At 39.6% G+C, this 60,948-nt stretch overlaps 1 pseudogene; it reads left to right on the top strand.

Annotated features, from left to right (window-relative positions):
* Window positions 1-864: 864 nt before the first annotated feature.
* LOC114222851 (nuclear nucleic acid-binding protein C1D pseudogene) lies at window positions 865-35,236 on the top strand (annotated as a pseudogene).
* Window positions 35,237-60,948: the final 25,712 nt, after the last annotated feature.

Raw genomic sequence — 60,948 nt, 5'->3', positions numbered from 1 at the left:
AAACCCAAAGTGATGAAGTTATTTAACAAAGCTCATGCAGCTGGTAAGTAGCAGCACTGGAATTTTACTCTAGAACCCATGCAGTTTATACTATTCCAGCCTGGCTACAAATCTGAATTTCCTGACTGCTGATCCTAGAGCTCAGCCTCCCAGAATTGTGAAGCCAGCTGATGAATCCTTACAGAAGATGGGGGGAGAAAAATGGCAAAGTGGGAGAAGTTCTAGCTTCCAGGGAAGAAAGCAGGCCTCTAGTCCCTGGCTGGCTACATACTTTTCTTAGGTCACTCTTCATCTCTGGATCTCAGTTTCCGTATCTGAAAAAATGGGAACTTTGATCAAATGACCTGTAAGATTCCTTTCTAGCTCCAAAATGTAGGACCTCACTGTATCTGCTCTCTACCTTGAAGGCCCAGCCTGCTCTCCAGCATGTTATGTGCTTTCTAAGAGTCTGTGGGATAGAATGTTTATCCACAGCCACGCAAAGCAAGACAGGACAAGATGCAGTCCGTCAGGCCAGAGTTCTGGCTGCAACCAGCCTTAAGTAATCAGCAAGAAATACCTAACTACCAACTTCTGGCTGCCTCTCCAAGTGAGGAATGACATTGGTTAGCATGTACTCCCTTTTTCATGTAAAGAGATTGTCATTGTGTAGCCTCTATTCTATTTTTGGTTATATGTTTTGCAGCAATTCTCCTATGAGATTGTAATGTAAGTAAGATAGTTTTGGATTCATAAGGCAGTTATAAAATATATATTAAAGTGTTGTGTTCTAAAACACACTGAGAAGCTTTAAAGAAAGCACGTATCATGGGCCTTAGATGAACTCGCACATGTGTGTTAAGTCAGAGATCATCATAAGTGGAAATGACGATGGATCACCTCATTCACACCTCTCACATGTCAGATGAGGTCTTCACTGCACTCCCAGATGATTCCCAGAAACTCTGCCTGTACTTAGTGCAGGGACTGGCCACAGCAGCACACATACAGCAAGAAGAGATCACACAGAAGACCAAGGGGTGGGATCAGCCAGTCAACAGTGGGCCCAAAGAGAATTTTTGCCCTGGACATTGGGAGAGCAGAATCAGCTCCCAAGACAGAGACATTTCCATCGCCGTGGTTCTTCAAAGAGGAAGTACCTCCTTTCTCTTTTTCCAATGTGCTGCCCAAAATTCTTGGCTTCTCCTAGATATGTTTAGTTCAAATTTCCATGTATTACAAAAATAATTTTCCAATGCCTATAGCTTCTACTGATATTGAATAATATAATGAAGGGTTTTCAAAGAAGAGAAACCTTGTGGATGGAAGCTGTTTGACTCTGTGTATCACTCAAATCGGGGCAATGGTACTTGTGTCCCTGGTTCATGCTTACACTTGGCTTAGCAGCTGCTAGAAGCCTCTGTGCATTACAATAAAGAAGTCCATGCCATGCTTGGCTGCTGATTTTTACACATTCACATAATAAACACTGATGAAACAGAGAAAGACTGAAAATTATCTAGTCTCTTCTGACTTTTTAAATACAATATGACTCATATCTTGCAATGTGGCCAGCTATAAGATGGATAACTGTAACAGGATGGAGCATTCTTGGAATGGCTGAGAACTGCAGTTCTGCCCACATACCAGAGAGGCAGGCAGCAGGTAGGAAGTCCACCTACACAGACAGAAAATAATACTGAAATATATGGCAAGAAAAAAATCAGAGGCAATTGAAAGGGAAGCATGAGGAGGACAGAATACAGCATTAATTATGGGAGAAAAGACTGTAATTTCCATATCTGACAGAGCTGGATATCCACAGGGTGACTCAATCTGGAAGTTCAGGGAGGGAGACTGATGCACTGTATGTATGTATGTATGTATGTATGTATGTATTTATTTAATTTTATTTATTTATTTCAGAGAGAGAGAGAATGAGAGATAGAAAGCACGAGAGGGAAGAGGGTCAGAGGGAGAAGCAGACTCCCCGCCGAGCAGGGAGCCTGATGTGGGACTCGATCCCAGGACTCCAGGATCATGACCTGAGCCGAAGGCAGTCTCTTAACCAACTGAGCCACCCAGGTGCCCTGCACTGTATTTATTTTGTGAGATTCAGACGAAATGCACCAGGTCAGGGAGAAGTGGAAAGAACAAAGAAGATTCTTGGCCACAAAGTGATTTCCATACTCAGGAAGATGTCAGAATTGGGAAATACAGTGGGGCCAGCTCACCGAAAGTATGTCAAAGCCTATGAGGGAGTACGGGCCTCAAGGGGCGAGAGGAACACCAGTGGAAAGGGTAACTTGCTGCTGAGTTGGGGACCAGTAGTCCAATTCATCAACACTCCTTGCCTGCAAGAAGGATGACATTAAACGTTTATAGGGTTTCAGCTCTGCTGAGAGAGGCCCAGAAAGCCGAAAGACATTATAAAAGAGGTGCAAAGTTAGAGCAAGTTGCCAAGAAATTAAGTGGCACAAGAAATACCAGACTCCACCCCTAACATTCTTTAAAAAAAAAAAAAAAAGACTTCACAAAGCTTTCACCGGGTTTATAAATATAATTTTTTACTTTTGAAAGTATCTATTTTATCTTTATAACTAAGAATGTAATAGATTTGATGAAAGTTCCTCTGTGTATCTACTTTTTATTTTTTTTAATTTATTTTATTTATTTTTTAAAGATTTTATTTATTTATTTGAGAGAGAGAATGAGAGAGAGAGAGAGAGAGCACACATGAGAGAGGGGAGGGTCAGAGGGAGAAGCAGACTCCCTGCCAAGCAGGGAACCCAATGCAGGACTCGATCCTGGGACTCCAGGATCATGACCTGAGCCAAAGGCAGTCGCTTAACCAACTGAGCCACCCAGGTGCCCTGTATCTACTTTTTAAAAAGGCAACAGTACTGTGACAGATTTAAGCTTCCCTGATCTGAAATGACACTTCTTTTAGAATAGAAAAAAAAAATTAATGATACATGTACCTACTTTAATACTATACAAGAAAGCACAGTAATTTCGTACAATTCATTTGTGAACATGCAGACAGACATTTTATGAGCTGAGACTAACAGGATGCTACCTGCTCTTTACGAGCTTTTTTCTACTGATTTATGCCACAAGTATTTTGAATGGTTACTATGTGCCAGGCACTGTTCTTGTGGCTTGGGACCCAGCAGTGAGCAAACAGACAAAGATCCTTGCTGTTCTGAAGCTTGGATTTGAGTGAGGAAAGATACACAATAACCACAGATATATATATTTTAGTATGTTAGAAGATAATTTGCTATGGGGAAAAAAGTATAGAACGGAGTGGGATAAGGGAGATCTAGAGTGTGATGCTGGGGGGAGCATGATCTAAAAAGTGATCCTTGGGGTAATCTCAAGTAAACTTAATCATAAAGATCTGAGTGAAGATGTAAGAGCTGAGGGAGTTAGCCAAACTGACATCTAAGGGGGCATGTCTGGTGTATTCTAGGAATAGAAAGGAGGCCAGTGTGACTGGAGTGGAGGAGGAGAGAAGCAGGGAAGGGATAAGGGAGGGAAAAGAGGGAAGAAGAAGAATAGAAGAGACTTTGTTTCAAAAGTAATTTACAGGGGTGCCTGGTGGCTCAGTTGGTTAAGTGTGTGCCTTTGGCTCAGGTCATGATCGCACAGTCAAGGGCTGGAGCCCCACATTGGGTTCCCCACCTCGGCAGAGTCTGCTTCTCCCTCTGCCCCTCCCCCTGCTCGTGCTGTCTCTCTCTCTCTCTCTCTCTCTCAAGTAAATAAATAAAATCTTTAAAAAAAGTAATTTACATGCTGAAAATGTAATTTATATTGAACTAAATCTCCATAAGGCTCACTATCCCCAATGTAGCATTTGTACATAAATAGACATGTTCTATAAGATTCCAGTACTCCAAATAAATGTAACATTGGATCAAATAAAATTTTAACTTTATATTAGGTTGGAAAGCTATGTGGGAAAGGGGGAAGGGGAGGTGCATTTAAATGTCATAAATAGCTTACTTCAATAACAGAGCTGAAAATCTATCATCTATCTATCTATCATCTATTATGTATCTATCTATGTTTAATCCCTCAAGGCAACAGAGACCTGTTCACCTACCGGGCACATTGGAGGAGCTTGTGGAGCAACAAAATCACCAGATCTGGAGCCGTTTGAATGAACTGGGATGTAGGAACCTACATGTATCCAATACTCCAAAAACCAAAATATCAGTGTCAAGAAGAGGAAAATGTCAGTTGCTAGAAGCAAAGACTGGTCTCCTAATGAGTGGGTGAGTAGATACACATGCAATGCTAGTTTAATCATTAAGTGGTTTTCTTCTGCTTCTCTTTGCTTAGAGTAAGCTTAATAACTTTAATTTAATAAATTCCAACAATAAAAATGATAAGTTTATTTGGAAACATTTCTTTAAATGCACACATATCAACTTGCCAACTATGAAGAAAACAACAAAATTAGTCAGGCTTAACTATGCAGAGTATTCAATGCTGGAAAAACTCTTGAGAGCCTCCCCTAACAGGGAGCAATTTTTATTTCACATCTCTACTAGCATTCTCTAAGCATTAGCTTATTTATTCTACACAACAATCCCATGGTCTCGATTTTATTTATTTTTAAGTAGGCTCAAGCATGGAGCCCAACGTGTGGCTTGAACTCACAACCCAGAGATCAAGAGTCAGATGCTCAACTGACTGAGCCACCCAAGCTCCCCTCTATGTTCCTAATTTTAAACAGATGAGGAAACTGAAGCACAGAGAATTTGAGTAACTTGCCCAAGGACACACAGACAATAAAAGGTAGAGCTGGGATTTGAACCCTAGTGGCCTGGGTCCAGAATTGGACTCTATACCAAGGGCATTGTGGGCTTACCATATGTGGAACTTAAGAAATAAAACAAATGAGCAAAGGGAAAAAAAGAGAGAGAGAGACAAACCAAGATGCGGGTTCTTAACTATAGGGAACAAACTGATGGTCACCAGAGGGGAGCATGGGGTGGGGGGGAGGGGGTGAAACAGGTGATGGGGATTAAGGAGTACACTTATGATGAGCACCTGGGTGTTGTAGGGAAGTGAACAGCTATATTGTACACCTGTAACGAATATAACACTGCATTAACTATATTGGAATTAAAATAAAATGAAATAAAATAAGAAAATATGTATATGCCCAAGCTATTTATGAATGATATCATCCTGGAGGGAAAGCAACTATATACTATTGCAACATTAAGATAGGGAACACCAGGTAGACTGGGGCCGGGGGGTGGGGGGCGGTAAGAGTTCTCTTGAAAAGAGGCCAAACAAGATAAAGGTCAATTGTGGATACCTGACAATTGGCGGCAGTCTTCATACTCTTTCCATCTTTTGCAGGCTCTTCGTGGATCTAGTTTCATTACTGCTTCTGGAGCCCATAAGATGATAGATGTTTTCAGCCACAGGGTAGTATAACTTCTAGATGATTCTCATGATTTTGTGACGGCTACCGTGGGAGCTTCTACTGCAGCCCGGCAGCTTTCTATAGATGCCTGAATGGACCCTGGGCTCGCAGTCTCATCTTACAAATAAAACAGAGAATGACCCACAAATCACACTTGGGTGCTCAGTTTTCTCAATTCCTTCCGCTCTGGCAAGTTCTCCTTCTTTCTTTTTTCTCAGCTCTCTTTGGGAACTTGAGATCAGTTGGAGAAAGACGAGGGCTGCGGCTTTGCCACAGCTGCACCCACCACAGGCCACCCTGCCATCCTCGGTCCCCTCAAATGTGCCGTCTGGCCCCAGCAGCTGTTTATCCCACTGTCCTTGGCTGCGCCTGAACCCAGATGCGCTGCTTTGGTTTTACCATTTCATGAGCAAAAGAGTGAAGCTGAAGGGCACCTAGGTGGCTCCGTTGGTTAAGCATCTGTCTTCGGCTCAGGTCATGGTCCCAGTGTCCTGGGATCAAGCCCCGCATCTGGCTCCCTGCTCAGCGGGGAGTCTGCTTCTCCCTCTGCCCCTCCCCCTGCTCGTGCTTGTTCTCTCCCTCAAATAAATTAAAAAAAAAAATTCTTGAAAGAGCAAAGGAGAAGAAATGTTGTCAGTAATATCAAGTACTGCTGAGAGCACACAGAGGGTTGAGATACGAATAAAAGGTTATCAGTTACATCACTGAACATAGTTTCCACGGAAAGGTAAGTGGAAGGCAGACTTCAATGTGGAAGAGTAAAGAGAAGTTGAAGAAATAGACAAGGAAAGGAAATGTTGGCATTTCAATAAGATTGGCTGAGGAGAAACAGGGAAATGGACTGGTGGCCAGAGAAGGAAGTGGAGCCAAGGGATACTGTTTTTACTTGATGACTGGTTCTCTGAATGTGTTAGCAACTAAGGGAGAAAACATCAAAAAGGAGGCAAGTATAGTGGACTGGAGAATAGGTGGATGGAAAAGGTTGCTAAAGGGAGATGAACAGCAAGAATACAATTTCGGGAGAAACTCAAAATGTCATGTGGTCAATCCCCTCTTCTTTTAAGGATAACAAACAAACATAATAATAGGGTTCAAAGCTACTTTGTTAACTAGTCAGCTGGCTTTAATTTCTTACCTAATAAATTTTCCTAAATTTCCTTTTGCATTATTTGTGTAATGAGTAGGTCAGTTAATGATATGGTTTTGATTTGTGTTAGTAGAAAACCCCAAAACTCCTAACCACTTTTCTCATATCTGTTATGTTCTTCTTATGAAAAAGTTTTGCTTAAAAATCAGGTAAATTAGCTTAAAGGAAGAACAGGGATTAATTTATGTTTGTGTATATATAATCAGTCCCAAAGAAGTTGACAGGATATTAAATGTGAAACAAACTGAGCTTATCTTTAATAAACACTGTGGAATTAGTGGAACCATTGTTATTTCCAAGAATAGAGATGCTAAAATATCACGTTAATTCTCAGTTATTCACACAGTTGGAAATAGGCTTGAGTCAAGAATCCAAAAGGGCAAATTAATCATGCATTTAATACACATTGTTTCTGGAAGGTTTAGTGGGATTTCTATTTATATGTGGAGATTCTGATGCTTGAGAGTATTTAAAGATTCCCCAAAATGAACCTGCATATGTAAATATCTACCATTTAATTAGATTTACTCTGGTGCTGCTGCCAAAAGCCACACATACCCAGAGCTACATCTTCCTTCTTATTAAAGGAAAACAATTATCTTGCTAGTTTATACTGGTACCTAAGGTAGTCAATTGCATTAGCTAAAAAGGAAGGTGGTTTACTATGTAAAAAGTGTTTAAGTATGTTAATGAAGAATCTCCCTAATTAAATACAGGAAGTGACAACACTGGTCAGAATATTTAGGCATGACTGAAAGTTAACTTTACGTTAACACTGGATTCTTATAAGCTCTCTGCAGTTTTTCTATGCTCCCACTAGAGCCTGGGCATTTATCTATTATTGTATTATCAATATATGCAGAATGTTTCCCGGGAGCATATTTTATGTAAGCTACAAAAGGGGAGTTACAAGCTTTGGAACACAGAAGAAAATCATCTGACCTGGACATGAAGAGTAATTACATGAAGTCTTCAAGAGTAAGTGATCTATAAACTGGGATGTGAAGGATTGGTTTGCATTTTAGAGGAGCTTTGGTAGACGTTATGGTGACTGTAGAAATGGGCAGTAGAGATCATGGTACCGGTGTGGTAATTGGTAATAGAGAACATCTGGTTATATTAGACGGAGTTTTCAAGCTAATGTGCCCTAGTTACACTGCCATGATGCGAAAGAGTTATCGACATATTTGAATCTTGATTTCCCGATTCTTGGTTGGGGAGGGGTCTAGGTGCGATCCCAGGTCAATTGCCCCTAGACACAATGTTAAAAAGAAAACCACAGGCCCAAAATGGCATTCGTAGGCCAAGTCACCAAACCAGGGCTTAATACCTAACCTAACTGCCTGTCAAGCTCCCCCAGAGATATGTCTTAACTAGTCAAGTCAGGAATTTTCTGATCACCAATAAAGTAATCAGTCTTAGGGGCCCTCTCTGTTCCCCAAAGGAAGAAGAGGTAATCCACCTAATAAGATCCCCTGTCCTTCCCCCTATGGGAAGGTGACCTTGCTTTTTTGGCTAATAACTTTCTTGCCCCAACCTCTTTCCTACAAAAACCTTCCATTTTTACAACTCCTCAGAGCTCCCCTCTACTTGCTAGATGAAATACCGCCTGATTCATGAATTGCTTAATAAAGCCAATTAGATCTTAAAATTTACTCAGGTGAGTTTTTGTTCTTTAATACAAGCAAACTTGTTGATTTATCCTGGCGTGTCATGCACGTATTATGATTTTGCCTGTGTTGTGAAGTAAAGTTGCTTGGAAAGCGCTGCCTTAAAGAGTGGGTGTGGCTACCACACTGAGTGAAAATTGGTTGGGGGAGGAAAATGAGGCTATAAAGGTGAGCATGGAAAGATCACGAAGGGCCTTGTAAACCATTATAAAGATTTCGGGGAGCCATCGAATGGATTTAGGCATAGAACTGACGTGAAGAAATTCACATCTTTGGAAAAACCACTCTAGCTGGGGTAACAGAATAGATTGGAAGGAAGTCAGCCAAGCAGCAAGGGAGACTAGTTAATACATTGTCACAATCTGGAATTATGATTACTGGCCTGGGAAAAAAGCTAAGGGGTTGGAGAAACTGTAGAACCTGGAAATTAAGTAAATAACCAAAGGAGGGCAAAAGGTAAGGGTCAAGGATGACTTTCAGGCATTTGGTTTAATCAATTAGGTGGATGATAATAGGAATAGCTGATGTTTATGAAACAGTTTTAATAATCTTATCTATATGCCTGCCACTGTCTCAAGAATTGTATCAATTCATTTCATTCTAACAACATTCTAACAACATGGCAAGTATCAATCTGTTACTCAGAAGAGCCACTGGAATGGAAATACACATTTGGGAGTCAACAGCTTATGGGTAGAAAGTTGAACCATGGAACTTAATGAGACTGACTGGCAAGAGTGTGTGTAACAGAAGAGGGCTGAGAATGAAAAATTAAGCCCATAGAGACATTGACATTTAAGGAATAGACAAAGGAAGACAAGGTAGCAAGAAAAATCTGAGCAAAAGGGGTTAGCAAGGAAAAATAGAGAAAGAACCAAAAGAAAGCAGAGGAGTGTGGTGTCACAGAGGCCAAGGAAAGAAAGATTCTGGGAGAAAGGAACGGAAGAATGATGTTAAGTGCTACAGTTACAAGGACTAATAATGATCCATTGGATTTAACTCTAAGAAATCACTGTAATCATTAGTGGGAACAAGTCTATTATAATAGACTTGTAAAGGCAGAAATCATATAGAAAAGTATGAAGAGTGAGGGGCTGTTGGGAAGCAGTGAACTGAGAGTAGGTAACCCATTTGAAGAGGGGTCCTTAATGGGAAAGGAAGATGATGGTAGATGGAGGCCAACGTGGGGTTGAGGGACACTTTTGTTGTTCTTAAGAGAGATTTAAGGAAGCTTAATGCTGCTGGGAAGGAGAAAAGGAGAAAGAACGTGGGTTCAAGAATATAGGAGGGAGATGGGCTCATTAATAGGTAAAGTCCTTGAGAGAGTGGCTGAGATAGAAAGGCAGAGAGCCCAGGCAGAGATTAGGAGGAGGGACACCGATTCTTTTAAAAGAGAAGAAATAAGAGAATAGTGAGTTTGGAAGCAGGTGAATCTTTAGATTGAGAGACAGATGTGGAGAGAGCTTTTATCTGATGACTATGTTTTCCCTAACGACTAAGTATTTTGGTGTTTTAAGAATAAGGGAGAAGTTGGGGAGGCCCTGGGTCGAAGTTTACTTTGTTGGTGTAGTGCTGGAAACACTGGATTCTTCTATGTTTGTTTGTTTTTTATGAGGCAGTGGTGGCAACAGATTGGGATCTAGATGATTGGTCAGAGGAGAGGTTAGAATGTGAACCATGGAATCATGGCTGGAGGGGAACGCTGTGAGTTATTGAAAAAACTGATAGGTGAAGATAAAGGAAAAGGACCCTGGAATTACAAGTTGTCAGGACTTCGTAGGACAGATGGTGAGGGTGTAACTACATGGCCAGAGAGTAGGATGACTAAGCTGAAGATTTTAAGGATGGCAGTTCTGCATGGTGACAAGCTCCAGAGCATGGTCACTGGGAATGGGAATGAGATGTTTTTACAAAGATGTTTAGCAGAGCCCCTGGGTGGCTCAGTCGGTTAAGTGACTGCCTTCAGCTCAGGTCATGATCCCAGGGTCATGGGATCGAGTCCCATGCCATGCTCCCTGCTTCACAGGGAGTCTGCTTCTTCTTCTGCCCTACTTGTTCTCTCAATCTTTCTCTTTATCTCTCTCAAATAAATAAAATCTTTAAAAAAAGTGAACAAGCTTACAAATAGGTAAAGTTATTTTAAGTAAGGAGTCAAAATGTAATCTGAAGTTCTCAGATCCACCTCATTCTGTTTCTTTTGTTTATCCACTTCATTCTGTTTTTTTTATTTTTATTTTTATTTATTTTTTTTTTTTGAGGTGAAAGCCAAGTTTGTTGAAGCTATAGAAAGAGCAGATACAGATACAGATGGAGTGGTGTGTGTGGGAGACTCAGAAAGGGAATAAGGAGCATGAATCTCCAATCTCATTCTGTTCTAGTTCAAGCATGAGAATCAACAGAGAAATCAGTGATTGTCTCTAAGAAGGAAATTTCAAAACCAAGACACCTGTACCTATGTATACCTCTCAAAAACCTCTGGTGATACAGTTGCCATGTCCTTAGGACTTTGAACTCTTGCCTAGCACAGCCTTCCTTTAGCAGCGAGGTAACTTTGCACCCAGAGTCAAGGGTGCCTTGCAGAGAAAACCCAATGAACTTTCTGCAGCTGTTTTCCCCCCATCTCAGCTGGAAGCACCAATGCCTTGGCATCTTTTCGTATTATTAAAACAAAACTTTACCTCCCGACAATGTTGCAACCTGTAGTTCCAAGATAGCAATGCTTCCAGAGCTCCTTTTTATGTAAGTGTGGAGTGTTTATTACTATTAATGGGATGATTCTAATCAAATAGAAAAGTTAGAATCAAAGGAAAGTCTATGGAGGAAAAAAACTGATTTCATGAAATTTTATTATATCAGAATTGTGAACACAGCCTAATGAACTGTTCTGCCACTACTTTCGAAACATGGAAAAGATCTTTTACTTGTCTTTTCCGTTTCCAAAACTACCAGGCTGCACTCACTTTGCCCCGGTGCTCCTTCTAGCATTTGTGTCACTCCTGCCTTGGAATGCTGAATGTCTCCTTTGTCAGCTTTGAAATATATTGTCTCTCAGGCACTTGGGGCTTAGTTGGTTGAGCTTCTGGTTCTTGATTTCGGCTCAGGTCATGGTCTCAGGGTTGTAGGATCACGCTCCATGTTAGGCTCAGTGCTCAGGGGGGAGTCTGCTTAAGATTCTCTCTCTCCCTCTCCCCCTCAGCCCCCCCTTTAAATAAATAAACCTTAAAAAAGAAAAGAAAAGAAAGATATTGTCCATAGAACTTCTACAAGGATCATCATTCCTCCCCATATTTGAAGTTTAGGTTTTGTGGGCTGCTCATCTCATGAGCAAGTCACCTATCATTCTCTGTTCTTACGTGATGACGATCTTTTCCAAATACTATTCAAGATCCACTTAAATCTTATCTCCTTCATGAAGTCTTCTCTGGCCATCCTAAGCTGCAGAGTATTCTGTCTCCCATGACGTGAAATACATAGTTCAACACGTATTTGTTGGATGCCTACTAAGGGCAGGCACTGTACTAGGTGCTGGTGATACACTGTTCAATAAGATGACCTATGTAAGCATAAGGGCAAAATGCATAGTATGAAGTAAGTACTTAGTAAATAAATATTTCTGCAGAAGTTTCAAGGTGGAATAAAAGAAATTGAACATTTATTTATTAAACGTGCCTTTCTGTAGATCAGGACTTTAATCTTCAGAATATTCCTTAAGGCCTTACATATGACAAAACTGGCCAGAAGGGGTTATAGGTAAGTAACACCTATAAAAGCCATGTGATACAACAGAAATCAGGGAGCATCTGTTTGATCCCAAAGCCATGCTTTTACCTCTTTACTGAGGCTCCCTCGCAGAGTAGAAAAGACAAGGCTGATTACATTTGCAAACATTTATTGAGTGCTTATTAGAAGCCAGGTACTATATTAAGTACTTTACTTAGGTAATTATTTAATTCTTAGACAGCTGATACTGACATGAACACAATCATTATCCCTATTTTAAAGATAAAGAAAATGACTGATGAAGAGATTACATAACTTGTCCAGTGCCTCCAGCATGTAAATGCCACAGCCACTATTTTATCCCATTTTCTCCTGACTGCAGACCTCAAGATCTTATCCATTTTATTTTATTAACACCTAAAGGTGAGGAGACTAGATTGCACTTCTAGCTCCATCCTTATGACTTGATTGAACATATGTCATTTTCTTCATAGTCTCAATTTCTCGGTTTTTCAAATGAGAAAAATGATGTCTATTCTGAATTTTTGTGGGGCAGTGTGGGGTTCAAATGAGAATGATTTATCAGGTGCTTTATTAATAGTAAATAACAAAGAGAAAGGTATATTTTAGACCGGGATACTGGCTAGGACCTTCTGAAAAGCTGTCTATTGTCAAATCTATTACTCAGGGAGTCACTTTTAAGTTTAGAGTTCATTTTTAATGAACAAATTTAGTAATGATAAAACTACCTTTTTAAAAGATTTTATTCATTTATTTGTCAGAGAGAGAGAGAGAGCACGAGCAGGGGGAGCGGCAGGCAGAGGGAGAAGCAGGCTCCCCACCAAGCAAGGAACCTGATGCAGGACTTGGGATCATGACCTAAGCCAAAGGCAGCTTCTTAACCCACGGAGCCACCCAGGCATCCCAAAACAACTTGATTTTTAATGTGGATTGTTTTTAGTAGATAGTATGGAAAGGTGTCCAACCAAGCAAGTTAATGTTTCATGTTATTATCCTGAGAGTTAGCCTTACATGGGGCTTTCTACTGATTTTGAGACATTTGGGAAAATTAGAACGGCAATGCACACCACACTGTGATGTTTCAAGGTACAGTGAGGGTCTCAGATTCATTAAAAGTAATCTATTGAAAGGTCCGGAAGACACTGGAGGCCCAGAAGGCAGCTCTGGTCAGGGGTTCTTCTGGGAAAGACAGAGGCGGGCCTGCAGGGTTCTTCCCCGCTGGGGGTGGGGGGGGATGAGAGGGCATGGCCTCCCAGGGTATGTAACCTGCTCCCTTGTGAGGAATCCAGTGCCCTGGGGTCCCTTGTCCAGAGAGACTTTTTATCCTGGGGCCTGGGAGGCCAGACGGTGCTGCCAGCCAGCCCTTGGTGCTCATGCTGCCCCCTGCATGCTTGCGCCTGAGACCAGCAGGCTCTTTGCTGAGCCTGGGAGACAGTGCTCCAGAGGGGCACACACTTGTGCCCAGGCGTCCTGGTTCTCAACTCTGAGATTCCGGTTTCCAAGACCATTCTTAAGTCTCCTTTGCAGTGCCTGGGGTGTAGGCAATGATTAACTGGGGGTTTTCTGGCTCTGGGAAAGTCAGTGGTTAAGGGCATGGGCTGTGGAGGCTGACGGATGAAGTCAAGGAACAGCAGGACTAAAGCAAAGTGCTTATAGAAGGTCACCCCCATTAGGCTGGAGGTCTATCCTGTGTAGAAGTTACCAGACAGTGCTGACTCAGAGTGGTCAAAACTGGAATGGGTATGCTTTTAGCATAAACTAGTCTTCTGGGGGAATTAGTCCAGTGCTGATGACTTCTGACCCCCTGCCTCCTCAGTTAAGCTGAAGCTGTGGAGCGCACCAGGCGGTTCTGGTCATCATGCTTCAGGCATTTGGGGAATCAATGGAGGGACAGAGAAGCACTGTGGACCCGTTCCCCGGGATGTCACTACCACATGGGAGGCACTACTGGGGAGAAGAGGGAGGGGAGGGGAGGGGAGGATAAAGCTGACTCTTTGTGAGACTTTGGGCACATTCTTTCTCTCTTCGGGGTTTCATTTCTCCAGTGGTCACCGTACGGCTTGGCTGGGGGGACAACCCTGGGGTGGGTCACAAAGATGGCTCCAGCCTTGTCTCTGCCTTCAGTGGAGTGGAAGAGGAGACAGTAAACAGAGTTACAATCCTAGATGACTGGGGTGGTGGCAAAAGTCTGTGGCCAATGACTGAGGGACCCCAGAGGAGGGGCAAATCATGTCACCTGGGGAGGACACTTGGATGAGATTGTTGTGATAGAACCAACATGCCCAATCTGAATCTTTTCACCACCCCAACCTGGGCCTGGCCAGGAGGCAGCTCAAGAAATGTCTTCGGAGGCCTCAGTCTTGCTGAAAGGAGGTACTCCCCGCTCCGGAGTTTCTGTTGACTACTGAGTGTCTTTGGTGTTGGGGCGGGGTGTGTGAGGGGTGTCAGATAGGCTAGGGGTCAGGCTGACCCGATGGCCCTGAGCCTTTAGACACACCCATCTTTGCTTAAAACCTTTCAAGCTCATCCCTTTGCCTTCAGGATAAAGTACGGATTCTTTAGCAGATCAAGGCCTTGAGTGCACAGACTCTTCAGACTAGACTAAAATTTCTCAATTTTGGAGTTGGATAATTCTCCATTGTTGGGGGCCATCTTATATACTATATGATGTGTGGCAGTTTCCCTGGCCTCTATGCGCTGAGATGTCAATAGCGCACATACCTCTCCCCAGTGGTGACAACCGAAAATGTCTCCAGACATTGCCACATGTCTATCCCCTGCGGGCACAAATCATCCCTGCAGGAGAACCACTGGACTAGAGGAGAATCAGCTACTCAACCTCTTTTGTTTCCAGAAACGTGCCTTTCTATCTCTTTCCTCATACAGACTTTTCTCCCTTCTTAACCTGGTTGATCCTTACTAGCGCTGCAGATCTCAGAATTCTCTCCCCCAGAAACTCCTCTCAGACCCTCTTAGACTGGGCCACGTACCCTCTTTGGGCTCCTGTAGCCCACTCCCCTGTTCCAGCTCTGCACACTTGGGATTGTCACTATGTGGGGACCAGTTTGTCTTCCCCACTAGGCTGGAAGCCCCAGGAGGGCAGAGTCTTCATCACACTGGTTTCCCAGCACCACCCAGCTCAGGGCCAAGTGCAAAACAAGAGCTCAGTGTTTGTGGACTGAATGGATCTTGAAACAGAGATTAGGCTGTGGAATTCCCTGATGCAGATGGTGGATGCCAGCAGTAAGGTTCTGCTGTGATGTCTTGCTTCTTCCAGCCCCTACCCAGCTGTCAGGGTCGCAGTGGTTTCTCAGCCCTCATGGGCCTCTTTACAGATGTTTCTAAGGATTGGATGTGAGATTGGATGTGTGGGTCCAAAAGCAAGAACAGTGTGTTAGTCACTACCACTCTCCCCTGTTCACGGGACCTGGCACAGAGCAGGAGGCTTGGTCCAATCTCCTGCCCAGCCAGCTTGCTCCTTCATTAGCCAGATTAGCCAGGGGCTCAGACATGAGGCCACACTCTGCCCTTCATTCCTTCAGCTAATGTGTGTTGAGGCCTCCCCCTACATGTAGGCCCAGTGTTATGGCTGGGATACAGTTGTGAAAAAACAGAGGCCCTGCCCTCTTGGAGCTCTGTTCTAATTGAAGGCAAGGGTACAGTGGGGCGAGAGGAGATCAGGGATGAATAATGAACAAGATGAATAAAAAACACTATATAGGGGGTCAGATGGCAATGACTGCCATGGAAAGAAAGAAAGTGGAGGAAAAAGTGAAGGCCAATGGGTAGGAGAGTTGCAATTTAGAAAGGTGGTCTAGGAAGTCATCTCTGAGAAGGTGATATCTGAACAAGGACCTGAAGGATGTGTGAGAGCCACACTGATAAACAGGGGAAGAGTGTTTTGAAGTTAAGGGAACAGCCAGTGTGAGGGCCCTGAGGTGGGAGGGGCCTGCTATGGTAAAGGAGCAGCTTGGTGGCCCATGTGGTTGGAGTAGGTGAAGTGAGGGAAAAGAAGTAAGAGCGGAGAGGCAGGGAGAGGCCAGCTCATACCAGGTCTTGGGCACCACAGTGAAGGCTCTTGCCTTTACTCCAAGGGAAGTGGGAGTCTCCAGGGACTTATCTCTTACTGAGGTAAAACTTAGATACCATGGTCGGTGTAGCATTCAGTGGCTTTCAGCTCATTGATGCAGGTGCACAGTGAGCTATCAGAACCGTCTGAGAACACTTCCATCCCCTCAGAAAGTTCTCGTTCCCTTTTGCAGTACCTCTCCACTCACACCCCCAGCCCCAGGCGACCACTAAAGTGTCTCCTGTCTTCACAGTTTTGCCTTTTCTAAAGATTTCTTTAAAAAAAAAAATCAATATAAGGTGTTTTATTTAATCTATTGTAAGCTGAGAAAACAGCTCTGAATGCATGCTAGAACTTTACAGATTTACTCTCCCCCACCTGTGTTTTGTGTTTGGTGTCACAGTTTATATACTTTTACCTTATGTACCCATTAGCAAATTATTTTAGTTATAGTTATTTTTAATACTTCTAACTTCCATGCTGGAGTTATGTGAATTACCCACCACCAGCACAACATTCGAGTATTGTGAATTTCACTATATGTTTACATTTACTGGTAACAGGAAAACATGTGAAAGTGTAAATCTAATTAGGCATCCTTTTCATTTCAGCTTGAAGTCCCTTTACCATTTCTTAAAAGGCCAGTCTTGATGAATGCCTTCAGCCTTTGCTTGTCCAGGAAACTCTCCTGCCATTTTGAAGGACAACCATGCTAGGTAGAGTATTCTTGGTTGGCAGTTTTCTTCCTTCAGCACTTTTTGGAGCCTTGTGGTTTGTGGCTTTGTGATCTCAACTCCTGACAGAGACATGGTCATCACTTCACCCGGGTGCGTGGCTAACGTCCCCTTCAAAACTCCCACTCTAGAAGAACTCAGCCATTCTAGCTTTTCTGAGTTTGCTCCTAGCATTTAGCTGGAGAACAACCACAAAACAGCCCTTTCTCTCCACGTGCCAGGGCTGTTTCCTTCTCCAAAGAACGTGACCAGATTCAGCCTAGAGACTGCAAGACCCTGGGTGCTTCATATCCTTTCTCTTCATATATATCCTAAGGCTCCTTCTTTTGCTCCAAAAAGATAATCAGGTCTGGCTTTGACACAACGAGACCCAAGAAGAGGTTTCTGAAGCTCTCACATCACATCCCCATACAATCCCCACTGAAGATGGTTCAGGCATCCCCCACTCCTGAGAGAATTTCAGGGCCACATCCCGGAATGTCAGCAGTCCCTGAGAACTGGCCATTTCTTTTTCTTTCACCTCAGCCTCTAGACTTACTTTTCAGAAGAGATGTGTGGAGAAATCCTCTAAGGATTTCTTATAAGTAGAACTTGTCGACAACAACAAATCCACATCCTAGTTAATATGGCTTTTTAGTACTTACTCTTCAGGGGTGAATCTCAAAAATAAATAAGGGCATAATTCAAAATGATAGCAATACTGCCTTTTAAGTTTGGTTTGTAAACTGAGGCATGAAGAGGCCAAATGAGTCACCACGTCATAAAATAAGTCACTCCCAGTAAGAAAAGAAAAACAGGGGATGTGATTCTGAGATTTCAAACCCCTATTCTGCATTGCTTCCTCCTGTTTAAACTTTTCACCCTACTAAAACTCTCTCCAATGAAAACAGCCTTAGGTAGGAAATCCCAATGTTTGTAGACTCACTTTTGAAAAGAACGCCTTGTATGTTTGTGTTTGATAACACTGTTGTAGTTACTAAAATATCAACTCATGTTTCTGGAATTTTGTAGGATTTCCACTGTGGAGGCAAGGTTATTTGTGTGTGCAAGCTTCTCAGTTCAGTATTTTCTTTAATGTCGGGTTGCTCTGGAATCATATAAATAATTGAATTTCCTTGATATACAAGCTAGTCTAAATTGGTTTTGAAAAATGATTAAGTGTGACTGGATAATTTTGTGCCACAATTTTTCCACCTGTGAGGTACTTTACAAAAGAGGAATACAAACATATTGCTTACACAAGCCCTCGGCAGAGAGAACAGAATAAAAATAGTAAAGGGTTAAAAGTGGTCATTTTAGCAAAATGGTTTAATCTGCACTGCGGTTATTTCCTTTGACGGTATTTCTGTTGCCCTATTAGACCACGAGTCCGGAGCAATAGGAAATTCAGTGACTACTGGTGGCAGACAGGTTGAATAAACAGGCTTTGTTTTCAGATCTATCAGACAGATAGATATCTTAAATTTGAATCTGTAACATGGAAGAAATAAAACAAAGCAGAAATTTCAATAATTTACTTAACTGATATCTCAACCTTCACCCTTCCGCTTATATTTCTTGGCATATCAAACAATTTTACAAGATATCGTAAGACAAATGTCAAACCCTCGTATTCAGGGTTTATTTTCAAGCAGTTCCTAGAATGTTCAAGACATAGTCACATCTCACAGCAAGAGGGAGACAACACTGATCAAATTTTCAAATCCAAACAGAATAAGATACCATAAGAGTTCTGTAAAAACAGCATAAGAATAAGTACTAGTCATAGTTTAAAAGAACATTAATGGACCATATTGTCCATTAAATTTCAGAATATTGGAGTAATGAAATTTGCTAAGGAAGAATTGTCTGCTACCAATTTTGATACTTGGTCCAGCAAGAACAACCCCAAGAAAGCATCAGGATAGAAGAGAGAGTTTGTTGTTAGGGTTATAAGAAATTTTGTATTTTGAGTAAATACTAAAGATGATCAAAACTAAAGCAAGTATAGATTTATGTACATGTTGTATGTTGCATTCAAAGTTGTCCTAGTGTTTTGTGGTCCTGATAGAATTAATTATTTCACCTTAAGATACTGAAGACCAGATCAATGATTGACACCTAGTACCTTTGCAACAGGTGATTTTAGACATAATGTCAGATCTAGGGAGCACACAATGTAAAAATCAAACAATCTGTGGATTGTTCCTTACTCATAATGAAGAGTAATGTCTAGTATTAGTTGGCAAATGTTTAAGCATCCTATTAATAACAATTATAAATCATAACAACTACGAATGCATAATACAGTGGTTTTTAATTTTCTTTTTTCCACCTGAACCTTCCACAGAGTACACCACAAAAATCACCAAGACTCATACAAGATATATAATTAGAGGGTAAATCTATCTGTTTACACTGAAGATAATAACTTTCTACTATTCCAGAGCTCCCCCTTTCCAATAGCAATATCTATTGCCCAAAAGAGGCAGGAGAGTGTATCAGCGGAGATCAAGGGGTTTGGCATCAGATAAACCCACATTCAAATCCAGCTCTGCAACTTGCCAGCTGAGTTTCCAATAGTCTGTTGTACAAGTCATTTCATCAGAATGACTCAGTTTCTTCATCAGTGAAATGGAAAACAGAGTTGTTGGAAAAATAAATCACCTTGTTCAAAGACCATGGAAGAGCAACTGGCTTACAGTAGGACTCAGTATATCATGGTTCAAATATCTATGAAAATTAATAATCAGAATTCTAGTGGGACTAAAGTTACAGCAAAATGGACCTGAAGAATATTGCCCCCAGATTATGATAAAGTGCAGAGAACCATTCCTTTTTAACTATAGAAAACATGTTCTTCTACGTGATTGGAACACTCGTATTCTCAAGAAATAGTTAGCCTCTCACTGCCTTTTTTTTAGTACTATATAAAAATAAAACCTGACACATTTTTACCTTTTACTCTTTAATCTCCTTTTGAAAGCAATCATCAAACCATGAGATGCACTACGATACACTTAAGGTTACATTTTCTTTTACATAATCTATATCACATTCTTATCTTTCTGATGATATATTATCTCATTTTGAATTTAGAAAACCATGCCAGTATATCTGCAAATCATTCCTGCAGGAAGCAAAACTCTTTCATCATCCTTCTCATTCTCACTGACTTTAATATCCAAGGATAACGTTTTTCTAACTTTGCTTTAGCTCCTGCATGATCCTACATAGCTACATTTTAGGTGGAACATCACTGAATAACAAACATCTAATTTACTGCCAGACCAATAGATTATTTGATAGAGAATGGCTAAACTCTTTTTATCTACAGTTAGACTTATTTTTAAGACACCTTCGAAGTCCCATGTGGCCATACGCCTCAGTTTCTGGTAGTGCAACGTGGGCAGAAATGTCCCATGCCATTCTTCCCCCATTATTGAGCAGAATGCCAGTGCCCAGAGAGTCCTCGATGCTACACACTGAAGAATGAGGGCACAACAGACTTGGGATGGGAATGACTGTGTTGAGCAGAACCCTTGCCCCTACTGCAGATCAGCCTCTACAAAAGCAAGAAACAAACTCATGAAGTCTATGAGATGTCAGAGTTTATCTCCTATAGCGTCTAGCATCCTTAAATAATATAGAAATTGTTGCATTTCACAGTTATAACTTTGACATTTATGTCTAGAATTTATTTGAGTTAATTGTTGTATAAGGAGTAAAATAAAGGTTGATTGTTGTTTTTTTCCATACAGACATCCAGAACCATTTGTTAAAAAATTTTCCTTTCTTATTGAATATGTGTCGCATTTTTGCTGAAAGAGAAATGATCATGTATGTGTGGGTGTACTTCTGGAAGCCTTCTGTTCCATTGATCTAGATGGCTATCCTCTCACCCATACCACCTTGTTCTTGATTACTGTAGTTTTACTGTAAGCCTTAAAATCAAGTGGTGTGGGATGCCCGGGTGGCTTAGTTGGTTAAGCGTCTGCCTTTGGCTCAGGTCATGATCCCAGGGTCCTGGGAATGAGTCCCACATTGGGCCAAGGAGCCTGCTTCTCCCTCTCTCTGCCACTCCCCCTGCTTACGCTCTCTCTCTCTCTCTCTCTCAGACAAATAAATAAATAAAATCTTTTAAAAAAAATCAAGTGGTGTAATTCCTCTAACTTTATGCTGCTTTTTAAAATTACTCTGGCTATACTAAATTGTTTGCACTTTCACATGAATTTTTAGAATAAACTTGTCAATTCTATCTTAAAAGCCTCCTGAAATTTTACTGAAATTACATGAAATCTGGATCATTTTTGGTAGAACTGAAATCTTAGCAAAACTGAGTCTTCTAATTAGTTAGGGTAATTCTCACTATTTAGGTAAGTCTTCTTAAACTCAATTCATCAAGGATTGTAGTTTGCAGTACATAGGTCTTGCACCTATTTTGTTAAGTTTATCCCTAAGTAGTTTGTTTTCTCACGCTATTGGGAATGAAATTATTTGTTACTAGTATATAGAAATACTACTGGTTTTTGTATAGTATACAATATTGGATCTTGTGTTCATGCTCAATTAACTTAGTTTTAGTAGGGTTATTATTATTATTATTACTATTATTATTCCTTAAGATTTTCTATGTACTCCCACAACACCATTATGCTGTCTGTATATAAAAGCAATTTTACTTCTTCCTTTCTATAACATATGGTTTTAATTTCTCTTTCTTACCTTACTGCACCAACTGAGGCCTCCAGTATAATGCTAATTAGAAGTGGTAATGGTGGACATCCTTGGCTTTGTAAGGTCCCGAGCAGGCTGCTCCCAGATGTGCCGCTTTGGCATGAAGAGTATTTTGAGTTAAAAACAATCAAAACCCAGCATATTCAGGAAAAAGCTCTTGACCTCCCCTTCAACTGCCTGCTAGTAACATAAAGAGACCTATTAACAGATTATTTTTTACCTAAGAAACTTATCTGTATAACAGGGCAGCCTTTGTTTTCCAAATATCTCCTTTTCACTTTCCTACTAATGGTCTTCCTCCCTTTGTATTCTCAGATCTCAGCCCTGAATCCTTAGTTTTTAGGATGCCATATAGCCTTTTCTGACTGTCTTTGGATTTTCACGTCTGAGTGGATCCCTCATATGTACAAGATTAAATCTGATTTTCTCTTGTTCATCTACATCATGTCAATTTGATTCTTGGTCTAGCAGAAGGATCTTAAAAGGCAGAGGAAATTCTTCTTTCCCAACGTTGGTGTAGTCGGCAGGACACTTGAACTCCTTGGACACTGCTCACCTCAGACATTGCTGCAACTGAGAGATCCTTGGGATATCTGACGAACAGCCCACAGAAGATTTCTTACTATACCAGTTCCCTGGAACCTCTATCTGCATAGTCCGATGGAGCAAGAATGGTGAGAAAAATTCTTTCTGTCTTTTTCTAATTTAGATTAGCAGGAGAAAACACTTAGGGAACTTAGTAACTCTTGGTAGAAATTTGGTAGAGTACTCTTTGGTTATTCTCGAGTTTCTTCCCAGAGATGGTTTTTGTTTTCTTTTGTCTATGTCTTTTATGTCTTTTGTCATTAAGAGGAATTACCACAGGCATAGGCCCTATCAGTCAGCTGCTCAAGCCAGCCTCACAGACTGGTGAGTTCATGGTTCTTGTTCAGATCAGTGTCTGTTTAAGCAAACTTTGCTATCGGTTAATGTGCACCTGAGGTAAAAGCTATTGCTAAAGGGACATCTTGGAAGCCAAGGCCACAAAATTCAGGGACATGGATCAAGCACTTTAAAGCTGTTGGAGCACTCACCACCTAACTCAGACTCCTGTGTTAGGATAAGTTGGTCATGGAATGAGTTTAACTGACACTAGGTTATGCCAACCTCAAAAAAACTTCCATGCAACAAGGTACACTGTAAAACCCCCAAGCCCATGGCCCATCCTTTTTAGGTGTTAGTGTGGCTCCAAGAGACCCAAAACTTAGCCAAAAGAAAAGCTGAATGAGGTTTTCCTTCTGTCTTGTTCTATGTCCTAAGAGCTAGGCTTGGTGACCAGTGAGAAGATGCTCTTTGGTCTTCACCATCTGGAGAGTGTACTTACTGGGGTGCACACTGGTGGCCAGCTGGATAGACTAGGGTTCTGAGTCTCCCTGTCCATTCGTGCCAGCCCCCAGGTGTGTCTGTTGTGAGAGGTTGCAGCCCGTAGGTACCTTTGTTGTCTCAACCTCCATAGTTTGTCAGTGCTAGAAAGTCCCATTTCAGCAGTGCCAGCCTGGTGTCACAACTTAGTAGGTTATGACTAGAGGTGTGTCACATTTCTGTGGGAGATTGGAGACCGGAGACTCCACCATCCTTATTGCCCATGCAACGAAGGTTTTTGCTTTCTTAGACTAATTTCAGGAGTAAACTTTTGGGTCATGGTGGTTGCATCATCTGTGCCCTCTCTGGATGCCTCTTGCATCTTTGGTTAAGCCATTAAAGGGCTTATTGGTTTGAGTCACTATTAATAGATCCTACTCATCAATTGCCAGATGGATCCTTTAAATTGGCTTTTAAAAAAAACAAATATATTCTTAGTAGAGAGCTCTCAACTGTCTTAGTAGTAGTATAAAACCTAACCTTAAGTACTCCCTTGACAAGATGAAAGAACATAAATTACACTTAAGACAAAAATGTCCACATCCAATGTAAATTCCCCTTCTTAAAATCCAGCCTCATATGCCTGTTTTTTTAACTTCTCTTTCCCTGTAGGAATTACAGAGAGCACACTGGCTTAATCTAGGTCCCAAGGACACAGGTTGCTCATGTAAGTGCTGAAAGCCAGGAAATGAATTTCACACAAGCTCCAGAGATTGTCAGTAAGGCCGGCTTTGCTCCTACCTTCCAGGGCTCTGTCCTCAGGCTCTGCCGCTTCAGGCATTCCTATGCAGTGTCCTTTGCAGATACACCCCAGACTGCCCCCCAACACAAAAGAATTAATGTCCCATGGGACAGCAGCAGATCTTCTAACCTACATTTTCAGAAGAGTCTCCCAAATTTATTTATTTATTTATTTATTTATTTATTTATTTATTTATTTATAAGATTTTATTTTATTTTTGACAGATGGACAGAGAGTGTACAAGCAAGGGAAGCAGAAGGCAGAGGCGGAGGGAGAAGCAGATTCCCTGCTCAGCAGGGAGCCCGATGCGGGGCTCTATCCCAGGACCCTGGGATCATGACCTGAGCTGAAGGCAGACACTTAACGACTGAGTCACCCAGGTGCCCTGATTCTCCCAAATTTAGAGGGGAATTCGAAAGATGAATGATGATTCACAACTCCCCCTTCATAGAGGAAGCAGACGATCCAAATTTCTCCTAGGCCCTCCTACAAATGATCTGTAAAAGGTTAATATTCAGAAGTTAATTAAAAGCCAATGTTGAATTGTATAACCAGAAAGAAGACTTTTGTTCAGGTGCTTTATATGGACTTTACAAAGTCATAAATCTTCTGATTCCCACTTTGGTTAAAAATATCCCTGATATAAAAAAGCAAATGTAGTTAAAATGATGAGCCAATCTCTTGATATTTAGGCTATAACCCAGTTCATTAGGGAATTAGAAAAAACTGTATCTTGGCGGAGCAAGATGGCAGAGAAGTAGGAGACCTGGATTTTGTCTGGTCTCAGGAATTCAGCTGGATAGGGATCAAACCATTCTGAACACCTACGAACTCAACAGGAGATCAAAGAAGAGAGTAGCAACAACTCTCTGAACAGAGAAGCGACCACTTACTGGAAGGTAGGACGTGCGGAGACGTGAATCCGAGGCGATATTTGGGAGGATAGATGGCAGGGGAGGGGGCCTCCATCGGCCGCTTCTGGCAAGTCATAGAGCTGCGGAACACAAAATTGGAACTTTTAGAAGTCGGCTCCACTGAGGGGCATCACTCCAGTGGCTAAGCTGGGGGTGGAACCCTCGCAGGACACTGTGGTCTCAGGACCCTCAGGGTCACAGAAAGACTGGGGGTGCCTGAGTGCAGCAGAGCTCCCAGGTACCAGAGCAGGGAAGCCGGCTGCAGAGACGGAGCCAAGGCGCGGGCTCTCAGCTCGGGGTTGCCCTAAACTGTGATCCGCGGCCCAGTCGGGCCACTGCTCCTCCAGCAGGGACCCAACAAGCGGCAGAGCTGGGGAGACTCCCCTTCCTCCCCGGGAGGAGCGGTGCGGGAGAGCACCGCAGGGATCTGCTGGGTTTGGACACTCCACACCGAGTTGGGTGCCATTATAGAAACGCTCGGTCACAGGCTGAGTGAAGACAGAGTGCGGCCAGAGACTGGGGAGACGGGAGTGACTGACTGCTTTTCTCTGGGGGCACACTGAGGAGCGGGGCCCCGAGTTCTCAGCTCCTCCGGGTGGAGATTGGGAGGCCACCATTTTCACCCTGGTCCTCCAAAGCTGTACCGAGAGCTTGCAGGGAACAAAAGCTCCTGAGAGCAAACCTGAGCAGCTTGCTTAGCCCGGACCGACAAGAGTGGGGCAATTCCACCTCCCGCAAAGACATTTGGGAACCACGGCAACAGGCCCCTCCCTCAGAAAATCAGCACAAACAGCCAGCAAGCCAAGACCAAGTTTACCGATCAAGGAGAATGGGAGAACTCCAGCGCGAGGGGAATACTGCACATAGAATTCATGGCTTTTTTTACCACGATTCATTAGTTTTTCAAAGTTAATTTTTTTAACTGTTTTTTTTTTGAATTTTTCTTTTTCCCTTTTTCAACCAACATCTTATCAATCCCTTTTTTATTTTTTTATTTTATTTTTTTAAAGATTTTATTTATTTATTTGAGAGAGAGAATGAGATAGAGAGCATGAGAGGGGGGAGGGTCAGAGGGAGAAGCAGACTTCCCCTGAGCAGGGAGCCCGATGTGGGACTCGATCCCGGGACTCCAGGATGATGACCTGAGCCGAAGGCAGTCGCTTAAACAACTGAGCCAGCCAGGTGCCCCTCAATCCCTTTTTTAAAAAAATTTTTTTATTTTTCATTTTTAGAGTCATATTTTATCCCTTCATAGTAGTTACCCTTATTTTTGGCATATATATATATAAGTTGTCCTCTCTTTAAAATTTTAAGATACAGTTTCTTCTAACAGATCAAAATATACCCTAAATCTCTAGTGTATGGCTTTGTTCTAGTCTCCTGCCTGGTCACATTCTCTCCCTATTTTTTTCTTTTTTTTTTTAAATCTTCTTCTTTCTTTTTTCAAACAACTTCTTATCAATTCCTTTTATAAAATCTTTTATAATTTTCATCTTTACACTCATCTTCCATCCCTTCATTGTATCAACCGTTATTTTGTACATATATAAGTCTTTCTTCCTTTAAAATTTTAGGAGGCACTTTTTTCTAACAGACCAAAATACGCGCAAAATCTAGTGTGTGGCAATGATCTATGCACTAGCCTGATCATATTTGATCATATTCTGGTTTTTTTGTATTGTTCTGTTTTTGTTTTTATCTTTTTCTTTTTCTCTCTTTCTTTTTTCTTTCTTTCCCTTTCTTTTCCCCTGGTTTCAGGTCTTTTCTGATTTGTATACAGTATATTTGCTGGGGACGTTGTTAACCTGTTAGCATTTTGTTCACTCATTCATCTATTCTCCTCTGGACAAAATGACAAGATGAAAAAAATCGCCTCAGTAAAAAGAACAAAAGGTAATACCATCAGCCAGGGACCTACTCAATACTGATATTAGTACGATGTCGGACCCAGAGTTCAGAATCATGACTTGAAAGATACTAGCTGGGCTTGAAAAAAGCATGGAAGTTATTAGAGAAACCCCTTCTGGAGAAATAAAAGAACTAAAATCTAACCAAGTCAAAATCAAAAAGGCTATTAATGAGGTACAATTAAAAATGGGGGCACTAACTGCTAGGATAAATGAGACAGAAGAGAGAATCAGCGATATAGAAGACTAAATGATGGAAAATAAAGAGGCTGAGAAAAAGAGAGAGAAACAACTACAGGAGCACGAGGGCAGAATTCGAGAGATAAGCGATACCATAAGACGAAACAACATTAGAATAATTGGGATCCCAGAAGAAGAAGGAGAGAGAGGGGCAGAAGGTATATTGGAGCAAATAATAGCAGAGAACCTCCCTAATGTGAGGAATGAAACAGGCATCAAAATCCAGGAGGCACAGAGAACCCCTCTCAAAATCAATAAAAATAGGTCAACCCCGCGACATCTAATAGTAAAACTTACGAGTCTCAGAGACAAAGAGAAAATCCTGAAAGCAGCTCGGGAGAAGAGATATATAACCTACAATGGTAGAAATATTAGATTGGCAACAGACCTATCCACAGACCTGGCAGGCCAGAAAGGACTGGCATGATATCTTCAGAGCACTAAATGAGAAAAATATGCAGCCAAGAATACTATATCCAGCTAGGCTGTCATTGAAAATAGAAGGAGAGATAAAAAGCTTCCAGGACAAACAAAAACTAAAGGAACTTGCAAACATGAAACCAGCCCTCTAAGAAATATTGAAAGGGGTCCTCTAAGCAAAGAGAGAGCCTAAAAGCAGCATAGATCAGAAAGGAACACAGACAATATACAGTAACAGTCACCTACAGCAATACAATGGCACTAAATTCAAACCTTTCAATCGTTACCCTGAATGTAAATGGGCTAAATGCCCCAATCAAAAGACACAGGCTATCAAATTGGATTAAAAAACAAGACCCATCAATATGCTGTCTGCAAGAGACTCATTTTAGACCCAAAGACACCCCCAGATTGAAAGTGAGGGGGTGGAAAACCATTTACCATGCTAATGGACACCAAAAGACAGCTGGGGTGGCAATCCTTATATCAGACAAATTAGATTTTAAAACAAAGACTGTAATCAGAGATGAGGAAGGACACTATATCCTACTTAAAGGGTCTATCCAACAAGAAGATCTAACAATTGTAAATATCTATGCCCCTAACATGGGAGCAGCCAATTTTATAAGGCAATTAATAACAAAAGCAAAGAAACACATTGACAACAATACAATAATAGTGGGGGATTTTAACACCCCCCCTAACTGAAATGGACAGATCATCTAAGCAAAAGATCAACAAGGAAATAAAGACTTGAAATGACACACTGGACCAAATGAACTTTACAGACATATTCAGAACATTCCATCCCAAAGCAACGGAATACACATTCTTCTCTAGTGCCCCTGGAACATTCTCCAGAATTGATCACATCCTAGGTCACAAATCAGGTCTCAACTGGTACCAAAAGACTGGGATCATTCCCTGCATATTTTCAGACCACAGTGCTTTGAAACTAGAACTCAATCACAAGAGGAAAGTCGGAAAGAACTCAAATACATGGAGGCTAAAGAGCATCCTACTAAAGAATGAATGGGTCAACCAGGAAATTAAAGAAGAATTTAAAAAATTCATGGAAACCAATGAAAATGAAAATACAACTGTTCAAAATCTTTGGGATGCAGCAAAGGCAGTCCTGAGAGGAAAGTATATAGCAATACAAGCCTTTCTCAAGAAACAAGAAAGGTCTCAAATACACAACCTAACCCTACACCTAAAGGAGCTGGAGAAAGAACAGCAAATAAAGCCTAAACCCAGCAGGAGAAGAGAAATAATAAAGATCAGAGCAGAAATCAGTGAAATAGAAACCAAAAGAATTGTAGAACAGATCAATGAAACTAGAAGCTGGTTCTTTGAAAGAATTAACAAGATTGATAAACCCCTGGCCAGACTTATCAAAAAGAAAAATGACCCAAATCAACAAAATCATGAATGAAAGAGGAGAGATCACAACCAACACCAAAGACATACGAACAATTATAAGAACATATTATGAGCAACTCTATGCCAGCAAATTAGATAACCTGGAAGAAATGGGTGCATTCCTAGAGATGTGTCAATTACCAAAATTGAACCAGGAAGAAATAGAAAACCTGGACAGACCTATAACCACTAAGGAAATTGAAGCAGTCATCAAAAATCTCCCAACAAACAAAAGCCCAGGGCCAGATGGCTTCCCAAGGGAATTCTACCAAACATTTAAAGAAGAATTAATACCTATTCTCCTGAAACTGTTCCAAAAAATAGAAATGGAAGGAAAACTTCCAAACTCATTTTATGAGGCCACCATTAACTTGATCCCAAAACCAGACAAAGAACCCATCAAAAAGGAGAATTACAGACCAATATCCTTGATGAACATGGATGCAAAAATTCTCACCAAAATACTAGCTAATAGGATCCAACAGTACATTAAAAAGATTCTTCACCATGAACAAGTGGGATTTATCCCTGGGCTGCAAGGTTGGTTCAACATCTGCAAATCAAACAGCGTGATACAATACATTAACAAAAGAAAGAACAAGAATCATATGATCCTCTCAATAGATGCAGAAAAAGCATTTGACAAAGTACAGCATCCTTTCTTGATCAAAACTCTTCAGAGTATAGGGATAGAGGGTACATACCTCAATATCATAAAAGCCATCTATGAAAAACCTACAGCAAATATCCCCTAAGGTCAGGAATGCAGCAGGGATGTCCACTATCACCACTGCTATTCCACATAGTATTAGAAGTCCTAACCACAGCAATCAGACAACAAAAAGAAATCAAAGGCATCCAAATTGGCAAAGAGGAAGTCAAACTCTCACTCTTTGCAGATGATATGATAGTGTATGTGGAAAACCCAAAAACCTCCACCCCAAAACTGCTAGAACTCATACAGGAATTCGGTAAAGTAGCATGATATAAAATCAATGCACAGAAATCAGTGGCATTCCTATACACCAACAACAAGACCGAAGAGAGACAAATTAAGAGTCGATCCCATTTACAATTGCACCCAACACCATAAGATACCTAGGAATAAATCTAACCAAAGAGGCAAAGGATCTGTACTCAGAAAACTATAAAATACTCATGAAAGAAATTGAAGAAGACACAAAGAAATGGAAAAACGTTCCATGCTCATGGATTGGAAGAACAAACATTGTGAAGATGTCAATGCTACCTAGAGCAATCTACACATTCAATGCAATCCCCATCAAAATACCATCCACTTTTTTCAAAGAAATAGAACAAATAATCCTAAAATTTGTATGGAACCAGAAGAGATCCCGAATAGCCAGAGGAATGTTGAAAAAGAAAAGCAAAGCTGGCGGCATCACTATTCCGGACTTCCAGCTCTATTACAAAGCTGTCATCATCAAGACAGTGTGGTAGTGGCACAAAAACAGACACATAGATCAATGGAACAGAATAGAGAGCCCAGAAATGGACCCTCAACTCTATGGTCAACTCATCTTTGACAAAGCAGGAAGGAATGTCCAATGGCAAAAAGACAGTCCTCTTCAACAAATGGTGTTGGGAAAATTGGACAGCCACATGCAGAAGAATGAAACTGGACCATTTCCTTACACCACACACAAAAATAGACTCCCGATGGTTGAAAGACCTAAACGTGAGACAGGAGTCCATCAAAATTCTAAAGTAGAACACAGGTAGCAACCTCTTTGACCTCAGCCACAGCAACTTCTTCCTAGAAACATCGCCAAATGCAAGGAAAGCAAGGGCCAAAATGAACTATTGGGATTTTATCAAGATAAAAAGCTTTTGCACAGTAAAAGAAACAGTCCACAAAACCAAAAGACAACCGACAGAATGGGAGAAAATATTTGCAAATGACAGATCAGATAAAGGGCTACTATCCAAAATCTATAAAGACCTTATCAAACTCAACACCCAAAGAACAAATAATCCAATCAAGATATGGGCAGAAGACATGAACAGACATTTTTCCAAAGAAGACATCCAAATGGCCAACAGACACATGAAAAAGTGTTCAACATCGCTCGGCATCAGGGAAATCCAAATCAAAACCTCAATGAGATACCACCTCACACCCGTCAGAATGGCTAAAATTAACAAGTCAGGAAATGACAGATGTTGGCGGGGATGCGGAGAAAGGGGAACCCTCCTACACTGTTGGTGGGCATGCAAGCTGGTGCAACCACTCTGGAAAACAGTAGGGAGGTTCCTCAAACAGTTCAAAATAGAGCTACCATATGATCCAGCAATTGCACTACTGGGTATTTACCCCAAAGATACAAATGTAGGGATCTGAAGGGGTACATGCACCCCAATGTTTATAGCAGCAATGTCCACAATAGCCAAACTGTGGAAAGAGCCAAGATGTCCATCGACAGATGAATGGATAAAGAAGAGGTGGTATATATACACAATGGAATTCTATGCAGCCATCAAAAGGAATGAGATCTTGCCATTTGCAACGACATGGATGGAACTGGAGGGTGTTATGCTGAGTGAAATAAGTCAATCAGAGAAAGACATGTATCATTTGACCTCACTGATATGAGGAATTCTTAATCTCAGGAAACTGAGGGTTGCTGGAGTGGTGAGGGGTGGGAGGGATGGGGTGGCTGGGTGATAGACTTTGGGGAGGGTATGTGCTATGGTGAGCCCTGTGAATTGTGCAAGACTGTTGAATAACAGATCTGTACCTCTGAAACAAATAATGCAACATATGTTAAGAAAAAAGAAAAAGAAGTCGATAGCAGGAGGGGAAGAATGAAGGGGAGTAAGTCGGAGGGGGAGAGGAACCATGAGAGATGATGGACTCTGAAAAACAAACTGAGGGTTCTAGAGGGGAGGAGGGTGGGGGGATGGGTTAGCCTGGTGATGGGTATTAAAGAGGGCACGTTCTGCGTGGAGCACTGGGTGTTATGCACAAACAATGAATCATGGAACACTACATCAAAAACTAATAATGTAATGTATGGTGATTAACATAACAATAAAAAACTGTACCTCTATAAAATCAGGAATGCAACTCTATAAAGGATTAAAAGCCCACCCATCTTTAACAATCCTCATAAGTTGTCTATTCCTCTCAAAACATTTGTGGACATTATAAAAGATCAACATATTGGAACAAAACTGTCCTGTACCTTAAACAAACAAAAAAGGTAAATTTTAAGTAGAAATTACCCTGAAACTCTAGGGAAAAATATTTTTTTTTACATTCTCTGTCCCTTGAAATTATAAATCTTACCATGTCTTTGAAATGTAATCAGCCCACAATTGCCTCAGACTGAAAAAAAGGTGAGCGGGGGAGCTGTTGGTTAGGGGGAAAAGGCGTTTTTATTTTTATTTTTTTAAGATTTTATTTATTTATTTGACAGAGATAGCAAGAGTAGAAACACAAGCAGCGGGAGTGGGAGAGGGAGAGCAAGCTTCCCTCAGAGGAGGGAGCCCGATGTGGCACTTGACTCCAGGACCCTGGGATCATGACCTGAGCTGAAGGCAGACGCTTAAGGACTGAGCCACCCAGGCGCCCAGAAAAGGTGTTTTTAAAACACAAACTGCTTAGTGCTCAGACTCCAACCTCTAATAACAAAATCTTCACCTTGAAGAAAACTTGGATACTTTGTGCCTTTGGGATGTAAATTTCCTCCCCTCCACCCCACTCTGGGAAGTAAGAGCTATTCTTTGAGGTGCAAATTTTAGGGAGAAGTTTTTCATCAGGAAGGGAAAAAAGGGTATTTTAAAAAATAGGCTTTTAATGTCTTTTCCACAATAAGATTTTTGTTTGCATCTTATCTGTATATGTGTGTTCATTCATGTTGTAAAATGTGAGATATTTTCTCTACCTCTATCTCTGGTTGTACTGCTGAAATTTGTTAAAGAGCTCTACTTAGTATAGTGTGAAGGCAAGTGCTTATAAGGATCACGCATTCTAAAACTCAGCTGCACAGAGGCGTTAAGGTGGCAGAGTAGTAAGAGGACCTTAAGCTTGCCTTGTCCCTCAAACAGAGATAATTATCAAATCATTTTGAACACCCAGGAAATCGATGTGAAGATGGAGAGAACACACCGCACAACTAGAGGGAGAAATGAGGCCACACTGGAAATAGGAGGTGCGGAGACAGGATTTGGGGAAGAAGGGAATCACAGGTGCTGTAGAGGGGAGGGAGCCCTGACCACAGAGAGAGGAGAGGGGGAGAGAAATAAAGGATAAAGCAGCAGCAGGGGATTGCACAAGAAGAACACTTCCCCAAAACCATTCGCTGGGAAACTGAGGGGCAGATTATTTAAGTTTTTTAAAACTCAGAAAGCTAGAAACTAACCCAAATGTTTTTTGAGTTAATGTGATCTGGGAAAATGTTCAGTATTAAAGTTAATTTGAAGTCATTGGTTTGAGGGGCACCTGGCTGGCTCAGTCAGTAGAGCATGTGACTCTTGATCTCAGGGTCATGAGTTCAAGCCCCACATTGAGCACGGAGGCTACTTAAGAAAAATAACGTTGTTGGTTTGATTAAAATAGATGTCTTTAAAGTTATCAGTATTAAATATATTAACTTTTATTCTGGCTGTGTTTACTAAAAGTCAAATAAATTCATGTTATCTTTGTTGCAAAATTTATCTGAAAAAAACTTAGAATAATGGTTGACTTTGCCTAACGCCTCATGAAGTTTTATGGGTGGTCTAAACCTAAGTGTTAAAAACAAGTAAACTCGATAGATTTAAACAAAACAAAAAGGTTTGTGGGTAAACTTCCAAATAAAGTTTTATAACCTGAAACTTTTAAGTTTTGCTAATTAAATAAAAATGATGAGTTAACTTAAATTCATTAAATAATCTAGATCATTTCCAAAAATGATAAAATAATAAAACATTAATATTTTTTATCTAATTTCTTTTTTTTCCTTCTCTTCTCTTTTTTCTTTTTAAGTAGGCTCCCTGCCCAGCATGGAGCCCAACACCTGGTTTGAACTCACGATCCTGAGATCAAGACATGAACAGAGATCAAGAGTGGGATGCTCAACCATTTGAGCCACCCAACCTCCCTTCTAATTTTTTCTTATTACAGAAAAACTAAAGATAAATTTGAGTCTGTTAGTAAGCATGTTTTGTGCTTAATTTAAAAACTGTACTACAGAAAAGCACACGTTTTTAGACATTATGAAATGTGTTTATAAATTTGCCAATCTAAAGAATACTGGTATAGCAGACAACTCACAACTGCTTCCTGCTTAGTTTTTACTAGAAACTAAGGTTTCTAGGAGTTAAGGATTCTAAGAAATGTAATTAAGACTATTGGAAAAAATAAAGGAAACAACTCTGTATGTAAGGAAAGTAAGATGTGTGGTTTGGGTAAGCAAAGGAATAAAAACATTTTTGTTGAGAGAAAACTAGATTTGTTCTCAAGTGAGACTGGTTACTTCCGAGAGGGAACTTAGGACAAAATCTGAATGGAAAAAAGAAAGTTGTAGAAGGTTTATGGAAAAAGAATATTTGGAGAAGAGTTTTATATGTGGTCGGTGCTGGCTAAGATTCAGACAAACGTAGGTAAATGAGTTTTAGTATCAAAAATATACCGATGCAATATTAAATACTCTTTTCTCTTTGCTTAAAGGACAAAGTTTTCTTCAACTATTGGGGTCTGCTCTTAAAAAAAATCATAAACAAAGTTTTTCTTTACTCTAAAGTTATCTGCCTGGAAAAATAAGGATTCTCTGTTTTGCCAAAATAATTCCTGTGTTTACCAGATCTTTGATTACACAAGAAAACTGAGACTGACTGTTCAAAGAGCCAGGCATGCCTGAGTGGCTCAGTCAGTTAAGCCTCCGAGTCTTGATTTCGGCTAGGTCATGATCTAAGGGTCATGAGATTGAGGCCCGCATCAGGCTGTGCACTGAGTGTGTAGCCTGCTTAAGACTCTCATGACCCTGAAATCAAGACCTAAGCTGAGATCCAGAGTGGGACGCTCAACCAAGTGCGAACGCGTCATGCATTCTCTCTCTCTCTCTTTAAAAAAAAAAAAGCTAAAAGTTTGCTTACAACTATGTAGCCTTGTTTATTTGCCCTTAAAATCTTTTATTGTTTTTATAGAGCGCCGCGCGCAGCGGACAGAGACAGCAACTATTGGCGTCACCACCACCCGACTGCTTTTCCTGGAGACAGGAGTAGAAGGCCGGCGAGTTGGTCATAACGGCAGGTGAAGAAATTAATGAAGACTATCCGGTAGAAATTCATGAGTATTAATCAACATTTGAGAATTCCATTGGTGCTGTGGATGAGATGCTGAAGACCATGATGTCTGTTTCTAGAAATGAGCTGTTGCAGAAGTTGGACCCTCTTGAGCAAGCCAAAGTGGATTTAGTTTCTGCTTACACATTAAATTCAATGTTTTGGGTTTATTTGGCAACTCAGGGAGTTAATCCTAAGGAACATCCAGTAAAGCAGGAATTGGAAAGAATCAGAATATACATGAACAGAGTCAAGGAAATAACACAAGAAAAAGGCTAGCAAGCTGGACAGAGGTGCAGCTTCAAGATTTGTGAAAAATGCCCTTTGGGAACCAAAACCTAAAAATGCATCCAAAGTTGCCAATAAAGGAAAAAGTAAAAATTAACCCTTTGGTTTTGATGTACACATAATGTAAAAGTACGTCACTTTTATTGTTTTCCACAAAATAGATGATTATGTGGCATTGCAAGCTTTAAATGTATTTGTTACTGAATCCATATATAAAATTTACATTTAAAAAAATCTTTTATTGTCTTTTTAACTTTGGTTAAATAAAAAGTAAGTATTATTTTATAATGATTTATGATCCTATTTAATTGTAGTTAATCAAATGTTTTATTTCTATATTATATATTTTACATGATTTTTATAATGATTTGTGATCCTATTTAATCCTACTTAATCAAATGTTCAAGTCTTTGGATATTTTTTGGCGTACTTCCAAAGTCAAATTCTAAAATGAAATCTTTTGGCCATAATCTAACTGAAATTTTCCAGCAGGTCCCTGGAACATTCAAAGATTTCTGTGAAAAATTAAACTAATTAGGCTTACTTGGTATGTTGTTACATGGGAAGCATTGTCAAATAAGTGATACTAAACACTCAGATTATATTTGTGCAGAGATATGTTAGTAGAATAAATGTTCTAAAATTGTATGAAGCTCCTAGAAATCTGATTTCTTGGAATGTTATTATCTTGGAGTGCTGTGTGTCACAGAAATAATCAAATTCCCTTGTCATTTGCACTGTAATGAACGTGAATCAGATCTTCAACCATGGCCATTCTTCAGTCTTATCACTTGCAAGTTACCATTTTACTCTGATGCTGTGGCAGATGTGTTTCATCTTCAGTGAGATGCAAAAAAACTCTTTGATTACAGTTTTCTGATACCGTAAGATCATAAAGCTGAACTAGGTTAGAATTTCTGAACTAGTGGTGAAACTGGATTCAAGCAGAAAAGTCAATAATATGGGACTGAATGAACTAAGACGGCTAATTAAAATTTTTATGACTTTTTATTTGAAACATTGCTGACTTTAAAAATGTTGTTTTTCCAGATTTAAGGAAACCTTTTCTCTCAAGCTAACTTAACAGCAGTTTGACAAAATATACCTTTTGGAAACAAATGAAATATTTATCTTTTTCTCCCTACTCAATCCCTCCAGAATTCAAAAACTCAGTAACTGTTCTTATATATTCATGGCATTGTATTTATTTGTCCAATGAGTTCAATGTTCAGTGTTCAAAATCCAATGTCCAATAAAACTTTGTTCTCCTTATGACAGGACACAATTGGAATCATTGGTTATATTACTAAAGCTTTGACTGACATGTCATATTTGAGAACGACATGCATAGATTCAGACATGACCAGACAGCTTTAAGGAACTAAGGTTGACTTTATGGAACCAATAAAGCCCCTTGAAAATATCATCCTGAAAAAAAAAAAAAGCAAGGAAAAGAAAAAAGAAAGAAAAGAGAAGAGAAAAGATCATTCTGATACCTTGCTTACAGAGTTCCCAGAAGCTTTACCAGATGAGTAAAGAAGGTCACTTTCTGTCAGGTGCAGGAACCTCAGGATATATGGGGGAGCTGGAGAAGAGAGGAATTAATCCAAATCTATAGGTATTGCAGGGGAAGTCTGATAGCAAGTGCTTGGTTTGGCTTCTGGATCTGAGAGGCTATTGAAAGTTCAATTTGGAGATTCCTTATGAAAAGTTCCAGCAAAACAGGTTTGTTTGTTTTCATTTGTTTCCTTTTTTAATTCAGGTATAATTAACATACGGTGTTACATTAGTTTCAAGTGTACAATATAATGATACAATTCTACACATTACTCAGTGCTCATCATAAGTGTACTCTTAATCCTCTCCACCTATTTCACCCATCCCTCCCATTCACCTTCCTTCTGGTAACCATCAGTTTGTTCTCTACAGTTAAGAGTCTGTTTCTTGGTTTATCTCATTTTATTTCCCTTTGTTCACTTATTTTGTTTGTTAAAGTCCAGATATGAGTGAAATCATATGGTATTTGTCTTTCTCTGATTTATTTCACTTAGCATTATACCCTCTAGCTCCATCCATGTTGTTGCAAATGGCAAGATTCCATTCTTTTTTTATGGCCGAGTAATATTCCATCGTGTGTGTGTGTGTGTGTGTGTGTGTGTGTGTGTGTGTGTGTGTGTGTATACACACATACATATATATATATACCACACCTTCTTTATCCATTCATCTATTGATGGACACTTGGGTTGCTTCCATATCTTGTCTGTTGTAAATAATGCTGTAATAAACATAAGGGTGCCTATGTCTTTCCAAATTAGTGCTTTCATTTTCTTTGGGTAAATACCCCATAGTGGAATTACTAGCTCCTATGGTAATTCCATTTTTAATTTTTTGAGCAACCTCCATACTGTTTTCCAGAATGGCTGCACCAGTTTGCATTTCCATCAACAGTGCATGAGTGTTCCTTTTTCTCCACATCCTTGTCAACATTTATTGTCTTGATGTTTTTGATTTTAGCCATTCTGACAGGTGTGAGGTGATGTCTTATTGGTGGTTTTGATTTGCATTTCCCTAATGATTAGTGATGTTGAGCATCTTGTGTTTATTGGCCATCTGTATGTCATCTTTAGAGAAATGTCTACTCATCTCTTCTACCCATTTTTAATTGGATTATTTTTTTGGTGTTGAGTTTTATGAGCTCTTTATATATTTTGGATATTAACCTCTTATCAGATAATATTATTTTTGCAAATATCTTCTCCCATTTGGTGGACTTTTTGTTTTGTTGATGGCTTCCTTTGCTGTACAAAAGCTTTTTATTTTGATGTAATCCTAATAGTTTATTTTTGCTTTCATTTCCCTTGTCAAAGAAGACCTATCTAGAAAACTGTTTCTACAGTTGATGTCAAAGAAACTGCCTATTTTTTTTTAAGGATATTTATGGTTTCAAGTCGCACATGTAGGTCTTTAAACCATTGAGTTTATTTTTGTGTATGGTGTAAGAAAGTGGTCCAGTTTTTCCTTTGGCATGGAGCTGTCCAGTTTTCCCAGCACCATTTGCTGAAGAGACTGTCTTTTCCCACTGAATATTCTTGCCTCCTTTGTTATAATTATGGGTTTATTTCTGGGTGGTCTCTTCTTTTCTATTGATTTATGTGTCTATTTTTGTGCCAATATCATACTGTTAGAGTACTACAGCTTTGTAGTGTATCTTGAAATCTGGGATTGTGATACCTCTAGTTTTGTTCTTCTTTTTCAAGATTGCTTTAGCTATTTGGGGTCTTTTGTGATTCCATACAAATCTTAGAATTATTTGTTCTAGTTCTATGAAAAGTGGTATTGGTATTTTGATAGGGCTGGTATTAAATCTGCAGATTGCTTTGGGTAGTATGGACATTTTAACAATACTTATTCTCTCAATCCATGAGCATGGAATACTTTCCATTTGTTTTTGCCATCTTCAATTTCTTTCATCAGTGTTTTATAGTTTTCAAAGTACAGGTCTTTCACCTTTTTGGTTAAGTTTATTTCTAGGTATTTTACTATTTTTGATACAATTATGAATAGGATTGTTCTCTTAATTTCTCGCTACTTCATTAATGTATAGAAATACAACAGAATTTCTGTATATTGATTTTGAATCTTGTGACTTTACTGAATTTGTTTATCAGTTCCAGTAGGTTTTGGTGGTTTTTCAGGTTTTCTATACAGAGCATCATGTCATGTACAAATAGTGAAAGTTTGACTTTTTCCTTACCAATTTGGATGCCTTTCTTTCTTTTTTCTTTTTTTTTTAAAGATTTTATTTTTATTTATTTGACAGAGAGAGTGAGAGAGAAAGCACAAGAGGGGGTAGGGTCAGAGGGAGAAGCAGACTCCCTGCTGAGCAAGGAGCCTGATGTGGGACTTGATCCCGGGACTCCGGGATCATGACCTGAGCCGAAGGCAGTCGCTTAACCAACTGAGCCACCCAGGCGCCCCTCTTTTTTTTTTTTTTCCTTATTGCTGTGGCTAGGACTTCCAGTATTATGTTGAATAAAAGTGGTGAGAGTAGACATCCTTGAAGCAAGGATCCTGATCTTAGAGGAAAAGTTCTCAGTTTCTCACCATTGAGTATGATGTTAGATGTGGAGTTTTCATATATGGCCTTTATTAATAATGTTGAGGTATGTTCCCTCTAAACCTACTTTGTTGAGGGTTGTTATCATGAGTGAATGTTATACTTTGTGAAATGCTTCTTCTGTATCTATTGAAATGATTATATGATTTTTATCCTTTCTCTTATTGATGTCAATGTCACATCGATTGATTTGTGAATATTGAACCAGCCCTGTATCCCAGGAATAAATCCCACTTGGTTGTGGTAAATTATTTTTTAATGTATTGTTGGATTCGGTTTGTTAATATTTTGTTAAGGTTTTTTCCAACAAAACAGGTTTTAAAGAGCCTACATGGTCAACTGCTATTCTTGTTGCACTTACGTAAATAATCAGGCCAATTTATTTTTAAAACTAAGCTTACTTTGCAAATAAAGTCGTATTAATTTAGCTATCTTCTGTAGAAATTAGTGATTATATAAAGAAAAATATATGTTTCAATAACACAGCTGTGTAGATATTAGATTCTTTTTTTAAAAGATTTATTTATTTGAGAGAGAGAGAGAGAGACTGCACGCAGGCATGATCAGGAAGGAGGGAGGGGCAAAGGGAGAGGGAGAAGCGGACTCCCCGCTGAGCAGGGAGCCTGATGCGGGACTCGATCCCAACACTCTGGGATCATGACCTGAACCAAAGGCAGACCCTTAACCAACTGAGCCACCCAGGGGCCCCATAGATTCTAATATTATTCATTATAAACTGGACTAGATCCTTATTTATTCTAGTTTTCTCCAGTGTCTGGGTGCAAGTCTCCAAACTCACGTTTTCCATTTTTCTCCCACCTTTCTGACTTGTAATCATTTGAGAATTAAAACCGCACTTTTTCATGAAGCCCTCCAAACTAAATATGAACAACTTGATGTAAACTTCAGAGAAATCACTGTAATAGCTCACATATAATCTGAATGTCTGTTGTCTATGGGCCACTCAAAAGGACCAGAAATATTTGAACTCTTAACAAGGAAAATCTGTGAGATTACCACTGCTAGCTCTCATTGTATCTGAAAACACTTCCAACCTGACATCTAAAAATCTTCTGGACTGACTACTCTCAGAACTCAGAAACTGGTTGATAATTTGATCCAATTATTAATCATTGTTTTTCTTTTGTTTCCATAGAAATCTCTCTCATTGAATACCCAGTGACTTAAATCAGAGGCTTACCTTTGAGAACACACCTACATTCCTGACTCCTGAAATGAGTTTAACTGAACTGACCTATTGTCAGGGTTAAGAGACTAAATCAATAAGACAGAACAATCTACCAACTCAATTTTAATATGGAAAACTTCAGGGAAGTTTCAGAAGAGGGAACTGTAGGGGCCACGGGTAGGTTACCGTAAGATGAGCCACTTTGACATGAAGATTATTTTGAGTTAAAAGAAACGAAAACCCAGCACATACAGGAAAAGCTCTTTACCTCCCCTTTAAGTGCTTGCCTATACCAGGAAGAGAGCTATTAACATATTCCTCTTTTACCTAAGAAACTTATCTGCATAGCAGGGCAACCTTTGTTTTCAAAACATCTTCTCTCCCCTTCCTGCTAATGGTCTTCTTCCCTCTGTATCACCAGACCCCTGACACCTCTCCTTCGCTCAGGAAGTCATATATGAGCCTCTTGTTAGCTGACTGTCTGGATTTTCATGTCTGAGTGGATTCCTCATATGTGTGAAATTAAACTTGATTTTCTCCTGTTCATCTGTCTCATGTCAGTTTGATTCTTAGTCTAGCAGACTAAAAGGCAGAGGGATCCTCCCCAACAGCTTGTTGCCAATCTTAGAACAAAAGCATTCAATCTTTCATCATCAGGTATGATTTTAGCTGTAGGTTTTTCTTGGGTTCTGTTTATTAAGTAGGGCATTTCACTTTCTATTTTGCTGAAAGTTCTTTTTTTTTTTTAATCATGAGTGAATGTTGAATTTATCAGATGTTCTTTATACATCTATTGAGATGATCATATAACCTTTGGAAATCTGTTGATCTAGTGAATCATATTAATTTTCAAATGTTGAATCAACCTTGCATCTACAATTTGGAGAGCATGAGAAAAGGGAACCTACTGCAATATGCTAAGCTTTCCTTTCTGCATCTTAAGATGACTGCCTGCCTTTAATGAAGGCCATGGCTTCTCTTGAGTGGTCTTCCCTATGGAGCGCTCTCTTTGGGTCCTGAGAATTCCTTCCATCTTTCCCCCTCTCTTCAGGCCTAAAGATGGTGGAGGCTTCAGGCAAGGCCCTGCACCAACTGTTTTGCTTTTTTTGAAACATGGCCCACATGTTTGTAAACAGTCCCTTTACAAAACTCTCCTTACTCTCTGATTGTGCAGGTTTTTTTACTGGGATCCAGCTAATATCAAATTACAGTATTGTGTCCTTAAGGACAGTTCCTACAGACTTCAGCTCATAGGTGCAATCAGGGTGAGTATGTGTGTGTTTTGGACTGTGTGTGTGTGCATGCACCTATGTGTGTGTGTGGCCCTGGGTCTGAAGTCAGTATTCAACTACTTCATTTTCCTAAAGGGCAGGAGATTCTGAGCCCAGAGGTAGGAGCTGACAGGTCAACTGTTCTCAGCTAGACTCTGCTTAGGCAGAGGGTTTTTTGAGCCCAGGCTGCCCTCGCAGGGAGGTCTACTGCAGCCAGTTGCTGGGAGGTCTCCAAAATAAGGCTTAGTAGCCCCAGGCTTTCAACATGCAGGGATCTCAGTATATTGGTTGCTTCAGTTAGTTTTGCTATTGATATGAGTAGATAGTTTCTACAATCTTCAGAGAAAAAGATTTTTTTGAATAAAAGACTATTTCTCTAATCAGTGAGTTAATAAGTTATACAAGTACCATTGAAACCAAACAAACAAAAAAGGAGCAAGCATTGAAGTTCTATTACTTAATTCATCTATAAACACCAACAAGGCCAGAATGGGAAAGCACTGGGAATCTGGAGGTAAGTCAGTCTCTTATCTGCCAGTGCCTAGCCAGGTTTCTGCAACCGCCAATATGCAACTGCTGTGTGCTTATAGCTAGCATTTATTGAGCAGTGATTATATGCCAGGCTCTGTTTGAAGCATTTTAGTTAATTCTCACAGCAAGAAAGTAGACACTATATATTGCCTCTGCTCTACTATTAAAGAAACTGGACACAGAAAGGTTAAGTAATAAGTGGTAGAAATCAAATTCGAACCCAGGTAGTTTTAGCCCCAGAGCCCATGTTCTTAACCACTGCTCCGTGCTTTTTTTCACCTAAAAAATGAGATGGTTGGTGTAATAATCTCCAAGGTCACTTAGCTCTAAGTCTCCCCTATGAGTCTGTTTCATTCCCTACACAGAAGGTTAATAATTTCCTTTAACATCAAGAGTGCCCTAATTTCCATAATACAGTACTGTGCTGATGAGTCCAGTGGGCCCCCTACTCTTCCCCTGCCTCTGTTGGAACAATTCCTCATACTGCACGATAATTTTTACTTGCAACCATTACCAGTAGATGGTGAACCTCTTGGGGTCATGGACTGTTTTTCTCTTCTCTGGAGTTCAGTTCAGAAAACACCCTTGAGCCCTTACTCCAGTTCTGCCTAAAAAACCTTGCCATTCTCACAGCTAGACATGATGTGATACCAAATTTCCACTGGAACCTAAAGGCCTGCTAATTGCATGATGACATCCATGCCTGCCATACTTAGTGTCCAAGTGTAGTTCTTTGGGAACATCCCCATCTTTCCTATTCATCTCTTTTTCTTATAATGCCTTTCTACCTAATCCATTTTCCCACTGTTCCAGCCCCCGCCCCCAAACCATTCCATAGCAACCCATAAGACTCTCAACTCAGGTGAACAAATTCTCCTTCTCAATCTCAGTTTAGTAACCACTCTTTTGAGATCATCTTTGACCCAAAGCTATCATGGTAATAAGCAATAGCATACTTTCTGGAGAGGCAAAACTAGCATAATGGATACTAAGATTCAAATGTGGTGGACCATTTTACAGTGAATATACTTCCTCTTTAGGGACTAGATTAAAAATAACTCATAGATTAAAAATAATTCAAATACTACTCTTTCTTTAATAGAACCAGGTTTTATACAAGTGCCCCAGCTGAAATAGCACTTTGGAACTTGGGGCTTCCTGGAAAATACAAATGAATAGCCAGATCTTCAGTCTGATCATACTTGAGATAAAGGAAGTGTATTTTAAATGTGAACAGATGGATTTGTTAAAAAAAAGATTATGAGAAAGGTTATCATAGATATTAGAATGATTAGTTTATATTCTTCAAGTTTCTTCAGATGTGTGGCCAATCCAGTTTCATACATCTTCCAACTCTGGCAGAGAGAGAAGCACAGCATATGCTGTAATGTCCAAAATCTTGTTCAAAATAAAGTGAAAGAAATGATGGTTTGGTTTTCTTTTTTTTTTTTTTTTGTGGGTTTTTTTTGCTGAGGTTTTTTATATTTTGGAACTGTCAATTATAAATGTATAAAGAAACAAAAATTCTTTGAGCTCTATCAAGAACTGCGAGGTCTTTATCTGCTTATATCTTAACCTACAGAAAGTGTGAATTCTTTAAGTAATTTAATTTCTTTAAAACAATGTTGCTCTCTGGGCGCCTGGGTGGCTCAGTTGGTTAAGCGACTGCCTTCGGCTCAGGTCATGATCCTGGAGTCCCGGGATCGAGTCCCACATCGGGCTCCCTGCTCAGCGGGGAGTCTGCTTCTCCCTCTGACCCTCCCCCCTCTCATGCTCTCTCTCTCTCTCATTCTGTATCTCAAATAAATAAATAAAATCTTAAAAAAAAAACAATGTTGCTCTCTAGAACTTTACTTCATATACTTAACTTTTCTCCGAAGAATGGTTCAAATTTGTGGAGTATGACATTTAATAGTATATTGATCTACTACATTAATGGGCAGATATTTTGTATGTTAGGAATGATGCTCTAGCATAAGAACACAGGAGTGAATAAACCAGGATGTCGAGGTCACGTTGGAAGATACTGACCCACACTCAATTAACTGCAATGCATGGTGACTGTGCAATACCAGTGGATGAACAAAATATTGATGGATTGCTAAATCATAAGGATTACTTTAGGTGGGTGGCAGGAGAGGTTAGAGAAGATGACAGATTTAAATGTCTTAAGTTTTGAAGCATAATTAGGGGTTCCCCAGTTGGGCAAAAAGGGTAAAAGCATCCCAGAGTGAGGGAAACCATGTATTTTTTGAAAGTATATGGCCCTTTGAAACCAAAATTTTTGGTTAATTCAATCAGCTATTTCATGGTACTAAGAATTCTAAGAAGATAAAAGGACTTGGCCCTCAAATTCTGGTTCTGCAAAATGAAGGTGGAAATAATTTAGAGGATTAGGAAAACAAATGCTTACTTGTTTGTACAAATCATATGTCTAATAGAATTTAAAAATTAGTTGAGACTGGGTTCTCCTTTAACCCAGGACTGCATTATGACTTCCATTGACCTAAGCACTTTTATCTTTGAGGGCCTTTGCTTCCCTTCCCAATCTCCCCCGACCCCAAAAAAACCACCAAAAAATTTATGACTATGCTGGTAAAAACAAAACAGTATGTTAATATTATATATGAAAACATTTTCTTTGACCTAAAAGTTTTTTTCTTTTGATTTTAAAGTAAATTAAAACATTTTCTTGTGGGGGAGGAGGTCACCTGGGTGGCTCAGTTGCTTAAGAGCAAAATCAACTCTTGATTTTGGCTCAGGTTATGATCTTGGGGCTCTGGGATTGAGCCCCACATGGGGCTCTGAGCTCAGCATGGACTCTGCTTGTCCCTCTCCCTCTGTTCCTTTCCTATATTGCTCTCTCTGTCTCTCTCAAATAATAAAATCTTAAAATTTTTTTCTTGGGGTCCTAAGCACTACGGCTACTGTGTCTAATGATAAATTGCCTTCAGGAATTCTATCCCATATTCCATTCTGCCTTTGGTTGCCAGAAAACACTTCTACAAATTGCCCTTTCCTTGGGTCATCAAAACTTCAGTGTAGTTTCAGTGTAGTCACCTTAAGATAAGTGTATCTCCAGATCCTCTGCCTTGAATTCAAGGCTTCACTAAGTCTTGTTTTGCCTGATGATTCAACCTGAATCCCCAATGCACCTTTTACTTCTACCTTGCTAGTTCCTCTCACCCAATACTGTGTATTGAAATAAACCAGGGAAGTATTTTGTTTTTGTGTTTTTATTTTACAGTCTCTGGGTGTGGGACCCAGAAAACATTATTTTTAAAGCTTTTCAGGTGATTCCGATTTGCTTACTAGTTTTCGAACCAGTGCACTAAGCAACAAACAAAAGATAATCATTGTCCTGTAATGTTCTATGAAGTATCACAGTACATTGTAACAACTCGTTTATACATGAATCTCTTTACTAGATGGAAAACTCCAAGCATCATTTCTCAATCATTTTACTTGGACCCACCACCTAGTTCAATGACAAGCATGGAGTAGACACTCAATAAATGTTTTCACTGAATGAGTAAATGGGTGAATGGATTGGCACATGTTCTTAAACTTCTACTTTCCCTCTTCCTTTTTTTCTTCTTCATTGTCTTACTCCAAGGTTCTCAACCCTGCCTGCCCATTAAAATCACCTGAGAGCTTTGTAAAACTCTCCTGGGCCGCACCCCAGGCCAGTTAAATCAGACATTTTGAGGGTGGGGCCCATGTAGTTTTTTAAAAGATCCTTAGGCAATTCAAAGGCACAGCCAGGGTTGAGAATCATTGACTAATATTTACTCACTCTTTGAGACCTTTAAAATCCAACCGTTTCAGTAGACTTCTTCTGATGCATTCCCACGTTTATCTTTCAATTTCTTAAATTCTGATTGTCCTTAAGAGAGAAATATGTAGCTTAAGTCTTAATTCTTTTCTTGTGCATCCATGTGTATGCTTTCTCTGTGAAGCTAGCATTTGAGGGCAGGATTTATGCTTTCTACAGCTTTGTCTTCCTGGGAGAGATAAGAACAGCACTAGGTCTGAATTCTAACACAACCTAGGGATGAAAGGCAGTTACATGGGTTTGTTGGATTATGTTTCTTGGTGCAGACTTGCCTCATACTATCCGATAGAACTTCGCGATCAATTGCTTGCAATTTTCAGTGTGTTGTAGTAACCAATTAATTTTCTCAACCAGTTCCTGGTTTTAAAAGCTTTGACTTAAAACTAGAACTTTAGTCTGATACACACTGATGATGGCTAGCTCCTCGAAAGGCATAATTCAACTTATCAAAGATTAACAGGCTGATTTCAGTTTATGAAGGAACAAGGCAAAGAGATTCAGATGGCATTGTTGTCCTCTCTAACCCTTAACTCATATTGTCCCAGGAGAAGTAAAGGTGGTGCAAGAATTTGGGAGGCACCTATTAGCACTCACCTTGGGCATGTGAACACCTGATTATTTTCATGACCAGATCGTAGAATACCATACTGCTTATTAAAAATGCTGATCTTTTTATTAGTCAGCATTACTATGCTGCTGAGTAGTATGAATTTGGTAGCTTAGCAGTTAATGGATATATGTTTATTAATAACTGAACAATTTTAGTGCCGTATCTTATATACATATTTCAGCTATACATTTTGTAGGACTCTGATGTTTTGAAATTTCTCTATTTTTAATTTCAGAAATAAATATCTAATAAATAGGTGGTTTTCCAACCAGGACAAATGCACGTGGCTTATCTGTGTTGGATGGGCAAAATGTAGACAAAATGAATATAGGGATTTGGTCAGTCTGTAGACTGTATTTGGACAGTATTGAACACTTGAGGGAAAAAAGTCAGACTTTTATAATTGAATAATACAGTTAATTAGCATTCAAAGATTGTACTTACCTGAAACTCTTGCTAAATAAATGCCAGAAATGGTGACTTTCATAAACCTCTATAGAATCTGTAAGTTCTCATGAGGACTAAAGAAATTATGATTTCTCAAGAATTTAGTGAGACATTTCTTTTTATAGTCAGATAACCCGCTTTTCATCCCTAAATGTTGTTCTTAAAGTTAGTTTAATCATGATAAGTACAAATTCTTGGAAGTAGTTGATGATCATCTGCTTGGAAAACAAATCTGCCCCCCCCCACAAAAAAAGGATATTTGTAAAATACTCAAACCCACACGCACATATCACAGACACATAAACACACCTGAAAGAGGGGATTTGGTTCTTATTCCAAAATCCAAATGGAGAAATGAATATGTAATAAAAAGTAATTTGGCACTAATTATGCACAACAGTTTGAAAGGAAATACTAATTCAAATGCCTTGTATTAAGCTAAATATTTAGTACCTGCTGTCTTTGCAAACCCACAACTTACATATACCAAAGAAAATAATGAAAACACAGAGGTTTCTACTGAGTCATTTGTTTCAGTCTTCTTGAAAGAGATTAACAATGGGAGGTTTCGTTCATGATTAAAACAATTTAGCAGTCTTTTTTATTGGTATTGTTCTCATATGGGTTAGGTGGCAAAAGTAATCAGAAAAAAAAATGAAAATCAATTTCCTCATTCTTCTCCTAGATCTACTAGATAATATATCATGAAGAAAACCCAACATGTGCTTTACATTTTTAAGAGCATTTTAACATACATTGTTTTTTTTTAATTTTTCCTTATAGTGACCTATGAGATTTCTATTTTTTTCTCCCATTTCCTGGAGATACGGTAAAGGAGACTCAGAAAGTCTTAATGACTTTCTCAAATTTCCACAATCTTTAAACTCAGTAGTAATGGATTTTATATCTTTTTATGTAAACAGATGTTTAATAGATGGGTGAAGGTAACATGTTTTAATTGCTCTTTCATAACAACAACAACAAAACACCATTTACTTTCAGATCAAAGCCTGGCCACTTGATTATATGATCAACATCTTTCACTTCTGAAGAACCTTGTGATGATCAAAGTCTTTCAGCAAGACTTTCAAACACCCCTGAAATGTTTAGAAAATATTGGCTGCCTAGCTCTCTCATGAACTAGTAACTGCTTTAGACAGTCCTACATTAAAGTCTAGGTGACTCCAGTAGATGAGAATAAAGTGTGCTTAGGGCCAACTGGTCCCTTCAGTCTCAAGAGTTGGTCTGAAGACAGTATTTCTACACAAAGTGGTTTATAATAAGTGTTGCTTCCTAGCATCATGGTGGTTGTAAATGCTAATAAACTTCCTACAAGGGAAGTAGAAGTGGAAAGTTTTGTCAAACATTTTATCACTGTACTTGGTTAGCATGGACCATTACCCCAGTTCCCCGAGGCACATATTCCCTGAGAGTTTAGCAGTTAATGAATATAAATAGTAGCAAGCCAGCAATTTTAAAACCATAAATAATTGTTCCTCTGAAAGTTCCTGCTAATGGAAAAAAAAGTAAATGAAAAAGAACTATCATAGCAAAAAACTACTTACGACCAAAGGCCAGAAATGAGGTTCAAAATCTTACCATACCAAGACACTATAAATCTATTCAGTTAATTCACAGATGGAGCTTTACAAATGTAAGTTTTCAGTGATTGTCTTTTTTCCAGCTATAATATTTATTACTTATGTAATTCTCTAAAAAACAAACTACAGTTAAGGTCCATCAACAGGATTATATCCATCAATGATGAGTCAGTTTTGTCCAGTTTTGTCTGGATTGGTATTTCTATAATCATTTTTTACTACTTTTTGAATTTAAAATATTCCATTAAGAATACAAGTTCATGGGGGCGCCTGGGTGGCTCAGTTGGTTGAGTGTCTGCCTTTGGCTCGGGTTGTGATCCCAGGGTTCTGGGATCAAGCCCCACATAGGGCTCCCTGCTCAGTGGGGAAGTCTACTTTTCCCTCTCCCTCTGCCCCTCCCCCTGCTTGTGTTCACTCATGCTTTCTCTTTCTCTCTCTCTGAAATAAATAAATAAAATCTTTAAAAAAAATGCAAGTTCATATAGCAAATCCAACAACAGAGAAATGAATAAAAGGAAAGCTAACAATGTTCTTCTCTCCATCAATAAATATATTTATTGACTTAACCATATCAGGGATTAACATATCAAAGTATCAGAAAGATCTTAAAATAGCATGTTAAATCAGGATTTTATTAATGTTCTCATAGTTTCTAGAGAAAGGGCAGCAATCAGCTTAGTATGCAAAACCTGGATGATAGAAATGCCAATCCATGCAGAATTTTTTAATTTGCTGATTATTCGTGGACATCTACTGAGGTATGTGTACCAGATTCTTATATTAGTTATTATATCACCAGAAAACAGACTTTTAAATTATGATAACCACAGAAATAGGGTTAAGAAAGGCTGTAATAATTTGACAAATATCTCTGCAAAGTTGTAGAAAACAAGATAGAATTTTTTTTTAAGAATTTATTTCAGAGAGAGAGACAGAGACAGACTGTGCACAAGCATGAGCTGGAGGCCTCGATCCCAGGACGCTGGAATCATGACCTGAGCCCAAGGCAGATGCTTAACCAACTGAGCCACCCAGGTGCCCTGAACACAAGCTAGAATTTAGTAGTTTTTATTAACATAATCTTTTGCAAAATTTTAAAATAGTTTTAGATGTATATAACAGATAGTAAGGGAATTTCCATATATAACATATACCCAGTTTCCCCTATTAACATCTTAGATAACCATATTACATTTGTCACAACAAATTTCCTGACTGCTGCAGAAGACAGATGGATTGATTGAAGAGGAGGTTAGAATGCAGGAAGGGAGAGAGGAAAGAGAGGGGAAGAAAATTGAGATACTAGTTTAATTTCACAGCTATGTAATAATGTAAAATGTTGAGGTAAGTTGGAGATGCTTTTTTTGGAGTGCTTAAAATGGAATTGGAGAGGTATTTGGGAATGGAGAGTAAGTATTAGCTGATTTATGGGTGAAGGGGAGAAAGAGATACAGGCTTTCAGTTGTGGAACCAGTAAGTCACAGGAATCAAAGGCACAGCATAAGGCATGTAGTCAATGACACTGTAAAAGTGATATAATAGGACAGGTGGGAGCTACACCTGTGATGAGCATAGCATAATGCATAACCTTGTCAAATCACTAAGTTGTACCCTTAAAACTAATGTAACATGGTGTGCCAACTATACTCAAAAAATTTAATTTTAGGGGTGCCTGGGTGGCTCAGTCGTTAAGCATCTGCCTTTGGCTCAGGTCATGGTCCCAGGGTCCTGGGATCGAGCTCCACATTGGGCTCCCTGCTTGATGGGAAGCCTGCTTCTCCCTCTGCCACTTCCCCTGCTTGTGTTCCCTCTCTCTGTGTCTCTCTCTGTCAAATGAAATCTTTAAAAATAAAATAAAATAAATTTTAAACATTAAATTATTATTTTTTTAAAGATAAAACATTTTTTAATGAGGTGGCAAAGAATAGCTGGGGGCAGGGTGGAGGAAAGGATATTCAGGGAAGGCTTCCTTGAGCTGACAGCTGAGCTAAGACCTGGGTAATGAGATGGAACCGGCAAATGAAAAATATGGAAGGCGAACATTCTTAGGGAGGGTGTGGGGGGGAAGCAAGTGCAAAGGTCCTGTGGCACGAATCTATGTGGTGTTTAAGGGATAGGAAGAGTGTGACTGAGATAGTGTGGCTACAGTATAGTGAGCAAGAGGAAAGAGTAACAAAGATGAGATCAGGAAGGTAAAGTTTTAGTTTAGCAGATGTCATGTGGTATTGTAAGACTTGTGTTTTTTTTATCACCAGACTTTGGGGATCATTACTTTTGATTATCAGATCCCTGACGTCTGACACAGAATCGGGCGCTAAGTTGGTAAAATACCTGTTTAATGTTATAAATGTGAAAGAATACATGTTTTTCTTCAAAACAGAGTTTAAAGTGGCCAGTCGGTTCAAGATAATGAATTTTACTAAATGTTTAATAAATCATCAATACTCGATTTTTTATTTTTATTTTTTTATTTTTTTAAAGATTTTATTTATTACTTATTTGAGAGAGAGAGAATGAGAGACACAAAGCACGAGAGGGAAGAGGGTCAGAGGGAGAAGCAGACTCCCTGCTGAGCAGGGAGCCCGATGTGGGACTCGATCCCGGGACTCCAGGATCATGACCTGAGCCGAAGGCAGTCGCTTAACCAACTGAGCCACCCAGGCGCCCCATCAATACTCGATTTTTTAAAAAAATCCTTGCAGTTACTATGTAAGTGGCTACAAAATTGTATTGCTCTCCAGTATTATTGCAGAAGCTAATGGCATTTTGAAAGAAGTATTACTGTATGTAGCATTATTTGGGTATCTGTTTCATTTATTTCCTCTTTTATTCAACTCTACTGAACACTTAGTGCATATGAAGCAGCATTCTGGACACAGAAGATAGAGGAATCAATAAGTCATATCTTCAGAAAATATTGTTTTTATAAAGCAACAGTACTTGGAAAAAAAGAAAAGTAAGAGAACCACGGAGACAGATAAGCAAATAAATGAGATCATTTTGGTGGAGTAAAGTCTGAAAAAAGTTCTATAGACAATAGAACAGGGATGGGTGTAGGGAGAGGCTACTTTATGCTGAGTGGTTTAAACTCTGATAATAAGGTCAGAGTTTGCATTGTTGTGGCAGCTGTTTTGGTTTGTCTGTCTGTGTTTTGGTTTGTGGCTGTTACCCTTGTCTCTTTCATGTCACTGCGCTGTGGCAGAAGTTCTAGAAAGAGGGGTTGTGAAAGAGGGAAAGGCAGTGTAAGTGGTATGGATCATTAAGTGAATTCTACCCAGAAAGTTTCTCAGTTTCATGGAAGTAAAATGATCAAACAGTATATTCTGAAACTGGGACCCCACTACAGAGATAGTTAAATAAGTCTACATAACTATAAAGAGGTAAAAGGATTTTCAACACTAGTAACGATGCATCCAAATGAGTATTTTCTGGAACATTAATTCCCTTAGTATATGACAGACTTACTAAAATGATACTGCACTACTCAGAATTATCAAAGAGGTCAGAAAGTGTTGAACACACAGTCGATAAGCTATACAGCCACCAAGGGACCAATATTCATTCAGATGAACAATTTCTGGTAATTTGGTTTTTAAAAATGAATCATCTTACTTCATAGTCACTCTTCATGTTCTTCTACAAGCCACTCCCAAGACGTTTTAGAGACCTTTGCTTTTATATTTTGTTGTTTTATGTCGCACTGTATGATTAAAGCTCAACCTAGCAAGAATTTTATCGCTTTAATTTATGTATACATATATAAAAGTTCATCCAGTCTCCCCATTCTGCTCCAGTGCTAGTGGTCTCTGTGCTGCTCCTGGAATTTCTTGGTAAGACCTAATTGAATTATTATATAATTATTACATATTACATATAATTTATATATTATTATACAGTAACATAACTTGTATATTATAGATATTAGGTCTTGTCATATATATAGACACCTCCTATGTATATATGAGAGTGGTATAATTGCACAGGTAATGTAATGTACAACTCAGCATGCTGAAGATGTTTTCTTTATTTTTAAAGATTTTATTTATTTATTTGACAGAGAGAGACAAACAGCAAGAGAGGGAACACAAGCAGGGGGAGTGGGAGAGGGAGAAGCAGGCTTCCCATGGAGCAGGGACCCTGATTCGGAGCTCGATCCCAGGACCCTGGGATCACGATCTGAGCCAAAGGCAGATGCTTAAGGACTGAGCCACCCATGCACCCCTGAAGATGATTTTCTAAGAGTAACTTTGTAATGTGCAGCCTATTAAAAATTCACTTATTATATAAAAGCGCAAAATTAGGGACACGTGGGTGGCTCCGTCAGCTAAGCGGCTGCCTTTGGCTCAGGTCATGATCCTGGGGATGGAGCCCCGCATCAGGGCTTCTTGCTCAGAGGGGACCCTGCTTCTCCCTCTCCCTCTGCCTGCTGCTCCCCCTGCTTGTGCGCTCTCTCAGACAAATAAATAAAATCTTAAAAAAATAAAATAAAAATGCAAAATTAGAAGTCTGCTCCTGCTTACAGAAATAAATTTAACTTAACCAGTCTTCTGTAAGTCCTCTAAACAAAACCTAAAGTTAGACTAGTTTTCATTATTAGTGTATACCATTTACTTTCTTTAAAATCAAAATGACTTACTACAATACTATTGAATCTCTTGGTTATCAATAACATTATTATGCAGTTGCTAACTTAATCACTGTTATAATAGTCCTACAGCCTATTTTTAGGAATATTTCCACACTAAAGGGAAATAAGAAAAATAATATATAAATCTCTAGAAATAATAAGGAAACAAATTCATAATACTTGATTCCAACAAAAACATTTGGTTCCAATGAAGCCTTGGCCAACTTTTCAGTTAGTAGATTGTAGAATTGATCTACGCACATCTCATTCCCTTGGTTAACCCCTCTTCTGTGAAAACTAGGAAAATTACAAGCCGTCCATTCTTTGATAAGGTATCCTTGAGGTGGGCATGGCTGACTAATGACACCTGCTCACTAATTTGCTTAGCTGGCTCTGGGCTGTTCTCGTGCCCCCAGGTAAACGGCACACCTAAATATTCCATTAGAAGATCATTTTGGATTGTCATAACAAGCTTCTCTGAATCGGAAGTAAACCAAATGAGGTGAAAACCTTAGTCTTTGTCATCCAAGGATGAGTCACTGATGCTTACTAGATCTGGCTACTCCCTGTTATCCACCCTTTTTTTTTCCTTTTTTTAAACCTGGCAGGGATGGCCTTTTCTGGCACAAATGAGAGGCAATGCAATTAAGTTTTATTTGGCAAATATCATCCCTACTCTTTGCCAGTTACTGTGCAAGGTACAACAGTGATCACACTCAAGTCTTTGCCCTTGAGGCATATGTAGTTCAGAGGAGAAGATGGATAAGTAAAAGGGCAACTTTAAAACCTTAGGATAAGTGTAAAAAGACAGGTGTGATATGATGCACATTGAGGGTTTCTTAACTCAGCTTGGCAGGGTCACAGAGGACTTCCCCAAAGAGGTAAAATCTAAATGAGACATTAAAGTAAGTAGGATGTTATACGCAACAATCGTTGAACACTACATCAAAAACTAATGATGTACTACATGTTGGCTAACTGAGCATAATAAAAAAAAAACAAATAAAAAATAAAGTAGACTGTAACTAGCGTAGATCACCATTGTCCTCAGTGGTGCTAAATCTGCTGGTCAATTGTCAATCTTCATCTTATCTGACCTCTCAGCGACCTTGACATAGTTGTTTACCTCCACATCTCTGTCCAGCTTTCCTTACTTGGCTTCTAGAATACTACATTCTCCTGGTTTTCCTATCTTATCTTACCCAATCTCCTTTGTTCCTCAGACGCCCTGAGGAATATTGGTATCCTCCTGGGCTCGGTCCTTAGTTTCTCTTTTCTGTCTACATTCAGTCCCTTGATTATGCATCTGGTTCATGATCTTAAATTTTGTCTATGTGCTAATGATTTCCAAATTTATATTTCCAGCCTCGAATCCAGAATTGTCTACTGAATAGTCTATTCAAACACTCCGCTTAGATTACTAACATCTCAAACAACATATTCCAACATAAACATCTAACACACCCTCCCTAAATCTGCTCTGCATGTAATCTTTCCCAATCTCAGTTAACGATAACTCCGTGTTTCCAGCTACTCAGGACCAAAACCTTGATGTAATCTTTGCTCCCGCTCTTTTTCTTTCATCTCACATAAATCTGTTAACAAATCATATTGACTCTTCCTTAAAAATATGTCCAAAATGGAATCAATCACTTATTACTAACATCTAAACCCTCGCCCAAACTACTTTCATTTCTCATCTGCATTATTTTAATAACCTTTTAATTTGCCTGCCTGTTTTTGTCCTTGCCAATCTTCAGTCTATTATCAAAAAAGAAAGCAGATTATATCATGCCTTTGTTTAAAACCCACTCCTCTTGCCATGGCTTCCCATTTCATCAAGCAAAAAGCCAAAGGTCTAGAAGGCCTTAGTGATTTGGCCGTACTTTACCTCCCTGATCTAATCTCCATTCCATCCAGTCTCTCCCCTTTGCTCACTCTGCTCCAGCTTTAGTGATCTCTGTGCCGGGAACTTTCTGACAAGACTTAATGGTTGATTTGGATATGAATGGATAAAGGAGACATGGAATTAAGGATAATGCCCAGATTTGTGGCTTTGGCCACCAGGGGTATGGTGACGCATTCACTAAGGAAGAAAGCATGAACGGAAGACTTGGTTTGTAGTTGATGGGAGGAGAGAGAATGAGTTTTGAAAATGTTGAATTTGAGTTGCCTCTGATATATCTATGGAGAAACAATAATCATTTTTTTTAAGATTTTATTTATTTATTTGACAGAGAGAGACACAGCGAAAGAGGGAACACAAGCAGAGGGAGTGGGAGAGGGAGAAGCAGGCTTCCCGCGGAGCAGGGAGCCTGATGCGGGGCTCCATCCTAGGACCCTGGGATCATGACCTGAGCTGAAAGCAGACGTTTAACGACTGAGCCACTCAGGCACCCCTACAATAATAATTTTATATAAGAGTTTAGAGCTCAGATGAGAGATCTGTATTATATATTTATATTTTGGAGTCTTTATATAGTAATCGAAGCCCTGAAACTTGAGATGACTGGGGAGTGGGCATAGCAATGGAACAGTTACAAATCCCTTATAAGCCAAGGGATAGACAAAGCTCGTGGCACCTTCAAACAGGGCAAAAGAAAAACGAAATATATAAAAAAGAAAACTAGTAGAGTGAGACATACCAGTTAGGATGATTTAGTTGAAAATAACAGAATGTCTTACTAAATGTAGCTTCAAAAGTAGGAATTTACTATCTCCAAGACAAAGTATTTGAAAGTAGATAGTTCAGTGACTTGGTGAGTCCTTCAGAACCCAGACTTTTTCCCTCTGTCTACTCCTCACTCTATTGAGTTTTGTTCTCAGGGGTATCTAACAAATAGCCTCTGCCAGTCCCACTGTTTCAGAAAAGTTAACTTATTTAAGCCTCACTTAAGCATCAGGTAGTTAAAATTATTATCATCATTCTTAGTTTACAGGTGGGAAAGGTCAGCCCGGAGAGATTAAGTAATTTGCCCAAGTCATAAGACAGCACACTGAGGAGCTGGAATTTGAACATTGGATTCCAGAGTTCTTGCTCTCAACCATTGTGTTGCAGCCTCTCCTTCTTCTAAGATGACTATCACAGCTTTAGGCCTCACTTCTCACGCAAGTCATTCAAGGGCGGAGAGGGCTTGCCAATAGCCCTTTACCAGAGTTCTCCTTCTGCCTTATTAGGCAGAACTAGGTAATGTGTCCTCTCCTAAATCAATCATTGGTAGTAGAAAATGGGATAACTTTCTTTTTTTTTTTAAACTTTTTTTTTTAAGATTTTATTTATTTATTTGAGAGAGAATGAGAGAGAGAGAGAGAGCATGAGAGGGGGGAGGGTTCCGAGGGAGAAGCAGACTCACTGCTGAGCAGGGAGCCCAATGCGGGACTCGATCCTGGGACTCCAGGATCTTGACCTGAGCCGAAGGCAGTCGCTTAACCAACTGAGCCACCCAGGCGCCCTGGGATAACTTTCCTTGAATTCAGTGTCACCACGTATTTGGAGAAAAATTGGGATTCTGTTAAAAAAATGTATATTGGAGAGGAGATGCTTATTGAGAAGAGAAGAGAATGAAACTATTCTTCAAGGTGGAATAGAGGGGCACCTGGGTGGCTCACTGGGTGAAGTGTCTGTCTTCGGCTCAGGTCATGATCCTGGGGTCCTGGGATTGAGTCCCACGTCAGGCTCCTTGCTCAGAGGGAAGCCTGCTTCTCTCTCACCCTCTGTGGCTCCCCTTGCTTCTGCTCATGCTCTCTCTCTTTCTCATTCTGTTAATTAAATAAATAAAATCTTTAAAAAACAGAAAAAAATAAAGTGGAGTAGAAAGGAGAAGAGGGAAATAGATAAATGACGCTATAAAGTTGAGAGAAATTTTTCTCTTTTTTTTTAAGATTTTATTATTTATTTGACAGAGAGAGACACACAGTGAGAGAGAGAGAACACAAGCGGGGGGGTGGGAGAGGGAGAAGCAGACTCCCTGTGGAGCAGGGTGCCCGATGTGGGACTTGATCCCAGGACCCTGGGATCATGACCTGAGCCGAAGGCAGACGCTCAATGACAGAGCTACCCAGGCGCCCCTGAAAGGAATTTTATATATTAGAGATGAGAAATTGACTTGAGGATACCTAAAAGTTGATGAGAAGGAACTGGGATAAGGGAGGTGAGAAGTGAGCTCCCAGTGAAGAAGGAGAGACTAGGACCTAAGTGCAAGTGAAGGATGTCAATGTTAGGTAGTTCTCCCTTCCAACAATATAAAGGGAAAAAAGGAAAAATATGTGGGTTTAAAAAAAATATGTAAGTATACTATTAGAAATTTGAAGTGGCTCCTAACGATTACCCTTGTATCCAGGTGGCAGAATTCAAGGTGGTGGGACCTTTCCTAGACGTGGCCCAGAAGTAAGAATTGTGACAGCCTATTAAGACCGCTCATAAAAATGCCCACAGCACTTATAAGAGTGATCCTAGTTGAATGTAGCATCTTAAGATCTCAATGATTGCCTTTTCACGAATAATTCTTTAGACACATTCCTTTAGATCTTAATATAAAAATGAACTATTGCTATTTTCACTTGTTTGTATTATGTGCCACACATTCCTGATTAGATATGCATCCTCTCAAAGGAAGCATTTTTTTCTTGTCAGTTTCTAATACAGGACTATGTAAACAGTGGATGGCCAATAATTATCAACCAGTGAGAGACAGTGACAATGATAGTTTTAGAGTAAAAATAAGACAGACTTCATAATTTTTTGTGTGTCATGCATGAAGGAATAGAGAAGAAATGCCCATTATTGACCTTCATATTTTTTTTAACAACAATTTCGGGGTTCCCACATAAAGGTTAGAATTTTATGAATGAATTTTACATGGGCAGTGAGTAAGCTCCTGCTGGCCAGCAGCCATAACCCCTTAGACTTAGTGAGCTTCCCATTCTAGACAAAACTGGACAGTGTCAGAACTGGAAAAGGTATTCTGAAGATGACAGGTCACCTAGGTGCAGCACATATCTCTGAATCACCTTGGGATGCCCGTCTGAATCATCTTTGACCAAAAGTCAAACAACTGGGATCGTGGGATTAAAAGATGGATAAAACATAAAGTAAAAATTCTCCCTATTTAAAACTCATCATACTTCACAAGATGTCATTGGACAATTAATGGAAACAGACCCTAAGGTAGTCTGGACTTAATGTGACTCTAACAATTGGAGACGAATGGATGTCACTTCCAATTCTGAAGCTGGCAGGAAGCACGACATTCATCCATTCACTTACTCATTCACTCATGCTTGGTTGATTCAGCAGACATGTATTGAACACCAATTTTACACCAGGAACTGGGAATTCAGACAAATATGGATATAAGCTTTGTCTTTTAAGTTCTTCACGATCGCATCTGGTACCTCACAATCCAGTTGTGAATGATTTCAACCAGATGGTAGCCCTTTAATGAATTTCTACTTAAAGGATTCATTGCTCTGAGTTTGTATAGTTAATAAAATTCTGCAAGTTTCCTGATCCTTTAATATTTATATAAAAGGCAGCTTTAAAAAAAGCAAATAATAGGACGGCTGGGTGGCTCAGTTGATTAAGCGACTGCCTTCGGCTCAGGTCATGATCCTGGAGTCCCGGGATTGAGTCCCACATCGGGCTCCCTGCTCGGCGGGGAGTCTGCTTCTCCCTCTGACCCTCTTCCCTCTCATGCTCTCTATCTCTCATTTTCTCTCTCTCAAATAAATAAATAAAATTAAAAAATTAAAAATGCAAATATAGAGCGCAGGTTTAAAAAAAGGGTGGTATTCTTTCAATGAGTGTATAATTAATCAAAAGACATTTACTTTTTTTTAAGATTTTATTTATTTATTTGACAGAGAGCAAGAGAGCACAAGCAGAGAGATGGGGCAGAGGGAGAGGGAGAAGCAGGCTCCCCGCTGAGCAGGGAGCCTGATGCAGGGCTCCATCCCAGGACCCTGGGACCATGACCTGAGCTGAAGGCAGTCACTTAATCCATGAGTCACCCAGGTGCCCAACATTCTTTTTTAAAAAAGAAATGTATAGGGGCACCTGGGTGGCTCAGTCGTTAAGCGTCTGCCTTTAGCTCAGGTCATGATCCCGGGGTTGTGGGATCGAGCCCCGCATCGGGCTCTCTGCTCCGTGGAGAGCCTGCTTCTCCCTCTCCCACTCCCCCTGCCTGTGTTCCCTCTCTCACTGTGTCTCTCTCTGTCAAGTAAATAGAAATAAAATCTTTAAAAAAAATAAAAATAAAAAAGAAATGTATAAGCCATTGGGAATTGTACATTGAGGCAAATCTCTTAATATATAAGATATCTAATAAACAGTTAAAATCTGCAACAAAGAAAGCATTAGAAGAATGCTCCCAGCAGAGATTAAAAACAACTACACATTGTCTTAATCTTCTAACCTACTCCTGGAAGATTTTTTTTTTACTCTTTTAAATTAAAGGAAGCTATTTCAATTAATTCATCTAAATCAAATACATTTATTTTGATGTCTTGTTTTCTAAGTGAATTAAGTAATTTGAGTATTTTTTCTACCTCTGAAATTCAAATAACCATTTACATTTTCTGTGGTTACCAGTAAGCATAGCTGATTAGCCATGAATTAACAATCAGTTAGGCAGGGTGATGATGTTCCTCCTAGCTACATTCTTCTTTCTTTCTTTCTTTAATTTATTTATTTATTTTAAAGATTTTATTTATTTACTTGGCAGAGAGAGAGAGGTAACACAAGCAGGGGGAATGGGAGAGGGAGAAGCAGGCTTCCCGCTGAGCAGAGAGCCTGATGCGGGGCTCTATCCCAGGACCCTGGGATCATGACCCGAGCCGAAGGCAGTCGCTTAACCAACTGAGCCACCCAGGCGCCCCTACATTCTCATTTATTTATCTGAAAGTGTAACTACTTTATGTTTTTAGCTCGTTCATTTGATTAAACATTACCGAGAAAAAATTATATGCAAGGCATTATACTAATCCAATTTAAAGAGTAAGAGATGCTTTCAACAAGCTTATAATTTAACAGAAGCAATAACATGCAACCACACTGCCCCCAAACCCAAATAGAATATACAAGAAGTCATGAGAGAGATGTATTGTGTAACACAAGTCAGCAAGAAGGGAGATCTCTACTGAGAATGAAGCAGGGATCAAAAAGCTTTGAAGAAGCTGGCCCTTGAGCTTCATCCTGCCCAGGTAGGTGAAGGGATATCCCAAATGAGGAAAGAGCATGCTGGGAAAAGACAAAGTGCCAGGTTGGCAAGGGCATAACATAAGATAGAAGACTTGGAAGACATGTTTAAGCCACAGGATTGATTTTGAGTCTAGGCAAGAGAAAATGAATAATAATTGAAAGAAAAGACTTCAAATTCAATCAAGGAAAATAAGTCGGGTTTCATGCCAAAACCTTTGTTTATTTTTCCACTTTGTAAACAGTGTCTTGCCCTTAAAGATATAGAGCTGCATTATTGGCTAATTATAAATCCGTCATCCCCTCCCCCACTTCTCATTCTACAAAGCAGTAGGTGATTGCACAGGGGCTGTCACTAATCACTCAAGAGATGCTGCTGAAGGTGTGGTTGGGAGGGG

The sequence above is a fragment of the Eumetopias jubatus genome, unplaced genomic scaffold (genome assembly GCF_037043125.1).
Source record: "Eumetopias jubatus isolate StellerSeaLion01/CBP00866 unplaced genomic scaffold, mEumJub1_p1.0 scaffold_12, whole genome shotgun sequence".
NCBI lineage: Eukaryota > Metazoa > Chordata > Mammalia > Carnivora > Otariidae > Eumetopias > Eumetopias jubatus.
This window is presented reverse-complemented; position numbering and strand designations above follow the sequence as displayed.